Source organism: Megalobrama amblycephala, linkage group LG14 (genome assembly GCF_018812025.1).
Source record: "Megalobrama amblycephala isolate DHTTF-2021 linkage group LG14, ASM1881202v1, whole genome shotgun sequence".
NCBI lineage: Eukaryota > Metazoa > Chordata > Actinopteri > Cypriniformes > Xenocyprididae > Megalobrama > Megalobrama amblycephala.
The window spans coordinates 35,167,666-35,239,356 of record NC_063057.1 but is presented as its reverse complement, the minus strand read 5'-3'; the positions used below and the strand labels follow the sequence as shown (position 1 = coordinate 35,239,356).

The window sequence follows — 71,691 nt, the reverse complement described above, 5'->3', positions numbered from 1 at the left end:
ATCTAAAATCAAATCTTCAATATCTTATCGAAACCTGAAAAACATAAACGCTGACGTCGTCTATACTGCTATTGCTGCTTCCTCCCTGCCTCTCTCTGTTGATCTCTGTTGTCCTGGTGAGATTCTCTCATCATATAATGTCTTGGAAGCTCTGGCCCCAGTAAAGACCTGGGGTCTCATTTATAAAACTGTGCGTAGGATCCCTACTAAAAGTGTACGTACGTGCAAAAGCTAGATTCTGCGTACGCACAAAAAAAATCAGATTTATAAAACCATGCGTACGCCAGAACCCGCACACAAATCCCTTTATAAATCCCAGTCAGCGGAAGATTGTGCGTATCATAAATCATTGGGAAACTCATGTGTCCCACCTCAACTCTGTTTTAATATTCATTCTTTAAATTCAGTGTATTGTGGAGGAACTTCAGCAGGAAGGTGATGCATTGAAGGGTTGCTGACCACAGATATCTGCAGGGGAAAAAACTATATGATCAGCCTTCTTTTTTTGAGTACTATTTTACACAAAGTCTAATTTAACTGGGGTTACAAGCTTCTCTTACCTGGGAATTGTTAAGATCATGGAAGTGATTGTGCCCAAAACAACAGTGCTGTTGAGTTATAACTTGTGGAACAAACGGAACCTTTGGAAAAATGCACAAGAAGCATTAATATGGGCAACGACACTGGCAGACCGTTTCAGTTTTACAGCTTTATAGACATCAGTGTAGTAGAAAAATAAAAACAAATGACAGAAATCGGAAATGTCATGGTGTGAAACCTTATGCTTTCATTTGGGCTTCTTAAAATAATGTCACAACTAAAAAAACCACATGACATTTCTCAGTAGATGGTAATGTTGCTGTTTTTGAAGCAGTTAAACTTGGAGTTTTGCTATTAGTAGAGACGTTGAACACTTAAGAGACGCACAGACTCGGGTAATTCACATACTCTTAATCTCTGTATATCCATGGCTCAAACCTCCATTACTAGCTCTAAAATGATGTTTTAGAATAAGGGCTGTGTAAGTAGTTGCAAGAAAAGGTGCTTTAAGGACAAAACCTGACAAATCTCTTTAAGTTACTAAATATCTTTAGGAAACTAAATTTTTTAGGTAGGGAAAAATTGACTCCATTGAATTAGTAGTTGCATGTTTCAGATTGAAAAGCTGTACTGTGATCATGTACACGTGTGCAGCTTATAATACCATGTTTTTAAAGTGTCTTGGTTCACAGTAAATGCTGCTTCTCACAAACTCTATCTGTAAAATCCAATATATGTGCATATCTGAGGAGTTTAGCTGACAAAAAAAAATTGGGAACCCCTGACTTGACGCATCACTCACCTGTGGAGAACAGCAGCAGGTGACTTTACAGGCAAATGCTGACAGATAGATGGAGATGATAAGCTCAAGGAAGGCGAATATCAGTAATACACTACTGATTCCAAAGAAGAGAGTCTGAGAGAGAATTCAACATTAGAACAAATAATAATGACAAAATAATTGATAGTTAGCACTCACACTGGTACAATCAGAAGTTCAGAATCTACAATGCTTTCTTACATTGTAAATGATCAGTAATAGTAAGAGATCTATAACTATATCTGAAATGTTGGAAGAAAGACTGGACAGATGAGTGCAGATTGTTAAGTGTTCTGACCACACAGTGATCTTATTGTAATGACTAAATGTGAATATAAAAGTTGGTGACATACCTCATACTTTCCATCATCATCATAACAATCATAATAATAGTCGCAGTAAGGCGATGGCCCTATAGCAAAATCCAGTGAAATTATGATAAAGGAAGTGCCTGCAATTAAAGTACTGAAAATGTTCATTCCAAGTGAACCTTTCACCTATAGGTAGAAAAAAAACATACAATAGATTTGATAAAAATAATCTAAACAACAGGAACTAAAACAAATGTGTGCACACAACACCAGACAAACAACAAACAATCATGAACTAATCAGGGTAACTATGGTAACAAACAAGGCGGGCAAGACAACAAGGAAAACAGAAACTGAACACGGAAACAAATGGGAACAGAGAATACACTTCAACATAAAAGTCAGTATAAACACAAGGCACACCACCAGGATCATGACACTGACAAGTTTGGGTTCTCTACAAATTACAGTCACTGATGCTCATACACTTTTATGGCAGAAAAATAAGGAAGAAGAAATCAGTACAAACACAATAGGTTTCAAGTACCTCTAAAAGGCCTAAAAATGATAAGTGTGTACATACCAAACACAAACTGGAGGGTGAAATCAGTTTGTTTTCTGCAGCAATGGAGAGTGAGCCTGCGATAATGTACTGAGAGCAGAGAGAAAGACACAAATCAAGACTTCTGCTGGAATATGTAACTTGTGTTAGAAAAAGACACAACGCTGAATTGTATAATTGCTTCTTACGATGAGAGATCCCCAGTAAGGAATACCACTAAAGACAAAGATGGATGCTGCATGAACTGTAGACACAATTCCCAACAGGAGAGTCAACAGACCAATCATTATCTGGACAGTCTGTGAAGGACAAGAGAGATATTTATAAAGTAACTAAAACAATATAAAATTTGGCAGTGACTATTTGTATTAAGTGAAAATAACTATGGATTCTATTTACATCGTGTACAGTGCATCTGGAAAGTATTCACAGTGCTTCAATTTTTCCACATTTTGTTATGTTACAGCCTTATTCCAAAAGCGATTAAAGTCATTATTTTCCTCAAAATTCTACAAAAAATACCCCATAATGACAATGTGACGAGCAGGGCGGGCGAGAGCCGTGAGGGAACTGCGAGTCTCTCACGGAGGAGCTCCGGAGGCATAAAAGGAGGAGCGACATCAGTGAAGGACGAGAGAGGACCAGGCCTGGACTTTATTTTACGTTTTATTATGTTTGTGTGGCCGGCAGACGTCCGCGAGGGTCTGCCGGCATTACTTTCGTTTTGTTCTTTGTTTATTTTGAATTAAAGTTACGTTGAATGTTCGCCGGTTCCCGCCTCCTCCTGTTACAGACAACATGAAAGAAGTTTGTTGAAATCTTTGCACATTTATTAAAAATAAAAAACGAAAAAAATCACGTTCATAAGTATTCACAGCCTTTGTCATAACACTCAAAATTGAGCTCAGGTGCATCCTGTTTCCACAACTTGATTGGAGTCCACCTGTGGTAAATTCAGTTGATTGGACAGCATTTGGAAAGGCATGCACCTGTCTACATAAGGTCCCATGGTTAACAGTGCATGTCGGAGCACAAACCAAGCCATGAAGTCCAAGGAATTCCAAGGAATGCTCCAGCATTTCTCTGTGAAGAGAGGAGAACCTTCCAGAAGAACAACCATCTCTGCAGCACTCCACCAATCAGGCCTGTATGGTAGAGTGGCCAGACGGAAGCCACTCCTCAGTAAAAGGCACATGACAGCCTGCCTGGAGGACTCTCAGACTATGAGAAACAAAATTCTCTGGTCTGATGATGCTCATCACCTGACCAATCCCATCCCTACAGTGAAGCATGGTGGTGGCAGCTGGGGGATGTTTTTCAGCAACAGGAACTGGGAGACTAGTCAGGATCAAGGGAAAGATGAATGCAGCAATGTACAGAGACATCTTTGATGAAAACCTGCTCCAGAGCACACTGGACCTCAGACTGGGGCGAAGGTTCATCTTCCAACAGGGCAACACAGGCACACAGCTAAGATATCAGAGGAAGTGGCTACGGGACAACTCTGTGGAATGTCCTTGAGTGGCCCAGCCAGAGCCCAGACTTGAACCCGATTGAATATCTCTGGAGAGATCTGAAAATGGCTGTGCATTGACGTTTCCCATCCAACCTGATGGAGCTTGAGAGGTCCTGCAAAGAAGAATGGGAAGAAACTGCCCAAAAATAGGTGTGCCAAGCTTGTAGTATCATATTAAAAAAAGACTTAAGGCTGTAATTAGTATTGAGCAAAGGCTGTGAATACATATGTACATGTGATTTTTGTTGTTGTTGTTGTTTTGCCAAATATCTTTATTAGAGGATCAAAGATGTAACATTTCAGAGGAAGTAAAACAGTTCTCTAGTTTCATTTTATCTTAAACAACTAAAGCACCCCCCCCAAAAAAAAAATTCCATTTCCATTTCGTTTGTTACAGTTCTTCAAAAGACCTAAGGATCTACTCACTAAAAAACAGGCACAGACCAGCATATCCACATTTCGAAAGCAGTTGGTTAGCAAGGCTTTAAACTTACATTTTCACAATTGTTGATCAGGCTACTCAGTTCCTACCCCATGAAGGTAGTTGACCACTGATTTGATTAAACACATAAAAAATAAATAAATAATAATAATTTAAAAAAAGTAGGATATAAAATAAAAAGGTGTCTCATACTTCAGGCAATACTTTAAGATTCTCAAAATATGTCACAAAAGGCTGCCATTTTGAGTAAAATTTCTGAACTGATCCTTTCAATGTGAATTTAACTTTTTCTAATTTAAGTAAAAATAAGACATCCCTTAACCACTCAGCCACCGTTGGTGGAGTAGCAGATGTCCAAACTAATAAGATTCTACGACGGGCAAGAAGTGATGTAAAAGCAATGATGTCCGATTGGACCTGGGTTAGAGTTAAGCTGTCATTTGGAATACCAAATATTGCAATCAGCGGACAGGGCTTAATTTGAATTTTTATGACCTCGGATAAAGTTTGAATAACAGAAGACCAGTATTGATTTAGACGGGGGCACAACCAAAAAGTGTTGTGATGAATCAGCTGGAGAAAGGGAGCATCTATTACAACTCCCGTCCGTTCCTGGATATATATCTGCTAACCTGGCCCTACTGAAATGAGCCCTATGCACTACTTTAAACTGAATGAGCCCCAAGCGTGCACAGGATGAGGATGAGTTAATCCTTTGTAGTGCATCCTCTCAGTGTCTGTCTGACAACTCAACCAGGAACTTGCCTTCCCAACCGTTCTTAATTTTTGAAAGGTCATGATTTTCAAGAGACATTAATTGAGAATATAACCGTGATATCAGACCTTTTTTCGGACAGAGGAGGGTAATTTTCGGAACTGGGCCCAGATTTTAAGAGTGGACAGTACTATGGGATTAGAGGTAAACCTGGACCACTTTGTGGGCAGGGAGGAATACACCAGTGCAGAGAGGGATGACGAGTGGCAGGAGTGCACCTCAAGCATACACCAGTCGTTGTCTGGCACATGAAGCCAGAATAAAATTTTCTGTAGGTTAGCTGCCCAATAGTAGTGAATAAAACTGGGGAGGGCTAGTCCCCCCACATCACGTCCCTTCTGAAGTAAGCCTTTCTTAACTCTTGGAACTTTATTCTTCCAGATGAAGGAGGTAATGGATGTATTAACTGATTGAAAAAATGATTTTGTCAGGAATAACGGTAGACATTGAAACAAATACAGATACTATGGGAGTACGTTCATCTTCATCGATTGTACCCTCCCTGCAATAGTCAGAGGCAGACTGCTCCACCTTTGAAAGTCAGCTTTCATTTGGTTAACTAGAGGTGTAAAATTAGCCCCCAGAAGAGAGGTGAAGGAACGCGTAATGTTTATTCCAAGATATTTGAAACCAGAGTGTGTTAAGTGGAAGGGGACTGCTTCTTGTTTAATTTGCATTGCCGAGTCATTAATGGGGAAGCATTCACTTTTCTGATAATTAAGTTTGTAGCCAGAAAAAGACCCAAAATTGTTCAATAGTGATACAATTACTGGGACGCTGGTTTCTGGATTGCTTATATAGATCAAGAGATCGTCTGCATATAGAGAGACGCAATGTTCCTCAGTCCCACGCCTAACCACCCATAACACCAACGACGACTTCAATGCAAGCGAAAGAGGCTCAATTGCCACTGCAAATAGGAGCGGGGATAATGGACATCCTTGACGTGTCCCACGTGACGGGAAAATTTTTTGAATGGGATTGATTAGTTTGAATACAAGCTTGTGGGGACGTATAGAGCAGACGAATCCATGCCAGAAACGTGTCACCGAATCCAAACCTTTCCAATACGGAAAACAAGTAATTCCACTCCACCCGGTCAAAAGCCTTCTCCGCGTCCAGAGAAATTACAGCTTCTGCAGTCAAAGAGGGATCGGGGGAGTAGATCACGTTAGCAAGCTGGCGAATATTTGAAAAAGAGTGACGACCCTTTATAAAACCAGTCTGGTCCTCCGAAATTAATTTAGGGAGAACGGATTCTAAACGATGTGCCATCACCTTGGCTAAAATTTTTATATCAACATTTAGGAGGGAAATAGGACGATAAGAGCCACAGTTGGTAGGGTCCTTATCCTTTTTGAGGAGTAGTGTAATCTTAGCTTGTGTGAGGGTTGGGGGCAAGTAATCATTTCTCAATGATTCATTAAATACTTCTAGCATAATAGGTGCAAGTTTATCTTTAAATTTCTTTAAAAATTCGGGGGATAACCTGTCAGGTCCTGGAGATTTCCCAGTTCGCATGTCTCCTATGGCTGCAGTGATCTCTAATTGTGTAAGAGGTCGGTCTAACTCTTCCCTGTCTCCAGGCTCAATAGTAGATAATTCTAAATTATCTAAGAAACTGTTCATATTCGTAACATCTGATGGGAATTCAAACGTGTAAAGTGTAGAATAGAATGTAGCAAAAATATTATTGATTTCCTTTGGGTTGGTGACTATATTTTGATCCTGATCTCCCCCTTTGGGGTATAAGCTGTGACGCAGCCTGACGCTTCAGCTGATGAGCTAGCAATCGACTAGCTTTTTCACCATACTTATAGTAAGTACACCGGGTCCGCAATAATAAGTATTTAGCCTGGTTAGTAGATAGAAGATTAAGCGTAGACTATAAAGCTATCCGTTCCTTATATAATTCTGGGGAGGGGCTTCTGAGAATATTTGCGGTCTAGCTTAAAAACTGAATCCAGTCAGGTCTTCTATTTGTTTGCAGCGCTCCTTATTGACATGTGCTACATAAGAGATAATTAAGTCCTCTTAAGTACGCTTTTAAGGTTTCCTAAAGTAGGGAATATGATATACCTTCCTTCTTGTTTACTTCCAGAAAAGTATCTATATTAGTAGACACATGTTCGCAAAATTTCTCATTTGAGAGCAGCAGGGAATTAAGTCTCCAGAAGGGTTGTTCTCTAACGTTCAAAGTGAAAGATAGGTCTAAGATGAGTGGTGTATGATCTGAAATGATGATGGCCAAATATTCAACCGATTTCACTGCAGGGATGAAAGAGCTGTCTATAAAAAAGTAGTCTATTCTAGAGAAAGAATGGTGGACATGAGAAAAGAAAGAGAATTGTTTAGAGGTCAGATTTTGAAACCTCCATGGGTCTAGGCAGCCATTTCATCTCAAAGTCTGAGAAGACTCTTGACATTACAGATGGTTAGGTAGATTTAGGGTCAATGTCCAATTAAGATCCCCTGCAAGGATCAGTCTATGTGTATCTAAATTAGGGAGAGATGACAGAAGTTTACTGGCAAATTCAGTATCGTCCCAGTTAGGGGCATACACATTTACCAAAAGAACAAGTTTTTGAAATAGGAGGCCCGAGACAATGACATATCGACCATTGGGATCTACAATTATTTAGTGAGAATTTAATTTGTTTATTAATCAAAATTGCCACCCCTCGTGATCTATTATTAAATTTGGAATGGAAGATATGATTAACCCATGCTTTACAGATTCTGGTGTGATCTTTTAACCGTAAATGTGTCTCCTGCAAAAACAAAACATCAGTTTTCAATTGTTTAAGATGGGAAAAAATCCTAGTACATTTCGTGGGACCATTTAACCCCTTAACATTCCAGGACAGAAACCTAACTGCAGCTCCCCCTACTGGGCTTGTACCGCCTGCATTATTTATCATAGAAGACATCTAAAATGTATATGATTAGCCTGAGCCACATTATGGAAGTGCATTTGTGGTCATAAGTGATGTCAGCACACACTGTGTGAAGTTGTGTAGGGGAAAAATAAAACAGTAATAATAACAGACTAAAAATACAGTTTAACATAGCTATGTGCATCCTTAAAAGATAGAGTGTTGTCATGTAAATAAAATGCTCCCCAGTTCTCATTAAACTTAAGTTGGAATGGAAGAAAAAAAAAAAAACCTGAACACCCCAAACCTAGATTTCCTTCCCCAAATGAAGAAAACTGCAGGAATTCCCAATTGAAAAACTTCCAAGACATCTAGCGTTGTCTATAACTCCTATTCTAGCCTGAAGATGGCTCCTCTCTCAGTAAGTGATTTGTGTTCTACCTATATGCGAACCTGACGTTCTTCTTGTACAGGAGGGATTTCACTTCATCCTCATGGAAAAATACCTTACGGCCCCTGAAGAACAGCTGCTCTCGTTTCCTCGTTATTATGCAGTGTTTGTTTTGGAAGGCGTGGAAGAGAACGAGGAATATCCTCGGCCGTTTGGAGCTAGCGCCGGAGTCAGCAGTCGGCTTGGGTCCCACTCGGTGCGCGCGAGAGATAATGAGGGGGTGCGGAAAGAAATCTACCCAGGACTTCCTCAAAAAATTCAGTCATGAACTTGACTGTGTCCGGCCCTTCCAGATGTTCCGGGATTTTCCAAATCCTCCACTTTGTTTTTAGCCTCTTGTTCTCAGCTAGAAGTGCGGTGCATGTTGCGGTGCATGCATAGCCTCGATCCTGTCGCTGTGGCCATTTAGCCCTCCATGTCATGGATACGTTCTTCGTGGGAGTCAAGAGACGATTTTACCAGTTCAAGGGATGCTGAAATTGGTGCCAGTGCCTCGCCGAGCGCTTTTTTCAGGAGGGAGTCCGTTTGCTGTGCGAGGTCGGACAGAAGCAGCGTGTGTAGCTTAGCAAGATCAGCAGGTAACTCTGAGCTTGGGCTAGCTTGTGTAACGTTAACGTTAGCCATGTTGTCTTCACTTGTGGTATCTTTGTCCATTTCAGTCGTTTTTTGCCCTCGGTCACGTCTCTTTGGTCTCATTTAGTTGTGCAAAGTTAAGACTTAACACTCTGAGGTCTAAAAACGCGCCGGCGCGTTTTGCAGGTTTTTTTTCACATTGCAGCAAAACAGACTTAAAATACTCTGTCATTTTTTGTCATAGAGACATAAGTAATACATCAATTGAAACTATAGAATATCTCCTTTTATTTGTATACACTCAGAGTAAAAACAAAATGTTGTGCTTTTTGTAAAATAAAGAAAACTAACATGATGCGTGATCTCTCATCTCCCTCTGAACGAAGTCCAATCTGATAGTTCTCAGAAAATGAAGTGTAACTTAGTGAATACTAATCACAAAAAATTCATACTTATGTCTAACAAAACGTTGAAATGTCAGGTTTTAAATCGTGCAAGTCAAATCGAAAACAAACATTCTGTGTTTATGTAATCTGTATGAAAAGAGAGCCATGTCAGAAGTCCGTGATTCAGCTCATTACCCACTAATGCGGCCACACCCACGGAGCCAGCGCTATTCACAGGCAAATTCAGAGACAACACATGCATTCATCATCTCAATCGTGTATTTATTGCCTTGAAAATTGTTTATCTGGATGAAAAAGCCATGGTTAGCGATCTCTGGAAGACATTCAGTAAATTCCTGTTTGTTTTCTTCTATTGATAAGTTTTAAGTGAGTTTTTGTTTCTTTAGCGCCCTCCGGCTGTAGTATGTAGTACCATTCATGGAATATCGTCTTCTTCTTAGGTGAATTTGTGGACTAAAATGCACAGAGCGCCCTCCGGCTGCAGTATGAATTGCAAACACCAGCGCTCATAGAGATAACAATGAATATTAAATAAAAAATAACTCCTCTGTATAGAAAATTGACATAAACATATGAGAATCCTATATTTCTCCAAATGTGCATGCTTTTAAACTAAAAGCCTATATTCAGACTCTTTGCATCACAGAAATACATTATATTTTAAAGTATAATATAAAACCATTATTTTATATTGTAATAAAATTTTTCTGTATGTTTCATATACCATGATGAGCTTGAGACATCACAGAAGATTTTTTTTCACAGCCTACCTGACTGAAATGCCTCATTAATATGCAAGTCTTTTCAGGTCATTACTATTCAATTCTTTTGTCTTCACAGGTGAGAATGAGCCATTATTCATGGAGATTCACGCCTCCTCGCATACCGTGTTTCTTGGCAAAAAGTGTCTTACAAAAACTAAATCAGTATATTGTTATAAATGAAAGAGTAGTCAGCATAATTTTTACATAATTTTGAAGCAAAAACTCTAGTCTACAACCTTCAATACCCAAAAGTCTTGTGAACACAGATTTAATATACTTTTATTGGCCTTATATCAGTGACTTAAGTTTTTTGTTTTTTCAGTAACCACGCATAAACGTTATTCCTTCAAAAACACAAACATGTACACACATGTTCCTCACATATTATGGTAGCCTAGTTTGTGCTGAATACAGTGTAATGACACTTGTGTCATTAATATGTTTATGAACAACTGAAAAAAGCACAAATGTCAGGGCATGTCAAAACTTCTCCAGGCCCCAAATCAGCCTCAGACTCCAGAGGGTTAATGTATACGTAATAAACTCACGGGGTGCCAAACTTTATGCTGAAAAAAATGAGGTAGAAAATAAAAAGTAATTCAGGAGCCACTTCTCACACATCTACTTGCTACACGCTCAATCCGGAAGTCCGTTTTTTTTTTTCCATTTTTTATTTGTAATAAATTTGCAAAGGTTTCAAACAAACTTCTTTCACGTTGTCATTATGGGGTATTGTTTGTAAAATTAAGGAAAATAAAGAATTTAATCCCTTTTGGAATAAGGATGTAACATAACAAAATGTGGAAAAACTGAAGAGCTGTGAATCCTTTGTGGATGCACTGTAAAATGATCAGTTCTTTACAATAAGAGTAAATAGTAATTAGATGCTATATATACTTTATATTGGCAGATACTATATTTGCACCTCAGTATTTTTGTACATTAACAGGATGCAATAATATCAGTGATACGGAATGCCTGGTATATCAAACACACGACGAGGAAGAGTAACGTATAATAAGTCTTTACTTGATAATCCACAGGGAGAAACACAGAATCCAGAGCAGAGCATACACCAAACATCCAAATACAAACGAGACCCAACAAAGAACTGAACACAGACAGGAACTTAAATACACTGATACAAACAAGCTTAACAGGTTAACAAGGGGGTGTGGTTAAATGAGTGTCCATGGTGACTGAATGTGGCGGGAAACTGAACGATGGAACACGTGACAAAATGCAAACCAAAACAAACAGAACACGACGGTGACTGTAACAATCAGAGTGCAAATGATTATATTTATTAAAATTATTAAATGGATGCTGCTTTATTGGGAGAATAAAACCCTCCTTACACCTTCGCCTAACCCTACGAAATAAACACTTTTAATATTATTAAACACTCGTTTGCAGTTTATTTCCACTTTTAGAAGATTATTTTCATTTTTATTGAAAATAAATGCGAGCTGCAAGCCTTACTCGCTAATGCTGTGCTACTGAGGACATTGAATTCTGTCCGTCTTTTTTTTTTTCAAAACAGACATTGGTGGGCGGAGCTAGTGTAAATAGCATTTGCCAACAAGGGACGCTATTTGCACTTAGTGTAAATAGACACTCCGATGAAAAGTTTTGGGAAAATTATGAAATGTACAACATACACTTTTTAGCAGCTGTACTAAAAATGGACTTATGCATGTACTTCAAAAATATCCAGGTACTCTCATTGCATGAAGTCACATTCGGATTTATGAATGAGCAAAATTTGTCTATTACTTTACATTTTTTTGATAGTTTGCAATTCCTAAAACATTCTTCTCCGTGACTGTGACTGTGAGAGTGATACACTATTAATTTTTTTATGATTTTACTCTGTAAATGATAAACCTTATCTTATATTTCTGTATTTCCTGCATTGTCACCAAGGCATTGAATCACATTCTTCAATAAACAAAAAAAATAATAATAATGTGTATGCTTTGCTCATGTGTGTACCACTCATTTTTTGGAGTTTATTCATGTACTTTTCTTACCTCACACTGACATAAACCCAAATAATTGTATAATTTTTATGTGTGTATGATCAATTTCTCACCCCAAGGGCTTTTGGTTGGCCTTTCAGAAATGCCTGAATTCTATGAAAAGGTGAAACTCCGACTGGCTGTTGTACATAAACAGGCACAGGAGCATTTGTCCCAGTTCCAGCTGCTGTTGTTTGTGTTGGTGGTTGAAATTGGATGACAAGCATCGAAGAGTTCATGGGTACGACAGTTTGAGACATTCTTGCTTCTGAATCTGAAACTGACCTGTTCAAAATCATAGAAAATTGAGACATTGAGACAGGATATGATTATAAAATAGATTTATGTAAACAAACTTTTCCATTTATTTATTAAAATATTATATATTCATGATATTTATTATTATAAATGTGGTCTTAACGTTGTTGAAAAACCTATGACTGCACTTATGTCAATAGTAGTTATTACCATTAAATTATTCTCATCAACTAGAATAATTCTATTAGGCCTTGAAAACAGAGTATATGCTATATAACAAACAGCTCATGTTTAAATTGATCCACATCATTAACATTTAAAGCATTTAGCAGATCCTCTTTTCCAAAGACACTTACAAAAGTGCCCTACCAACCATTATAGAGGATAGGCATCTGTATAAAGGTAGTCAGATCTGTATAAGTGTATAATTTGTTGTTTTACCGGAAAATAAATCTTCTCTTCAGTTGGTTTACCACACTCTTAGTTCAGTTCACTCTTCTGAGATGAGCCGATGCAAGTAAGATGTCAGAGTAACTGCTGAAACAGTTTCCCAAAATGAACAAGAAGCAGGCGGAGCTCAGGTGGTTAGGAGGGGGGGCAAAGCTGGCCATTTCATAAGATAATAATACCACAAATGATAATAATTAACTGAAGGACTCATAAATGTGTTTACTGTGCCAACATATGGCACACCTGCCTTCATGCACAACCCGAGTTTGATTCGTGTCTCAACGCCCTTTGCCGATCCTGCTCCCTTCTCTCCACCTAATGCTTTTCTGTCTGATCTTTACTGTCCTGTCCATATAAAGCACAAAAAGCCCATAAACAATTATTTAGTTTATATACATAAATAATGTAGTTCTGATGCAAATATTTCATAGTCACCTGCACTGTTTGTTCATGCCTACATATTTTTCTTTGATTAGTCTTTTAGCAGAGGCTCCAACTACCCAAATAACTCTCTCCAAAACAAAACAAACAATTAAGATGCTGAAAGAGAAGATCCATGCTCTGGCTGGACTGAAGAGAGAAACTTTCTCAGAGAGAGACTGGAAGATGGTAAGCTCCCCCTCCACTCCTGTGGCACAAATTGTGAATTACTGATTATTGTGCAACTGAAAAGAAAGGTTGCTCAAATACTTGAAATATAAATTCAAAATAATTAACCCATACTGTCCTCTTGGTATGTTGTTTATTTAAAAACAGATTAATTTGGTTGATTTCTATCTGAATAATACATGTACTTCATGTGTGAATACAACATCTTCAGATGACTCCAGCTCTGATCCATCTGAGCCTTCACAAAAGAAGAAGTATAAAAAGAAATCAAAAAAGAAGAAATCAAAAGAAAGCACAGGCCGGCGATTTCAAAAGAGGTACTACAAGTTACCATTGTCACCTAATGTATTCACAGAGACCACAGCTAGTTTAGGTTGGCATTGACTTGAAATCAACCTATGGATTTAAAAGTACCTTATTTGCATATATTAGTGTTAGTAGTGGTAGCATGCTTTGTCTATGGAATGATGTGTCCTCATTTGCATTTCTGTTCTTTCATGCATTTATTCCAGTAAGAACTCCTGAGGAGTCTGTGTTTCGGTACCAGAAAGTCCTCCGACTTGTCAAACGTGGCTCAACAAAGGCGGATGCCTATAACAGCTTGGGGGTGGATCGCAACACCATTGTCAACCAAGCACCAATTGCAGAGCTGGCTGCTGTTAGCCAGACCTATTCAAGGTCCTGAGGGCTGGTTTTAAAGGTGCCCAAGAATTTAAAATTGAATTTATCTTGGCATAGTTGAATAACAAGAGTTCAGTACATGGAAATGACATACAGTGAGTCTCAAACACCATTGTTTCCTCCTTCTTATGTAAATCTCATTTGTTTAAAAGACCTCCGAAGAACAGGCGAATCTCAACATAACACCGACTGTTACGTAACAGTCGGGATCATTAATATGTACGGCCCCAATATTTGCATATACCAGCCCATGTTCAAGGCATTACACAAGGGCAGCCAGTATTAACATCTGGATCTGTGCACAGCTGAATCATCATACTAGGTAAGCAAGCAAGTACAATAGCGAAAAATGGCAGATGGAGCAATAATAACTGACATGATCCATGATATCATGATATTTTTAGTGATATTTGTAAACTGTCTTTCTAAATGTTTCGTTAGCATGTTGCTAATGTACTGTTAAATGTGGTTAAAGTTACCATTGCTTATTACTGTATTCACGGAGACAAGAGAGCCGCGTCTCTATTTTCATTTTTAAACACTTGCAGTCTGTATAATTCATAAACACAACTTCATTCTTTACAAATCTCTCCAACAGTGTGTAATGTTAGCTTTAGCCACAGAGCATAGCCTCATACTCATTCAGAATCAAATGTAAACATCCAAATAAATACTATACTCACATGATCCAATGAGTGCATGCAGCATGCATGACGAACATTTTGTAAAGATCCATTTTGAGGGTTATATTAGCTGTGTGAACTTTGTTTTTGCAATGTTTAAGGCAGTCGCGAGCTCAGGGGGCAGGGAGCGTGAGATTTAAAGGGGCCGCAGCCTGAATCAGTGCATATTTAATGATGTCCCAAAAAAAATGTATTTAAAAAAATCTATGGGGTATTTTGAGCTGAAACTTCACAGACACATTCAGGGGACACCTTAGACTTATATTACATGTTGTGAAAAAAAGTTTTTCTTTAAAAAGGGGACAGACTGCAAAAATTTTCAGAAAAATGTATGGCTCAATGCATCTTGGAGCCAAATGCAAGTCAGATCAGTGCCATGAAAAAAGCAAATGACCTGCTAGACATTCTGTAAAAGTAAATGTTGCATTAGACCTGTTCGTCAGGACATTTTAAGCAGTGTTGTTACTGGTTCTGACTGCTTTTGGTACTAAATGATTAGTGGTGCTAAATAAGAAATTAAAATAGTCAATGAAACAATGACCTGTCAGACATTCTGAAAATAAAGAGTAAAGTTATATTACCTGTTTCTCATAGTTCTAAGGACATTTTAAGCAGTGTTGTTACTGGTTATGACTGCTTTTGTTCTTGTGCTACTAACAAGAATTTAGATTAATCTTCCCTTTTTGCTTTAATTTTTTTCTCTTTATTACAGCTTATCTAATGAGCTTTTTTTTTTTTTTTTTAAATGATTAGACTAATGGTTGTCATAGAAAGGGGAGTATATCATTTTATGTTTTGTAAATGTTTTCATGATTTGTTTTAATGTATGTGTTATGGAAACCTGTTTGGAAAGTGCTTAAATTTTTAATAATCTGCGTTTTAATAAATGATTGTTATAAACATAGTGATGGTCATTAATTAATTATTAGTTTATGGTTTGCGAACATATCATTATGTTGTGACTTTACTTGTTGAGGCACACCATTAACTCATCATTTATTACACATTGCACATGAATTTGCACAAATAATGCAGTAATTAATCATGTATTAATGCATATTACTTTACCTGTTTTGCCTGGAAGTTGAAATACAAGTGTCACGGTTCACGTATCTGCTGTCTCATACTGTTGTCTGTGTGAGGGTTTTGGGTGTGTCACCTGATTGTTCTGTGTGGGCGTCGCCGCTGATTACTGATCAGCGGCAGCTGTGGCTCGTTACATCTCGCCTATTTAACGCCTTGTCTTTCGTCTCATGTTTGTCAGATCGTTGTGTGGAGTCCTGGTGTTTGTCCCGTGTCTCTCTCGTGTTGTTTGTTCCTGGCTTGGATTTCTCGTTGCTGTTCCTGGTTCCCGTCTGTTTCATTTGGATTACTCGCTCTGGATTTCATTCAAGGATCATTGCACGGCCTCACGGACTCACCTCACGGATCACCATTCATCACGGACATTCACCGCTCATCGAAGTCCCTGTGTTACCACTCTCCTGCTGACTGTGTTGCTATTTCTACTGTGTGTTCGTCTGTCTACATTTTCTGGCGTGAAGCTCTAATAAAGAGATATTAACTTGCTATTGTATCCAGCCTTCATTTCCGTGACAGAACGATCTGACCAACCATGGATGCAGCGAGTTCAGCGGCTTTCACGGAGTTCATCAACCACAGTATTTCCCGCATGGATAATCAGCAGGAGAGCATCACATCCACCGGACGCGCGGTTCAGACGCTGGTAACACAGGTGTCCGAGCTCTCTCAGCAGCTTCAACAACTCCGCGCTCCCACTGCGCCAGCCCCACCGCCTGTTCCCCCCACGTCACCTGAACGGAGGGATCTGCCGGAGCCCCGCCTTCCTGTACCACAGAGTTACGCTGGTGAGCCTGATTTTTGTTGAGCATTCCTTAACAAGTGTTCTCTTCACTTTGCACTTCAGCCACGCACCTTCGAGGGAGAAGAATCGAAGGTGGCGTTCGTGCTAACCCTCCTGATGGGGAAGGCGGCGCTTTGGGGAACGGCGGTGTGGGAGAATCAAGACCCGTGCTGCTCCTCATTCCGGGCACTCTCCGCTGAGATAAGGAGGGTGTTCGCCGATTATGTCATCCAGTTTCGCACCCTCGCGGCGGAGTGCCGGTGGAACGAGGAGGCGCAGTGGGATGTGTTCCTGCATGGGCTGGCCGATCGTATCCACCGGGAGATTTACGCGCTGGACCTGCCACAAACTTTCAACGGACTGGTTGAACTTGCTCTTCGTGTGGATTCTCGCCTACAGAGGTTAGAGCTGTTAGAGGAGCCTGGAGTTAAGCGCAACGGAGCCAGCAGCCGTCTTAGCAGCGTGGTGGATACGGTCGGTCCTGTACTCGATCCTGAGCCCATGCAGGTGGGGAGAGCTCGGCTTTCCCGGGAGGAGAGAGACAGGCGGAGGTCCCCAGGGTCTTTGCCTGTACTGCGGGGCGTCAGGACATCTAATCAGGACATGCCCAGTAAAAGACCAAGCCCGATAGTAAACTGGAGGCTACTATCGGGCGGGATCTCCGCCGAGAAGTCCTCGCCATCCACCCTCCTCCCGGTAAGACTAAGATGGGCGACGCACAACATCACCTGCGACGCACTTCTGGATTCCGGGGCAGAGGGCAACTTTATGGACACTTCCTTCGCACGGTTACACGGATTACCCACTTCACCTCTGACGCACCCAATATCTGTCAACGCTCTCAATGGACAATCCCTTCCCAGCATCGCCCTCACCACGGACTACATCACTCTCATCACTTCCGGTAATCACACTGAGGAATCACAGTTTCTTCTCATGGACTCACCGCACGCACCTGTTGTACTTGGACACCCCTGGCTCACTAAACACAATCCCCGCATCGACTGGCAGCAGAGGACTATCACTGAATGGAGCACCCAGTGTCACAAGTCTTGTCTTTTGTCTGCTTGTCCCACGGTGTCTGTTTCTGTCTTACAGGACGAGGCGGTGGATTTGTCTAACGTACCCGAGGAGTATCTAGATCTGAAGGAAGTGTTCAGTAAGTCCCGGGCTGCTTCTCTCCCTCCTCATCGTCCCTATGACTGTGCGATAGATTTAGTTCCCGGTAAGTCTCCGCCTAAGGGCAAGTTATACTCTCTGTCTGTTCCTGAGAGGGAGGCCATGGAGAAATATATTTCTGATTCTCTAGCAGCTAAGTTCATTCGCCCTTCCTCATCTCCAGCGGGGGCGGGGTTCTTTTTTGTGGGGAAGAAGGACGGATCTTTGCGACCTTGTATTGATTACCGGGGGCTGAACAACATCATGGTAAAGAATACCTACCCTTTACCGTTGATGTCTTCAGCTTTCGAGAGGTTGCAAGGAGCGTCCGTTTTCACTAAATTGGACTTGAGAAACGCTTATCATTTGGTCCGCATCAGGAAGGGGGATGAATGGAAGACCGCTTTGAACACCCCCAGAGGGCACTTTGAATACTTGGTCATGCCCTTCGGGCTGTCCAAACCCCCCTGCGGCCTTTCAGGCACTCGTCAATGACGTGTTGAGAGACATGGTTGACCAGTTCATATATGTCTACCTGGATGACATATTGATCTTTTCGTCGTCTCTCCAGGAGCATGTTCAACACGTCAGACGAGTGCTTCAGCGGCTGCTAGAGAATGGGCTTTTTGTCAAGGCGGAGAAATGCGAATTTCATGCACAGTCTGTTTCTTTTCTAGGGTACATCGTCTCGTCTGAGGGAATTCGCATGGACCCTGACAAGGTTAAGGCTGTGGTGGATTGGCCAAGTCCAGATTCCCGTAAGGCCCTACAGCGGTTTCTGGGGTTCGCTAATTTTTACCGGCGTTTTATTCGCAATTTCAGCTAACTAGCCGCGCCTCTGACCGCCTTGACCTCCCCCAGAACGACCTTCAGGTGGTCAGATGCAGCCGAGGCTGCATTTGCCAAACTGAAAGGCCGCTTCGTTTCGGCTCCCATTCTCATTGCCCCTGATCCTTCGCGTCAGTTCGTGGTGGAGGTCGATGCGTCAGAGGTGGGGGTAGGCGCAGTTCTTTCCCAGCGGTCTCCCTCAGACAACAAGATGCACCCCTGCGCGTATTTTTCTCATCGTTTGTCTCCCGCTGAACGCAATTACGACATTGGTAACAGAGAGTTGTTGGCAGTCAAATTAGCGTTGGAGGAATGGCGTCACTGGTTAGAGGGTTCGGGGGTACCCTTTATCGTTTGGACTGATCACAAGAATTTAGTACATACGATCAGCTAAAAGACTCAACTCCAGGCAGGCTCGGTGGGCACTTTTTTTTCGGACGTTTTGATTTTACTCTATCGTACCGCCCGGGCTCCAAAAACAACAAGGCTTTTGGCTCACTGTGGTAATTAACAAGTTAATAAAATAAGTTATTAGATAATTAATCCACAATGACATATTTAATTGATAACAATTCATATTTGAACTAATATATTAACCAGACAGACTCTTTATTAGTTGCTAATGTGGCAATCATTAATGAATAGCTTAGATAATCATGAGTTATACATTAATTCAGTATTATCTGTGCATTAGTTAAGCTTATCAGTGCACACGTATTGTAGTGTTACCAATATTATTAACATACAATGCCAAATAAGATAAACTATTTCACATATAGCGCTTGCTGAAGAAACAGAAGCTATCACTTCAGTGTTTTCAGCATGCTTCATAGTTTCCTGGTCTGTGACATCACCTGCTTCTGATGTCTCGTCACACCATTGGACTGATTTTGCATGTGCTTCACAACGCAATCACAGAGTGTTCCCACAGTGTAATTTGACCCAGTGTGAGTTCCCTTGAAAGGGAACTTCAATCAATGGTGGGAAAAGAGTAAAGTGAAGTAAAATCCTATGTGCACTGCCAGTGGACTAACTTAGACAAAAATTCAGATACTTAGAATTAGGGACATATCAGTTTTCTTTATAAATCAATATTTTCAGACAATGTAAGTTTATTAGACAGTATGTAAAACTATGTGGAAAAAATTATATTTAATAGGCTACTCAATCAAAAGAGTAGACACAACTACAAGCCAAGTATACTTAAAATACTTCATTATATTTTTAAGTATATCTGGAATAAAAGATTGAGTGCAAGTATAGGCCAAATATACTAAGACTTTTCTGTCAGTAAGTTTTCTGTCAGTAAGTATATGTAAGTGCAATTTTAAGTATATTTCTGAATTGCACATAAAAAGTAGACTGCCTCGCGGACGACTGCCGCACACACATAAACATAACATAACATAAAATCCAGGCCTGATCCTCTCTTGTCCTTCACTGTTGTCGCTCCTCGGCCTCGTCCTGCTTTAGACAATAATATAGGCTAATATAATCATATCTTAATTCTGCAGGTTTTTTTTGTTATTATTAAAAATTTTATTATTTAAATGTATTAATAATATTACTGCCCATTAGTGTCCACTGGCTTGCTGTCAATGTAGATGGAAGGTTGTGAACTCAAATTGGTCAAATTTATCAAATTGGTATTGTTGAACACAGCTGAAAATGCTCACATTGCAGATGTGGCTGTTGTACTGCCTTCATATTCCAATTGAAAATAATTCCACACTGCAGAGATTTATCCAAGTATTCCTGCCACAATTTGTGCTCTACGTTTTGGACTATAACGAGCTGGACTCAATTTTGCAAAGTTTTATTAAAGTGAGCATGGTCGTACAGGCAGGGTCAGACAGGAGCAAACAGGAACAGTAAGGGACAGGCAGAATCGTGGTCAGGATACAGGCAATAGATCAGGACAGGCAGATCTCACTCACAGAATGGAATACCAGGCAAGGATCAAATGCAGGCAGCAATGGATCAATAACGGGTAATAGGCAGGAACGGTAACAGACAGGCAGACAGGATAATAAACGCTCAGAAATGCAACAATAGTTAACAAGACGTCGCAATGAGGTGGCGTGTGAGTGAGTCTTAAAAAGTCCAGATAATAGGCTACAGGTGTATGTGTCAAATGGTGATTGGAGAGGAGTGTGCATGTGACAGGCAGAGAGGATTTTGGGAAGTGTAGTCCAGGAACTGACAGTGATTGTGACATAAGCCAGCCCCCCTTCCAGAAGGCGCGTCCTCGCGGCGTAAATGGCAAGGAGGGGGGGAAGGGGGTGCATTGGAGACCAATGTTGGCAGACGGGTATGAGGTCTCCAATGCAGGACCAGGAACTCGGGCAGCCACGGTGGGTCAGGTGCCACGGGCAGCCACAGCAGATCAGGAGAGTCAGGATGCCACGGCGGGTCATGTGGCTCGGGCAACCACGGCAGGTCATGTGGCTCGGGCAACCACGGCTGGTCAGGTGGCTCGGGCAACCACGGCAGGTCATGTGGCTTGGGCAACCACGGCAGGTCAGGTGCTTCGGGCAACTACAGCAGGTCAGGTGGCTCGGGCAGCCACATCAGATCAGGTGGCTTGGGCCATGGCAGGTCAGAGGCCGTGAACGGCCATGGCAGTACAGAAGCCTTGGGGCGCCAAGGCGGGTCAGGAATTCAGGCAGCCATAGCAGGTCAGAGTCCATAGGCGGCCATAATGAGCCAGAGTCCTCAGGTATATGTTCATGGGCAAGGAGCTTGGGTGGGGCCGGCAGGGCAAGGAACTGAGGTGCAGAGTCTGGAGCAGACTCAGCAAAGACTGGAGCCGCCATCTTGTCCGTAGACACAAGGCAGAGTGGCCATCTTGTCTGTATACACAGGCGGAGCGGCCATCTTGTCTCCAATGATGATTTGAGAGGAGTGTGCATGTGACAGGATTATGGGAAGTCTAGTCCAGGAACTGACGGTGATCGTGACAAGGACACTTGCACGATGGCTGACATAAATTAAAGGATCAGGCTTAATAGAGCCAATATAGATCTATTAAAAATACCTTGATCAGATAATTTAAGATTGTAAAATATCTATATTTATACCTGTTTAATATGTTTAAAGAAAAAAGGAAGGCTATTTTGAAGAGTGAATGACACACAGTTCCATCACCTTTGTTTTAATGAAGTTTTAATGAGATATACTGTATGTCCTCCAGGAGATTGATATTCTCCTGCTAGGCTGTTGTTGTGAATAAGAATTTGTTCTTAAGTGACTTGTCTGGTTAAATACAGATGAAAGGTTAAAAAAAAGATAGAAAAGACATAAGTCATTTTTATATTCTGTATACTTTATTCTTACAGATTATACTTTATTAAGCATTTAGTTTATCAAACAATCTATTTAGTTACATTGATAATTAGGCAAATTTCTTTACTTCATTAAAGAAAGAAAAACATGAAATAGTATCTAGTCTTGAATTGTTATTGTTTACACATTTGTGACAAAAAAATTGTAATTATTATCTGATAACTTTTTTCTTTGCTGTCATGTTCTCTTTTTAATGAAAGAAGAGATAATGGACAGGAAATCACTGGGAAACTCATGTGTCCCACCTCAACTCTGTTTTAATATTCATTATTTAAATTCAGTGTATTGTGGAGGAACTTCAGCAGGAAGGTGATGCGTTGAAGGGTTGCTGACCACAGATATCTGTAGGGGAAAAAAAAAAAATATGATCAGTCTTCTTTTTTGAGTACTATTTTACACAAAGTCTAATTTAACTGGGCTTACAAGCTTCTCTTACCTCATGCTGTTGAGTTATAACTTGTGGAACAAACGGAACCTTTGGAAAAATACACAAGAAGCATTAATATGGGCAACGACACTGGCAGACCGTTTCAGTTTTACACCTTTATAGACATCAGTGTAGTAGAAAAACAAATGACAGAAATCCTTTTGAAATGTCATGGTGTGAAACCTTATGCTTTCATTTGGTCATTTGGGCTTCTTAAAATAATGTCACAACTAAAAAAACCACATGACATTTCTCAGTAGATGGTAATGTTGCTGTTTTTGAAGCAGTTAAACTTAAAATTTTGCTATTAGTAGAGACGTTGAACACTTAAGAGACGCACAGACTCGGGTAATTCACATACTCTTAATCTCTGTATATCAATGACTCAAACCTCCATTACTAGCTCTAAAATTATGTTTTAGAATAAGGGATGTGTAAGAAAGTAGTTGCAAGAAAGGGTGCTTTAAGGACAAAAACCTGACAAATATCTTGAAACTAAATTTTTTTGTTAGGAAAAAACTGACTCCATTGAATTAGTAGTTACATGTTTCAGAGTGAAAAGCTGTACTGTGATCATGTACACGTGTGCAGCTTACAATACCATGTTTTTAAAGTGTCTGTTCACAGTAAATGCTGCTTCTCACAAACTCTATCTGTGCAAGTGCTGCGAGTTTAACGTTTGATAATTCAATGTGCAAACACCCTTAAAAAAACAAATCCATTATATGTGCATATCTGAGTTCAGCTGACAAAAAAAGTTTGGGAACCTCTGACTTGATGCATCGCTCACCTGTGGAGAACAGCAGCAGGCGACTTTACAGGCAAATGCTGACAGACAGATGGAGATGATAAACTCAAGGAGGGCGAATATCAGTGATACACTACTGATTCCAAAGAAGAGAGTCTGAGAGAGAATTCAACATTAGAACAAATAATAATGACAAAATAATTGATAATTAGCACTCACACTGGTACAATCAGAAGTTCAGAATCTACAATCAACAATGCTTTCTTACATTGTAAATGATCAGTAATAGTAAGAGATCTATAACTATATCTGAAATGTTGGGAAAACACTGGGCAGATGAGTGCAGATTGTTAAGTGTTTTGACCACACAGTGATCTTACTGTAATTAATAAATAAATGTGAATATAAAAGTTGGTGACATACCTTATACTTTCCATCATTATCATAACAATCATGATAATTGTCGCAGTAATTGTTCAATGGCCCTGTAGCAAAATCCACTGAAATTATGATAAAGGAATTGCCTGCAATTAAAGTACTGAAAATGTTCATTCCAAGTGAACCTTTCACCTATAGGTAGAAAAAAAACCACATAAAATAGATTTGATAAAAATAATCTAAACAACAGGAACTAAAACAAATGTGTGCACACAACACCAGACAAACAGCAAACAATCATGAACTAATCAGGGATACTTTGGTAACAAACAAGGCAGGTAAGACAACAAGGGAAACAGGAACTGAACACAGAAACAAATGGGAATAGAGAATAAACTTCAACACAAGTCAATACAAACACAAGGCACACCACCAGGATCATGACTGACAAGTTTGGGTTCTTTACAAATTACAGTCACTGATGCCCATACATTTTTATGGCACAAAAAAAGTAAGAAGAAATCACTACAAACACAATAGGTTTCAAGTAAAAGCCCTAAAAATGCCAAGTGTTGTGTACATACCAAACATAAACTGGAGGGTGAATTCATTTTGTTTTCTGCAGCAATGGAGAGTGAGCCTGCGATAATGTACTGAGAGCAGAGAGAAAGACACAAATCAAGACTTCTGCTGGAATATGTAACTTGTGTTAGTAAGACACAACGCTGAATTGTATAATTGTTTCTTACGATGAGAGATCCCCAGTAAGGAATACAACTATAGACAAAGATGGAATCTGGATGAAGTGAAGACACGATTCCCAACAGGAGAGTCAACAGACCAATCATTATCTGGACAGTCTGTGAAGGACAAGAGAGATATTTATAAAGTAACTAAAACAATATAAAATTTGGCAGTGGCTATTTGTACTAAGCGGAAATAGCATATTTTCTTTGCAATAGATGCTATGTACACTAAGTGAAAATAGCGATAGATTATATTTACACCATGTACAGTGCATCCGGAAAGTATTCACTTTTTCCACATTTTGTTATGTTACAGCCTTATTCCAAAAGCGATTAAAGTCATTATTTTCCTCATAATTCTACAAACAATACCCCATAATGACAACATGAAAGAAGTTTGTTTGAAATCTTTGCAAATTTATTAAAAATAATAAACAAAAAAAAAATCACATGTACGTAAGTATTCACAGCCTTTGCCATGACACTCAAAATTGAGCTCAGGCGCATCCTGTTTCCACTGATCATCCTCGAGATGTTTCTACAACTTTATTGGAGTCCACCTGTGGTAAATTCAGTTGATTGGACATGATTTGGAAAGGCACACACCAGTCTATAAAAGGTCCCACAGGTAACAGTGCATGTCGGAGCACAAACTAAGCCATGAAGTCCAAGGAATTGTCTGTAGACCTCTGAGACAGGATTGTATCGAGGCACTGATCTGGGGAAGGGTACAGAAAAATTTCTGCAGCATTGAAGATCCCAGTGAGCACAGTGGCCTCCATCATCCGTAACTGGAAGAAGTTTGGAACCACCAGGACTCTTCCTAGAGCTCCAGCATTTCTCTGTGGAGAGAGGAGAACCTTCCAGAAGAACAACCATCTCTGCAGCTCTCCACCAATCAGGCCTGTATGGTAGAGTGGCCAGACTGAAGCCACTCCTCAGTAAAAGGCACATGACAGCCCACCTGGAGGACTCTCAGACCATCAGAAACAAAATTCTGTGGTCTGATGACGCTCATCACCTGACCAATCCCATCCCTACAGTGAAGCATGGTGGTGGCAGCATCATGCAGTGGGGATGTTTTCATCTTCCAACAAGACAACACAGGCACACAGTCAAGATAACAAAGGAGTGGCTACGGGACAACTCTGTGAATGTCCTTGAGTGGCCCAGCCAGAGCCCAGACTTGAACCTGATTGAATATCTGGAGAGATCTGAAAATGGCTGTGCACCGACGCCTCCCATCCAACCTGATGGAGCTTGAGAGGTCCTGCAAAGAAGAATGGGAGAAACTGCCCAAAAATAGGTGTGCCAAGCTTGTAGCATCATTCTCAAAAAGACTTGAGGCTGTAATTATTATTGAGCAAAGGCTGTGAATACTTATGTACATGTGAATTATTTATTTATTTTTTGTAATAAATTTGCAAAGGTTTCAAACAAACTTCTTTCACGTTGTCATTATGAGGTATTGTTTGTAAAATTGAGGAAAATAAAGAATTTTATTCCTTTTGGAATAAGGATGTAACAAAATGTGGAAAAACTGATGAGCTGTGAATCCTTTCTGGATGCACTGTAAAATGATCAGATCTTTGCAATAAGAGTAAATTGTAATTAGATGCTATCTATACTTTATATTGGCAGATGCTATATTTGCACCTCAGTATATTTGTACATTAACAGGATGCAATAATATCAGAGTGTAAATTATTATATTTATTAAATGTATGCTGCCTTGTTGGGAGAATAATACCCTCCCTACACCTTCCCTCTAACCCTACCCAATAAACACTTTTAATATTATTAAACACTCGTTTGCAGTTTATTTCCACTTTTAGAAGATTATTTTCATTTTTATTTAAAATAAATGCGAGCTCGGCCAAAGGCGGATTCGAAACCACCTCGATCACGTTAAATGCCAGAGCTGCAAGCCTTATTCGCTACTGCTGTGCTACTGAGGACATTGAATTCTGTCCGTCTTTTTTTTCAAAACAGACATTGGTGGGCGGAGCTAGTGTAAATAGCATTTGCCAACAAGGGACGCTATTTGCACTTAGTGTAAATAGACACTCCGATAAAAAGTTTTGGGGAACATTATGAAATGTACAACATACACTTTTTAGCAGCTGTACTAAAAATGGACTTATGCATGTACTTCAAAAATATCCAGGTACTCTCATTGCATGAAGTCACATTCGGATTTATGAATGAGCTAAATTTGTCCATTACTTTACATTTTTTGATAGTTTGCAATTCCTAAAACATTCTTCTCTGTAACTGTGAGAGTGATACACTATCAATTTTTTATAAATGATAAACCTTATCTTATATTTCTGTATTTCCTGCATTGTCACCAAGGCATTGAATTACATTCTTCAATTAAAATAAATAAATAATAATGTGAATGCTTTGTTCATGTGTGTACCACTCATTTTTTGGAGATTATTCATATACTGTACTTTCCTTACCTCGCACTGACATAAACCCAAATAATTGTATGATTTTTATGATCAATTTCTCACCCCAAGAGCTTTTGGTTGGCCTTTCAGAAATGCCTGAATTCTATGAAAAGGTGAAACTCCGGCTGGCTGTTGTACATAAACAGGCACAGGAGCATTTGTCCCAGTTCCAGCTGCTGTTGTTTGTGTTGGTGGTTGAAATTGGATGACAAGCGTCGAAGAGTTCACGGGTACAGCAGTTTGAGACATTCTTGCTTCTGAATCTGAAATTGACCTGTTCAAAATCATAGAAAATTGAGACATTGAGACAGGATATGATTATAAAATAGATTTATGTAAACAAACTTTCCCATTTATTTATTAAAATATTATATATTCATGATTTTTATTATTATAAATTGTGATCTTCACGTTGTTGAAAAACCTATGAATGAGCTTATGTCAATAGTAGTTATTACCATTAAATTATTCTCATCAATTAGAATAACTCTATTAGGCCTTGAAAACAGAGTATATGCTATATAAAAAACAGCTTATGTTTAAATTGATCCACATCATTAACATTTAAAGCATTTAGCAGATCCTCTTTTCCAAAGACACTTATAAAAGTTCCCTACCAACCATTATAGAGGATAGGACATCTGTATAAAGGTAGTCAGATAGTCTGTGTAAGTGTATAATTTGTTGTTTTACCAGAATAAATCTTCTCTTCAGTTGGTTTACCACACTCTGTAGTTGAGATCACTCTTCTGAGATGAGCCGATGTACAGTAAGATGTAATAAGAGAAACTGCTGAAACTGTTTCCCAGAATGAACAAGCAGGTTGAGCTCAGGTGGTTAAGAGGGGTGGTAAAGCTGGCCATTTCATAAGATAATAATACCACAAAAGACAATAATTAACTGAATGACTCATAAATGCGTTTATGTTGTACTTAATAGCAAGTAATCTGCATGCTGGTTTGGAAACAGGCATGTAAATACTGGATGTAGCAGTAGCTACTTTCTACCTTATTAAGAGAGGGAGTGAGTTTCAATTACACCCTTGCTGGATAACATATAAAAGTGATTGATGTGATTTTACTCTGTATTGCAGAGTAAGCTTTTACCCATTGATAATCTTTTACTATAATGTGATAATTCATGGTAATATAAGTCGATATTAGTCAATGTAAGATAATAAAATACTTTTAGCTGTGTTGTGGGTGCTCACATAAGAAAGCAATTGATACATTTTAATAACTAAAAGAGTTGTATGTGACATGTTTTTGACAATTTGTATAGTAATAGCATTGTCTGTATTATTTATTCAACTAGTATAACAGTATATATCATAATGTAACCAAAGAAGTTTGAAAATGAACAAAAGCATCAGTGATGCGCGGGTCAATGTATAAACAACCCGCACCCGACCGACGTTTTCAACTAACCCGCCCGCAACTCGGACCGCAAAAAAAGGAAAATATTGTACCCGACCCGCTTCCTGACCCGCATTTTTTTAAAAGTAGTAAATGCTCATTGTAGCGTCATTGGGCCATAGACGTAAGAACTAGGGGTGCAGGGGGCTGGGGGGTGTGTGGCCACCCCCTCCCTTACGCCCCCCATCAGCCTCCCTGGCCAATAATATCCATTAATCCAGCCTGTGGAGGAGAGAAATGTTTCAGGACCTGACGTGGTGCGCTCAGAGGTGCAGCGGCGAGAGCAGGCAGTTCTTGAGGCGGCCCATCATTTTCCATTTCAGCTGTCTAGATGCATATTATTGATGAATGCGATGTTTATGTTTCGACCCTGCTTGAAGAATTAATCAGCAGGTCAACTGAGAGAAGGCCCACTTTTGGAAAAGTGTGAAAGCCCTTAGGAGCGCAAACTGTTCTTTTTCTGAATGTTGTATGATATAGCCTAGTGTTGTGTAATAAAGGCTTGATTTATTCATTTATTTCCTTTCATTTTCTTAACAATTAAGATGCTGCATGTGTTTATCCAGTCTAATCGAAGTGTGCGTCTCTCCCCCGACTTTCCCAACAAAAATCCCGCCCCCTCTCAGAAAATACATAAAACTGACATTAATGAGCTATATGCGTTTAAAAGTAGCCTATTAAAATGGTACAATGGCATTGCTCAGTTCAACGTGTTGGGAAATCGGGCATTTTGTCCCGCGTCAGCATTTATTCAAAAGTTAATAATGCTCAACATTCAAAAGGTAAATAAGGATTTTCCCACTTGTATTAGTAGGCTTAGGCTATTTCGCCACGTGAATGCCCAATTGAAGCTCTCACAAGCACAAAATGCAGTGATAGAATATGTTAATAAAGTATTTATTAACGCATTTTAGACGAACAAAAACAGGTAGGCTAAGCCAAAGACTGAGGCTACAATATCCATAAATAAATGTTCACAAATACCCATGAAAGTAAAACTGAAACCTTTAGTAAGTAAAACTGAAAATTACAAAGGTTTAATTGCCATCTTTATTTCAAACGACCCGACCGACCGCAACCCGAATATCATTAAAAATATTTTTGGATGACTCGTAACCGCGGGTGACCGCAGGCACCCGCTCATTTTCTTCTGTTACAAAGGTGGAAAAATCAAATAAGAACATAATGTGTGATGAGATCAGGGATTATGTGGTTATTTAATGTGCTTGGGTAACTGGGTGATAAATGTGGGCACGAAAGGGATATTTTAGTGATTTTTATTGACATTGATGTTTTGGCTCACTGATAAATATAAAATAAAGTGTTTAAAAGAACTTTGAGTGTGGATTACAACTGTAGACTTGATTATTAAATAATAAAATTAAATACATTTACACACCAAAATGAGAAACGAGATGAGACGAAAGAAAGCGTGGTGTAAACGACTCTGTGGAAGTGATTTTTATTGAGAAATAAAAGTTTTTTAACAAATTATTGGCCGGCTCCTGCGTCAGCATCACACACATGTATCGTGCAGCTCACGTGAACAACGTCGGCCAATACCAAGCCAGCGCTTGGATGTAAACACAGAAGTGCTACACTACGTCATCAGTGTAGGAGACTGACATGAGAGAAAAGAAATTGTTGAATAAAGTCATTATTTTGTGTTGTTTTTTGTGCACAAAAAGTCATTTCGTAACATTAAGGCTGAACCACTGCAGTCATGTGGACTATTTTAATGATGTCTTTACTACTTCTCTGGACCTTGACAGTGATAATCAAGTTGCTGTCTATGGAGGAGTCAGAGAGCTCTCGGATTTCATCAAAAATATCTTCATTTGTGTTTCAAAGATGATGTACATGAGAGTGAGTAATAGGCTAAATGACAGAAATTTCACTTTTAAGTGATGTAAACCACTAATGTTGCGTAGCCAAATTTAAGACCTCTTAAAATAATTACATTTGATATACCATTTAAGACTTTTTATGGCCTTAAATTTGATCAAACCAAATTTAAGAATTAAGGATACACGAAACCCTGAATGAGACATCATAGGCTGTCACCGGCCAATACGTTTGCTGCAATTTTACAGTCGTTTTAGATACCAGTCACGCTGAGGCGTCCCCCATATTGTCTCAGGAATGTTCCCACGAGTTATGTCATGGCCTCAGCGTACTGTGACATTCCCATGACTTACTATGTCACGGCCACGACAAAACTAAGTGAACTGAACATGTCCCTTCCCAGTTACCATACATTTTAATTTAATTTACATTTTAAACTTTTAAAGGGCACCTATTATGCCCCTTTTTACAAGATGTAATATTGGTCTTGGGTGTCCCCAGAATGTATTTGTGAAGTTTCAGCACAAAATACCCCACAGTTAATTTATTATAACCATTTGAAAATGTCATTTTTGGGGCCTGTTTTAAAAAGAGCTGTTTTGATGTGTACCACCTTAAATGTAAATGAGCTGCATATCCCCGCCCTGCCTTTGGATGAGGGCGTAACTTGCATACCAATGGCAATAAACAGTCGGTATAAGCCATAGACAGTAAAAGAAATGGACACAGCGACCCCATTGGAACTCAATTGAGACAAGTGAAGCCCATTTTTAGCGATGTTTAGCACTTCCGTTTCTGACGCGCAGACTCAAACTAAGCTTGATGACGTCAGCAACCTGTCTGACAGATGTAAATCTTCTAGTAGCTGTGCGTGCAAACTGCCATCGTTAATCTTGCAGAGACGGCGAGCTTGAGCGGGGAGTTCTTTGGCGTGAGTGAGCAGGAGTAAGTATTCTGATTAATTATGTTGTATAGTATTTTAAAATGTAACGCCAGTACGCCATATTAAGTTAATGCATACTATTGCCTGCGAGCTTCTCCTCCTGTCTGTACGGTAATTTCTCTACTGTGCGACAGAGAGTCGAGTGGTTATGACGCAATCGTTAGCCTATTTTTACAAAAACTGTTTCTACGGGGCCATAATGTAACATAGAAGGTAATGGAGCCCTTTATACATTGTCGTGTATCTTTAGAAATAAATAATGGACAAATGGAGTCTTTAAACGCCTCAGATGTAAAGTTATTCGCTGTCAAAGTGACGCCAAAATGAATGGGAGTCAATGGGATGCTAACGCAAGTGAAGTTCTGCTACAAGATGGCGGCACGCGGCCGACTTCAACTTCCGGTCGACTTCCTTGGGCACTGGTATAAGCAGAATGGCTGAGAGTGAGAGACCCGCTGTTTTGTATGGCATTCAGCCGTACATGTTTGAACCGGAATCAGACCCAGATGACGAAGAGACTCCGGCAGAAGAAACACAATTGAGAATGGAGCAGGACGTCTCTGAATGGTTATTTGATACATTTATGTACTTATAGAGTTTTAGTCGCGTCCCCTTTGCAATTATGGATGTGCAACACACACACACACACACACTGTGATAACGTTCGCGCAATTTTTTGAAACTACAAACACAAATACTGTGACAACGTTTGCTAAGTACAAACGAAATTATATTTATGCGAGGGAACGGTTGCGTCATGTTGACATTACTTGTCGTACAGGTGCTTATGTGGCAAATGTGAGAAGATGGCTACAGAACCAGAAAATATATGCTGCAGGGAGATAGAACAGGTATTAATTTATTTACATTTGTAATTGTTGCAAAAAAATAATACGTGACATAAAACTGTCTGACGCTATTTGTTGTATCAAAGGTTACAAGACGGATGAAACAACTTCAAGTCACTCCATCATGTATGGTAGACCATCCCGGAATGGATCCAGTTTGTTTAAATGTGTTTTCGTTACAAAACGCTTTTAACATTTACAGGGCTGACTATGGTCCCCTGCGACTTCGTGGAGTACAACAGTGAGTGTAAATGATTAGCACATTTTAGAAAAAATGTCAATTTCTTCTAAATATTACAAATGTTTGAATTTTTAGTCTAATATTTCCCGGGTTATATTCAAAGGAAATAATAGTGAAAACAAAACATATTATAGCGTTAAATAATTTCACAATAACTTGCATATACTTTTTTTTTTAATTTACATTATGTATAAAAACACTGAACTGTACAAATAAGTTTAGAAATAAAATAATTTTAATAAAAGGACATTCCTCCAAAAATAAATTGAACCATGATCAATTAAATATCAAATATTTCAACTCCAGACAACAAATGATAGATATTTGAAAGAAAAAAAAACACTGAAAAATCCTTGAACCCTGTTTTGAGAACGTGCCTGTGTGTGTGCGTTAGTCGTTACAGATTTTTAGCTTATCTGAGTTTTGTGAGCTGGTGCTGGGGTTTCCTTGGAAGAAAAGTTTGAGTTGTGATTCCAGCCTGTGTGGTCCTGAGGATTCGAAGAGAGTTTCCTGATGCCCAGGGAAGTTATGTAGGTTTTCGACCACCTATTGATTAAACCGAGATACCCTACTAGAGATGGCCTCCTCCTTCTCTGGTCGGTCATACTCTGCACACAATGCTGGTGGTATTGGTATCCTCAAAACATCATCCACATATGGTGCAGGATCCACAAAGACTTTATCAAATATGAGGTCCAGCAGGTCATCCACATACCCTGTGCAATATAACATTTTATTTTATTTTAAATTAGTAAAATATTGAGTTTTCAAATAGCTTGTAAGAAACGATGCAAAAAAGATATGTACATTTGTAGTAAATTTGTTAAGTAAACTCATTGTATACATACTGAATGTTGTTTGTGTCTTAACTTCTCTGACCCGGTATTCTCCCTTCTTGGCCTTTGGAAAGGTCACTTTGAACACCGGTTGACCAGCTGCTGTTGTGGCTTGAGGACGCCCGGCATTCTCATTGTAATGTAGTGCAGCCAGGTATAGTCTGTAAGCAATAAATACATTTTCAACATACAATGTCTACAGTGTATGTAAACGTAAATTTATTTTTACAACAATAACATTACCTGCACAACATTCCCAGAAATGGAAAAACCACATTTTTTGGTGTAAACCGTAGTATTACACTGTGGAAAACCTCGATAGAAGAAGTCTGGAAGTGCGGACTTAGCTTGGCAACATCCTTCACAATTCTCTTGTTGGAGAGAACTTTCTCCAACTTTAAATATGGCAGTGTTCCTAAATTATTGGAAGTGTTACTATAGTATGATATGTAATTTTAAATAAAAAAAGGCAAGCTATATGATCTGCATACATTTTTTAAAAGTAACTATTGCTTCTTTAGCCTACATACCAGCAACTAGCCACTTTTTTGTGTCTCGACTTCTCCTTGTTCCATGTAGACATGCTGGAAAATTGCTGTCTTCATGTGTGTGCTTATTTTGGATATGGTTTAGCATAGACATCCATTTAGCCACTCTTTCAGGTCCACTGCTTGATGATGCAGCAGTCCAATAGATGTGGTTTTTAATACTATGCAACCATTTACGTATTTTCTCACAACCCTTCAACTTGCACACTTTTTCCAGCTGCTTTGAAATTCCTGGAGATTGCAATTAAATACAAACATGACAACACACAATAAGTAGAGCAATGTGTCATTACATATAATGTAATGGTGGTGTTTATATATATATATATATATATTTTATATATATATATATATATATATATATATATATATATATATATATATATATATATATATATATATATATAAATGATCCGCTAACACATAATCATCCGCTAATACAGTTTCATCGCAATTATTAGTCTGTAAAAATCTAGAAAATGAAACGATGGTAGTAAGGTTATTTACCTTTCTCTACGTGCCAGACATCATAGAATTGGTTGACATTGCGTTCCCTGAGGAATTTTTGTATTTGCGGATGTCGGTCAGTCACAATGCAGTCCAGAGTCACTCCACGAGCATCCAAAAAGTCAAGACCTCTCTTCAAACCTTCCTTTTCCATATGGTAACTTCCTCCAACTTCATTACTCTGACAAGTGATTAAAATATAATTTTTTTTTGCGTTTAAAATGAAATATTCAAGTTTTCCAGGACGTTGCATCAAAGGTTTCTGCTCATTTACCTGGACGAGTTGTACATCAACAACGGTGTTTGTCTCCAGGTCCATCATTGTGTAACTGCCATATTTGGCAGAGTGCCCTTCAAAAACAAAAATACATAATCTCTTATTACACAATGTGCCTTGTCTATAAGATAAAATTCTATATATTTTTTTCTGCACGCTAATATCCCTCGTTCTACAGCTTCGTGTCGATGTGCTGGCCTTTGTATAAACATAGCAATTTTGATGTCTTGTCTTTACAGAAAACATACACAGTTTTTAATACAATATCTTTAAAATATATATATATATACGTGTGGATACACACTATACAAACAAGGTTTAAATTATATACACAGACATTCTACGACGACGACAACAACTTTAGACGCATTTGTTATTGAATTGGCTGACATCGACTGAAATGACTATTTGCTCAAAAAACATTAAATACACTTACTTCTTCTGGAGGTGACGTTGGATCGCGAACAGTAGGCAACGATCCACACTTGAGGATTAACTTTGAAGCAAGACCTGCTTTGAATTGACCCTCGTTCTCAAAACAGTCAGTCAAAAAATGATTCGCGCAAACATAAACGTATTTTGGGATTTTGAGTGGCGCCTTTCCTTCATAAATAAAATCCATCCACTGCGTTTTCAGTGGCTCCGATGTCGGAAGTAAGTGAAAACTACTATTTTCATTATTACATCCCAGAACAGAACACTTACATTTCTTAGTAGACATTACCGGCTGTCGTTGAAACAATGGAGGATGGATGACAGATCACAGAGGGCGGGGTCTATGCCAAAACCAGATTGTCAATCAAACCACGTGGGTGGGGCTTAGCGCAATTCTACGTCACAGTGAGAACAATCTTAGAACAGGGCGTTCTGAGACAGTGCTTTTGAATTATTGAGATTGTAAAAAAACCACTGGGTGGATTTTTCTCATTCTAGGGTGGTTTTGCTCACACACTGCCAACACACATTTATGGTCAAACACCATGTAAAAGTGAATTTTGCATAATAGGTGCCCTTTAACAGTGCAAAAGTAAATATTGTTTTACAAAAAAATCTAATCTTTTGCACTTTGCTCTCTTTTTAGGTTACTCATCAAGTGAACTGAACAGAGATAAGATAAGGCAAATTCTACGCCAATAATTGTTGTCATAATTGTTGATACTCCCTCCTAGAATGAAAGGGGAAGTAGGTGGAGCTCTGGTGATTAGGAGGGGTGGTAAACCAGGAAATCAAGCCTGACACTTCAATATATCCCTTTTATAAGATAATATTTTAAAAAATTGTACATTGGTTGTGGAAGTGTGTTTGGAGTCACCATTATGGTGATCAGTGTTTTACGTAGTTGGACACTTGCCATTGACTTTGGTTGAATTAATTCTCTTTCAGCAATTGAGCATGCTATCACTATCTTCAACTTTATTTCATGCTCTTGGATGCACTCACATACCTTTTTTTATGTACACTTTTTGAAATCAATGTCTGACAGCTGGATTTTGACACATGTGAGTTCATTTTAAATTTTCATTATCAAGTTGATTTTAACTGTCTGATTGAAAGAGCTCTTCTCATAACCCGTCACTGAACAAACTGCTTATGATTATTGTTTTTATTAGGCATTTTTATTGGTTTTTATATTGTTGAATGTTCTTGTTTGCATTGTGCACAAGCACTTTTTAACTGATTTGTGTACAGATTTTGAAACCGCTTTGAAACGTTTTACCAATGACATTGATTAATAATGTAATCATAATTAAAAGAATTAAAAATTTAAATTCTACATTCAGCAGGAGCAAAAGAAATTTATAAGAAAGTTATAATCATATAATTCAATATATTGTATGTTTTAACCTTAAATTGTTTTAACCTTATATTGTCTTGAAAGCAGTGCTTTTACATCTCAGAAATATTTCCAGACTTCGACCTTCTCTATCCCTGCCTGATGCAGAAAGATTTATCTATGCCTTTATTACGTCAAGGCTTAATTACTGCAATTCCCTTTATTCTGGTCTTCCTGATAATTCTATTAAGTAACTGCAATATATTCAAAACTCACCCTATATGCGTATTGACCTATACAACGTTTCGTCAGCATATTTCTCTGGTTCTTCACAAACTACATACAGACACGTATTGATTTTAAAACATTGCTTTTAACATATAAAACTGTCTGCCTGAGATATACACTTTCAAGGAAGAATTTATAACAAAAAATTAAATAAAAGCACACCTCTTTTTTGGGTTAATTACAGCACAGACAACATATACCATAATTTTTTTTATCACTGTCAGCAGTGGTTTATGTACATTTAAAAGGCTTTTCTGTACAATGACACAAAAATTTAGAGCACTGTATGTGGGTATGGGAAGCTTTTCAATTTGGGTAGGCCAAATCCAATGTGTGAACTGAAAATACATAGATGATGTGCACTTAAAAAATCCTGTTTGATAAATCAACATATAAAATAAAAATGGCTTAAACAATGTCATCTCACATGATACTAAGCATAACACTCATAGAGTAAATTCTTGTTGAAAACACCCAGCATATCTACAAAGTAGCAACTTTACGAATAAGTAATCACTGTAGGAAAAAACTTCTGGGACCGCTCTTCTTCACTGATTTATCTTCTCTTCTGCCCTAATGAATCTTTACTCACCAATAAGAGTGCACTTTCCTGTATGGAAGGTGGGACTAAAACTTTTACAGCCAATCAGAAAAAATGGTTTTGCTCCACCATATTTGCATACATTATAAATATAGGTTCACACTCTTAAAAATAACACATTTGTATGTGTCCAGTTAAAATGTTCACAGATTTTTAATCATTAACAGGTTTTATTAACCCAAGTTTACTCAGGGGTTACATAAAGAAGAATAAAGTTTTATCATAGCATTCATACTGAACTTGCCTGTCCTTGTATTTGGGATCCACTAAAGTATCAATGCAGTCGAGTGACTATTACTATTATGAAATAGTATCTAGTCTTCAATAGTTATTGTTTACTAGGGGTGTAACGGTACATGTATTCATATATGCATTCACACTCTCAACTGTTTGTGAAACGGAGTGGAAATGTAAGTATAGGATGCTTGGGCTTAAGCTTTAAATGCTTAAATATGTCATATTTTTAATTTGTGTCTTTGTTCTTTTTATATAGCCTAAAAAAATAACTTATATCTATCATATTATTGTCATATAACCCATCCCTTGCCCACCCGTACATACCATGTAGGACTAGTCTTGATTTGGGTGGTCTATCTGCATTTGAAAGTTTGAAAAGGTTTTAAATCTAGATTAGTAAAATGACTTAAAATCAAGTAATTTTAGCCAGCCAAAGTCAACTTTATTTATATACAAAAGTAATTTCCCAAATTGTGGCCATTGAAAATGCAGAGTGGATAGTAACTTTGGGAAAAAAAAAAAAAAACCCTCGTTACACCTTTAGTGTTTATACATTTGTGACTAAAAAAATCTTATTAACTGATCAAGTGATTTGTCCTTTGCTTTCATGTTCTTTTTAATACAAGGACATTAGAGATAATGGACAGGAAATCATTGGGAAACTCATGTGTGTCCCACTTTAACTTAACATTCATTCTTTAATTCACTGTATTGTGGAGGATTTTCAGCAGGAAGGTGATGCATTGAATTGTCGCTGACCTCCGATATCTGCAAGAAAAAAGATATATGATAAGCTTCCTTACTTACTGATTGAAAAAAGCAAAAGACAGAAATCCTCCTGAAATGTCCTGGTGTGAAACCTTATGCTTTAATTTGGATTTCTTAGAATAATTTCTGTATTTTAGTTATTTTTCAGTAAATAACTGAAAAACTTGACACATCACTCACCTGTGGAGAACAGCAGCAGCAGGAGGTGGCTTTACATGCAAATGCTGACAGATAGATGGAGATGATAAACTCAAGGATGGCGAATATCAGTGATACACTACTGATTCCAAAGAAGAGAGTCTGAGAGAGAGCAAAAATAATAATGACAAAATAATTGATAATTAGCACTCACACTGGTACAATCAGCAGTTCAGAATCTACCATCCTTGAGGTTCATATTGTAATACAACATATTTATACTGAATTGAGTTTACAATTAATGTATAATGTCAATGATTGCATTGTAAATTATCAGTAATAGTAAGAGATCTATAAACTACTTCTGAAATGTTGGAAAAAGACTGGACAGATGAGTGCAGATTATGGCTTGGCTTTTGTCAAGTGTTCTGACCACACAGTGATCTTACTGTAATTAATAAATAAATGTGAATATAAAAGTTGGTGACATACCTTATACTTTGCCTCAATTTCATAACAAGAATAATCATCTCTGCAGTAAGTGTTCATTGGCCCTTGGAGAAAATCTATTGAAATTATGATAAAGGAAATGCCTGCAGTTAAAGTACTAATAATGTTCATTCCCAGAGAACATTTCACCTGTAGGTACAGTAGAAAAACAACAACAACAAAATAGATTGAATAAATAAATAAATAATAATTTTACCCTGTTAACATAGATGGAAAGGTATATGGATTGTAATGAAAATACACTGCTTGACATAAATAAATAAATAAATAAATAAATAAAATATACCTACAAACATCAATTATCAGGGTCCAAGCACCAATGGCTTATGTGGATGATTAATGGATACAACTGAAATGTATCATTTAAAAAATAATGTGGTTTTCATGTAAAAGTCCAGTCAATTTTCACTAGCTATGTTTCCATTTATTTTTATGTGCATTTTGGGATATTGCATAAAAAAAAAATGCTGAATGGAAATGCCAAGATACACATAAAAAACGTATGCACCTCAATTGATTCGGATACTTTTTTTATCCAATAAGAAATAAGCTACAATGGAAACACATTTACAAAATAAATTCCTCAATGCGCATCAAAAAAAGTCATGTGACTTTGCGATGGCACAGTAAAATTGGACTAACCATTGGAATGATCTCATTGCACAGCATATGAAATTCTGTTTTGATCATTCTGACATGTCTAAGCAAAGTCTGTCGTCAAAGTGGTTTGGTATAATTACCTTCCAGAACTGTCTTGCATGACTGCGTTTCGCTGATTTATAATATATGAATATTATTATATACAGTGGCTTCTCCTACTGCAGCAACTTCCACTATTCTTATTGATATTTAGAGCCAGTTTATGAGGAAGTGAAAAATTTAACACAAATTTTTGAAATCCTTTTTTACTGTTGTAAGATAAAAAATCATATAAAATATATGGGGTATATGTGGACTTGTGTTAAACATTTAGGTAGGCCATTCAAATTTGATGTCATTAGTCACTGAAATTTGATTTTTTTTTTTTTTTTTTAATGTAGCTGAGTCATATTATAAGATTCATATTAATTTTTCATATTTTCATATTCACATTCAACTTCACCGATCCTTCAGTTACCGTGCTAAAGGGATAGTTCACCAAAAAAAGAAAATTACCCCATGATTTATTCACCCTCAAGCCATCCTTAGGTTTATATGACTGACTATCTTCGTCCAGACGAACACATTCACTGTATATTTAAAAATATCCTTAGTCCTCCAAGGTAGTCCTCTATCTCTAGCAAGGAGAGTCAAAAGTTTGGTATCATTTGAATGAAAACTTTTTACATGTTCAAATTTTGTGGTGATCACATAAAGAAATAAAAAAGTTACAGCATTTGGAACCAAGGTTTTGTTTAGTGCCCCTGATGGGTATTTTTAAAATCATACTTTCACGTGTAGTAAGTAACATTGTAACATTGCCTTGAACGTACTTCCGCTTTCCGCATTCTTCAAAGCGCTTATGCTGTATGTCCAACACCTTTCCTATTTTACTTACGGAACGATTGCGGTGCCAGTTTAGTTTTTTTCCGTAAGTCGAATAGGGAAGGCGTAGGACATACAGCGTAAGCGTTTTGAAGAATTTTGAAGGATGTTCAAGGCAATATTTTGTGTTTATAAAGCATATAGTTGTATTTTTTTTTAAAAATGGCCAATCATTTCGTTAGATAAGACCCTTATTCCTCGTCTGGTATTGTTTAAAGCCCTTTGAAGCTGCACTGAAACTGTCATTTTGACCTTCAACCATCTGGAGGCCACTGAAGTCCACTATAAGGAGAAAAATCCTGGAATGTTTTCATCAAAAACCTTAATTTCTTTTTGACTGAAGAAAGAAAGACATGAACATCTTGGATGACATGGGGGTGAGTAAATTATCAGCAAAAGTTTATTTAAAAGTGGACTAATCCTTTAAAAGCTTTAAAATGATACATATTTTGTGTCATTGTTGTCAGAGGTTGCTTAGTAATTTGATAATAACTTTGGGTTTAAGGGATTAATTAAGGCCTAAACTTGGCTTACTTTAAGCCCTGTCTGTGAAACCGGGTTCCCTTTCGATACTTTCACTCATACTCTTACACTCAAAAGCTCCTTTTTTACTCCTCGCTGAAGCCTTTTTCAATAGCGCAGTTGTGGCACCTGCAGAGACCCTCTGCAGGACGACAACGGCCAACGTGAGTGCGTCAGATGTCTGGGCAAGCCCCACGCAGAAGCCGCGCCCACCGAGACTTCATGCCCGCACTGCAAGTGCATGAGTCTCGCCTCTCTGCGCTCGCTTTCTTTTCTTTGAAGAAAGCGGTCCCGCCCCTCACGCCCTCCCGTCTTCTTCCTCCCACGAGCTGGCTAGGAAGAGACAGCGGGGTAGAGGGGCTCAGCGCCCGGATCTGGGAGAGCTCACGCCGGCCCAGCACCCACCTGCCTCTCCCTCTGCTATGAGAGAGCCCCCATCCTCTTTTCGCGCCCAGAGCAGCGTCCCTCGGCGGAAGTGAGTGACCTCATCTCTTTTGGCGGATCTGAAGACGAGCCGCTCGTTGACTCCATGTCACCTGTGGCATCTGAGACAGAGAATGGGTCGGTGACAAGGACCCCGCCCGCCCCCCGCCGTCATTGGAGCCCATCAAATCCAGGCCTGGGATGGACGACGAGTTATTCCGTGTGCTCTCAAAGGCCGTCGAGGAGCTCGACTTGGATTGGGCCCCACCTGTAGAGCCGACTCGCAGCAGGCTGGACGAGTGGTATCTGCCGGGACGCCGCCAGACCCCCCGCCAGCGATCTGCCCCCTTCTTCCCCGAGGTCCACATGGAGCTGACGAAGTCATGGCGCGCTCCTTACTCAGCCCGTCTGCAAACTTCTTCACCCGCGGCTCTCACCTCGGTTGACGGCTCATTTGAGAAGGGTTACGAGCAGATGCCGCTGCTGGACGAAGCCATGGCTGCTCACCTCTGTCCTCCCACGGCTGTGGGCTGGAAAAGAAAGAGGGCCCTTCCTTCCAAGCTCTGTCGTATCACCTCCGCCATCACCGGCCGAGCATACTCTTCAGCTGGGCAAGCTGCATTGGCGCTTCACACCATGGCCATTCTCCAGGTGTTCCAGGCCAAACTCCTCCGTTCCCTGGATGAGTGTGGGATTGACGCACCAGCTTACCACGATCTACGCAGCGCCACCGACCTGGCCCTGTGCGCTACGAAAACCACGGTTCAAGCCATCGGGAGATCCATGGCCAACCTCGTTGTGTTAGAGCGCCATCTCTGGCTCAACCTAACGGAGATCAAGGAAGCGGACAAGATGGCCTTCCTGGACGCCCCAGTCTCGCCTTCCGGTCTCTTAGGGCCAGCTGTGGAGGGGTTTACTGAGCACTTCACCGCAGCTTAGAAATCGTCCCAAGCCATGTGACATTTCCTGCCCAAGCACTCCAGCTCTTCTTCTACTGCAAGTCGGCCCAAGCCTGCGTCGACCCAGCACCAGAGCAAACCTGCCCCTTCCGCATTGCAAGCAGTGCCACCTAAGGAGCAGCAACAGCAGGCCCGGCCAGCTAAACGCTCCACGCTCCCGAGACGCTCAACCTAACGGAGATCAAGGAAGCGGACAAGATGGCCTTCCTGGACGCCCCAGTCTCGCCTTCCGGTCTCTTCGGGCCAGCTGTGGAGGGGTTTACTGAGCACTTCACCGCCGCGCAGAAATCGTCTCAAGCCATGCGACATTTCCTGCCCAAGCGCTCCAGCTCTTCTTCTACTGCAAGTCGGCCCAAGCCTGTGCCGACCCAGCACCAGAGCAAACCTGCCCCTTACGCATCACAAGCAGTGCCACCTAAGGAGCAGCGACAGCGGGCACGACCAGCTAAGCGCTCCACGCTCCCGAGACGCCAGGGTCCCCGGCCCAGAATAGTGCTGGACCCGACGCCTCTGGCGTCTTCCTGACCTGAAGGGAAGAAAGAGGATGGGGCAAGGTCTTGCCGCGGCCAAAAGCACCCTAAAAGCTCTCGCGCACAGTTCCCCAGCCACCTTGTTCAGTTTCGGGTGTTGGGGACCAAAGTGTTGTTATGCGTCCTGGGTCCACAGTGGCTGCACCCACGCAAAACGCCGTTCTCATGGCGAACACAATAAAGTTTTTAAATTGTCTAAAAGAGAGCAAATTTCCTCTTCCATTAACGTCAGTGTAAAGACCCTGTACAACGGTACAAAGACCCCCGTGCTTTAGCGGCGTGGTTCCCAGTTCAGTCAAACCGGACGACGCTCATGTCCTCCGTGCAGAAGTGATGTCTCTGTTAAAGAAGGGAGCCATAGAAATCGTTCCCCCTGCAGAGAGTGAGTCAGGGTTCTACAGCCGTTACTTCAGAAAGATGGCGGTCTCAGACCCATCTTTCTGATCCTCGCACAGATACGTCACGGGGACTGGTTCTTCTCGCTGGATCTGAAAGACGCTTACTTTCATATCCAGATACCCCCCATCACAGGCGATTCTTGAGATTCACTTTCGAAGGTGTGGCTTATCAATACACGGTCCTTCACTTCGGGCTGTCCCTAGCTCCCCGCACTTTTACAAAGTGCATGGACTCGGCGCTTCTCCCTCTGAGACAGATGGGAATCCGAGTTCTGAACTATCTCGATGACTGGTTCATACTGGCCCAGTCTCGTACCGAGCTAGAACGCTACAGATCCATGGTCCTCAGCCACCTTCAGTGCCTTCAGTCAATTTTGTCAAGAACGCATCACGTTCCTGGGCGCAGTTTTCGACTCAGTCCATATGAGGGCTGTAGTCTCACCAGAGCACGCTCTGACTATTCAGAAGCTCACAGCATCTGCCAGGAACAAAGCCCATTACCCTCTGAGGTTTTTCCAGAGGATGTTAGGGCTGATGGCTTCCGCCTCCCGGTGCTGCAGCTCGGCCTTCTTCGGATGCGGCCCCTGCAATACTGGCTGAAACTCAGGGTTCCACTTCACACTTGGTGGCACGGCCGCTTTCTAATCGAGGTCAATCAGGCCTGTATCACGGCCCTGAAACCTTGGATAAACCCCAGTTGGTTCAAATGTGGTGTTCCCCTACAGGCGGTGTCCAGAAGGAAAGTGCTCTCGACGGACGCCACCAACATGGGTTGGGGAGCTGTATTCAAGGGCAGACCGGCCTTCGGCTCGTGGTCTCACAAGCAGTGCCATCTGCACATCAACTGCCTCGAGATGCTGGCAGTAGAACGAGCCCTCTTCTCGTTCCAAACGTTCCTGGAAGGACACCATGTCTTGGTCCAGTCGGACAGCATGACGGTGGTGTCTTACATAAATCGTCAAGGAGGCCTGTCGTCCAGTCGCTTATGCGCCCTGACGAAGCGCCTCCTCAAGAAGGCAGTGCCCAGGCTGCGGTAGCTAAGGGCGACGCACATACCTGGAAAATCGAACCTGGGAGCAAACATGCTATCTCGGAGCAATGTCCCCTCAGATGAGTGGATGCTCCATCCCCAGACAGTTCAAAAGATCTGGGAGATCTTCGGGAGGGCAGAGGTCGACCTCTTCGCCTCAGAAGACAACTCTCACTGCCCAACTTACTTCTCAAAGGAGATGGATGCGCTGGCCCACGACTGGCTCAGGCTCCTCCTTTACGGCTTTCCCCTGATCGCGATGATCCCTTATGTCATCATGCGAATCAGGGAAGACGGGCACAGAGTCCTCCTGGTGGCCCCACTCTGGAGAACCCAAATCTGGTCTTCGGGAGCTGTTCAGGCTTTCCACGAAAGCCCCATGGCCAATTCCCCTGAGACGGGACCTCCTCTCTCAGGCGAACAGGACAATCTAGCACCCCCAGCCAGAACTGTGGGCTCTGCACCTCTGGTTCCTCGATGGGAGCTGGTAAGCCTCCCTGGGAACATACTACACACCATCTCTCAGACGCCTCTCTTGTTGGATAGTTGACGCAATCGCTCTATGTTACTCCTCTATGGGCCTGGATTGCCCCATAAGAGTAAGAGCACACTCCACTAGAGGTATGGCCTCTTCACGGCGTGGTCTAGTGGTGTTTCAGTCAAAGACATCTGTGAGGCGGCCGGCTGGTCCTCGCCCATCCACTTTTGTCAGATTCTACAACTTGGATATCCCGACCTTGCATGCTCGGGTCCTCTCAGTGTGACACGACGGCCTTCTACGGAATTCTTCCCTCTCCATTGTAACATAAGGGTTCGACGGCCCTTGGCCCTTCACATATCCGCTGGGCCCCTAGACGCCTGTTCCTGTCGTTCCCTGCCGTGGCACGGCGTGATTGTATTAATTCCCCATACGCAGTATGAGTGAAAGTATCGAAAGGGAACGTACTCGGTTACGTACGTAACCTCGGTTCCCTGAGATACGGGAACGAGTACTGCGTTTTATGCTGTGCCACGACACTGCGGCTCAGTGTCGTCGCTTCAGTCGAAATAAACTTAGTTCTATGGCGAAACGCCTGCTTATATAGCTATAAGCCACGCCCGTTTTGGCGGGCTCGTTGGTGCGCTGTTTTGCCATAGGCTCACGCGACTACACCGCACCGTCATTGGATCAAAGAGTTTCATTCCTTTGAACCAATAGACGTGTAGTTACACTGCGCTACTGAAAAAGGCTTCAGCGAGGAGGGAAAAAGGAGCTTTTCCTCATATGCAGTACTCGTTCCCGTATCTCAGGGAACCGATGTTACGTATGTAACCGAGTACGTTTATAAGTTCCATTAAGTTTGGTTGTTGCGTTTAGGAAATAAAGATCAATTTGAGAAAAATTAACATTGCCACACTGTTTAATTCACTTATATTGTCAAACTTTTTGCCAGCAAAATCACTGTTATGGTTTGTTTTAGGTTTTGTTTCAAGGTCATGTTTCATATCTTTTATTTTGAAGTTTAGTCATAGTCATGGTTTCTGGTTTGTAGGGATGGGTATAGACAACCGGTTTCATTTTAGAATGAAAATATAGCCATTCCAAATTTACCAGAACCGGTGATTGAATAAAAAACATGCATTTCGATTTGGCTTATTGGTTCCTGTGTGCGCATTTTAATGTGGTTTTAAACCATTCGATCTCAAAAAACTCACATACTGTTTTCTGTGCAGCAGACAAACACACATACATGTGTGCACAGAACAGCTTCTCATAGTGAATAGTGTGCGATAATGAACTGAGTTCTCTTCCTCGATTTTTGCACAGCACACGAACAGACAAATACACAAAAATGTCAAAATATTCTGTACAGGAAATGAGTACAAACACACATGGGTTACAGTGCCTCGGGTGTTTAAACCCTAAAAAACACGTGTTGTGTACATACCAAACACAAACCGGAGGGTGAATTCAGTTTGTTTTCTGCAGCAATGCAGAGTGAGCCTGTGGAAATGTACTGAGAGTAGAGAGAAAGACACAAATCAAGACTTCTGCTGGAATATGTAACTTGTGTTATATGAGTAATATCACATTCGTATCACACTTGTAGCCATGATATACAGCTATATATCAGCATGGCTGTGATTCGGCCATAGGTAATCACATTGTGCTGATATACAGGCATATCGCATGGCTAAGAGTGCGATATTGCATTTATACAACAGTTCAACAGCACAAGTGTGTAAATAAATAAGAACAACAACGGAGTGTCTTTAAAGGTGCCCTAGAACCCTTTTTCACAAGATGTAATATAAGTCTAAGGTATCCTCAGAATGTGTCTGTGAAGTGTAGCAAATTAGCTCAAAATAAATATGAATAACTAATCATAACTAGTTATAATTAATTATTAATATTTGGATCAGTTAATAAAATTAACTTAATGTAATAAAATTAATATTACAATCAATTAACCAATTGTCCAATGAACACACAGTGTTAATTGTTTATTAATTCTAAGAAATGTTCATTTCCAGGTTATGGGAAATAACAATCTTATTGTACAGTACTACTAAAAGCCTGTAGTCGGGATCGACATGAATAGGGACTCCAGCATATGAGCGCAAAACACAGACAACATGTGACATGAACAAGACTTTATTAACTAGACTAAACACTTAAACTACTCTAACATTCACACACATACATGCATACAGTTTACCAAGAGAGAGAGAGAGAGAGCTAAAGCAGAGTACAGGAAAGCAAGAAGTTACAGCATTGTTTGACATTCAGCAGATCAACAGCTTTGAGCAAACCATCAGTTTTGTTTTAACAGGCCCTTCTTTAAAAGGGGTAAGGATACTCAATGTATCAAATAATGAGACTAAGTTTGATACTCGCATGTCTCTCCAAGTTGAATTAAAACTGTCCTGATGCAATTCGTGGAGGCTCCCATTGAATCTTTGCTGATATTGTCTTGATGAAAGAGAACCAGTTGGATTCAGAGGATCTTTGGTGAATGGAAGGTCTCGGTCTAGGCCGAGGCCTGGCACAAGCTTGGGGTTCCTTAGAAGCTTCTAGCTTCTTAAAGCGTCATCTTGGCGTCAGCATTTGTCAGTAAAAGAGAAGAAGAGGAGGAAGAGAGAGTTGATCTTGTGATCAATGAATATAAGTGGTGAAGATGTCACACCCTCTTAAGGTGTCTGAGCCAATAAGGAGTTGCCCCCTCGGAGGGAAGTTTTACGAGTCTTTGTTCTGTAGCAAGATATTAGCATAAGACACTAGATTGGATGAATGAGAAAAGAACCTTCTAGATTCTTATAATACTAATGTGTCACAGAGTAAGTAACATGTAACATAAATTTCCAAATAGGAAACGAAAGTTGGAGTCCGTAGATACCAAACATGCTACCAGTGTGATTTCAGTTATCTATACATTTGCAACTATGGAACATTAATACCAAAATAGTTCAAAAGAGAGAATTAATACATAGAATAAAGCCTATAAAAGGAAAGTCATGAGATGGGAAAATTGGATACATGTTTATACATTTCCCAAGTGGTTATATAGAGAATACATAGGATTAAGAGAATTTATTTGTCCCTCTCAGAAAGAATGAGTCACTAGTCTCCACAGCATTCTTGCTGATCATAAAAGTACCATATATCTGTAACAGGACATCTAGGTTGGCCTGTGTGGGCCACATTTGGGATGCTGGTTGCAGTTTTAGGGGGATGGGTTCACAGAACTTTGATAAAGTGAGTTCATAGGTAATTCATTAAATATATTGAATAATTTTGTGTGCCTGATTGGTCCAGACACTACAGAAGTTTCAGCTCAAAATACCCCATAGATTTTTTATTATTCAGTTTTTTAACTGCCTATTTTGGGGCATAATTAAATATGCGCAGATTCAGCGCGCGGCCTCTTTAAATGCTCGCGCTCCCCCGTCACCGACCTTGCAACTCTATAATACATTGCATAAACAAAGTTCACACAGCTAATATAACCCTCAAAATGGATCTTTACAAAGTGTTCATCATGCAGCATATCAGATCATGTAAGTATAGTATTTATTTGGATGCTTACATTTGATTCTGAATGAGTTTGATAGTATGCTGCAGCTAATGGGCTAAAGCTAACATTACACACTGTAGGAGAGATTTATAAAGAATGAAGTTATGTTTATGAATTATACAGACTGCAAGTGTTGGTAACGCTTTAGATTACAGCCCGGAAAGTACTGCGTAATTACAACGAATTCACAGCATAACTTTCAATAATTATATAATTACAGTAAGTATGTGTAAGTATAGGGGAACAATATGTAAAGTATTGGGAATAAAGGGGGGTAACAAACAGGAAAAGATCAAATTATTTATACTGTAAGTATTTTAGAACTAAGGGGTACATATGACATATAACTAAAGGGTAAGTATGACATTACGGGCCGTAAATTAAAGTGGAGCTTGTTACCCTCTTATTTCATGTAGTAAACAGGGTAAGTAATTAATAAAATGCAAACAATCTGATATCAATGACTCCGAAACCTTTATTTGAAAAAACAACTTTATTAAAAACAGGTCTACAACACTTATTGTTCATTTTTTTAAATCAACTTTTCATTTCATACTCTAAAGAGTTACTTTCCTGACAGAAAGTAACAAGTTTTGTCCGTATTTTGGTCGTTGTTGTTTCTTGCTTGGCTTCCTCCTGCTCTTGTTTCTCAGCTGATGAATCTTAAGAAGGAATCTCATTGCTGTTCTGTATTATAAGAAAATACAGTACACCCCGAAATTTTCTCATGGTTTAGGCTATTCATCTTTTCGCTTCTGACCAACTGTCACCAGCGCCTGCATGAGTCGACTTTCTGTTCGACGAAGCACATTGAAATGAGCAACGTGAAGCTTTCATGACGTTCTCGCGGGAGATTCGTGTGAAACTCGCGTGAAAACTGCCGTCTCTGTTATTCTGTCTTGTTTGTTTCTCATTCTCATTATCTGTTATTCTGTGTATTTTGTTGTGAGCATTACTAAAAAAAATAATAATAAAAAAAACTGACGGCATCCAACATCTGCGTGAGTTTCTCGGCACGCTTACGTCACGCTTCAAGTTACGTCAAGCATGAACTCTCAACCCTCGCATGCACGCGCAGGAGACAGTTGGTTGAAAGTTTTAAAAATATTCAAATATTTGGTATTTTTCTTACAAATACGTATCATTTCACTTCAGAAGACATCGATTCTTCTTCTTAGTTATTACTGTTTGTACTGTTTGTGCTGTTTGATGCTTCGACTTTTAGGAACACGTGAGCTTGCATTATAAAGCGTTCCCAGATGATTTATTTTTCCCTAAAAATCTTTTTGCGTTCATCTTAAGTAGGAAAGTCGTATACATCTCAGATGGCATGAGGGTAAAAGATGAGTAAACGATGAGCACATTTCCGGGTGTACTGTATTTTCTTATAATACAAAATAGCAAATGGGATTCCCTCTTAAGATTCATCAGTGGAAAGAAAGAAAAAGAGGAACAAGAGGAGGAGGAAGCCAAGCAAGAGAAACAAATAAGAAGTGTTGCAACTTTAAATCTGTTTTGAAATAAGTTGTTTTTCAAATAAAGTTTTCCAAGTGATATGACTGTTTGCGTTATTTATTTATTTATTTATTTTTTTATTAATTACTTACCCTGTAACTACATGAAATAGGAGGGTAACAAGCTCCACTTTAATTTACGGCCCGTAATGTCATACTTACCCTTTAGTTATATGTCATACGTACCCCTTAGTTATAAAATATTTACAGTATAAATAATTTGTTATTTTCCTGGTTGTTACCCCTTTATTCCCAATACTTTACATATTGTTCCCCTATACTTACACATACTTACTGTATAGTTACACTATAATTATTGAAAGTTACACTGTAAATTTGTTGTAATTACGCAGTACTTTCCGGGCTGTAATCTAAAGCGTTACCCAAGTGTTTAATAATGAAAATAACGACGGCTCTTGTCTCTGTGAATACAGTAAGAAACAATAGTAACTTTAACCACATTTAACAGTATATTAGCAACATGCTAACGTTTAGAAAACATTTAGAAAGACAATCTACAATCTGTTGATTCGGCTGTGCTGCTCCAGACATTAAAACTGCCTTGTCTAATGTGCCTTGAACATGGGCTGGTATATGCAAATATTGGGGGCGTACATATTAATGATCCCGACTGTTGCGTCACAGTCGATGTTATGTTGAGATCTGCCTGTTGTTCAGAGGTCTTTTGCAAAAAAAAAATTTTACATAAGGAGGAGGAAACAATGGTGTTTGAGACTCACTGTATGTCATTTCGATGTACAGAACTGTAATTATTTAACTATGCTGAGGCAAATTGAATTTTGAATTCTAGGGCACCTTTAAAAAACTCTTTTGTGCAGCACTACTTCCTTCCGCCATGGATTCAAATCTCAAGTTGACAGTTGGACCAAGCCTCCATTACTAATTCTAAAAAGTCACTTCAGAACTAGTAGGAATGTTGAGTCCCTCCATTGAAACTCATTGTATTTTGTATAGTATTGAGAGAGGGATCGAGCATTACCTATGTCTGATATAACATTAATTCTTCAAGTCAATGTCCATAATATTATATCCATAATAAAAATCTGTTTTATGTCTGCTGAGGAAAGCGATCTTTGTATTTGTCCTTTTTTACAGTTAAAGGTACAATATGTAATAATTTTGTCCACTAGAGGTCGCTAGAAGGCTATTCAAAACAAAGGAGTACCTTTATGACGGCAAGTTTTAGAGCGGAATCTTGGGACATATGGTCTTCATCTCAACGTACAGTGCAAAAGAATAGGGATTGGAGTCACGAAGAAATCATATTCATGGATGCGATTATTAACGTTACTGTAGTATGAAGCAGAGCAGGTAGGGTGACCAGATGAGATTTGCTGAAATTCGGGACGGGGGGGGGGTCTGCGGTCTGGGGTGACGGGCTTCTATGACTGCGTAGCCTATAATAAAAGATAAAGAATTTAAAACCTGAACCAAACATATTTTTATTCAAAGATCAACAGTCTGTCATTAGTCTTTAGTCTGCCACAAAAAACAACATTAAAATCATGAACTCAAATGTCATTGTGAAAAGAAAAAAAAAAAAATGACTGTTGTAAGTAACAGTGCGTAAATCAGACCTTTCTGTATAGCTTAAGGCTAATAAGCTGAAACAAAAATAATGAAATAATTGTGTAGTGAAGTATTTTTTGGTACACAGTGCTGCGAACAATCAATCACTCCATGTACGCGTTTATCACTGTCCTCCTCGCGGCTGCAGCAACTTGCGCTCTCTTCATCAAGGCTTAAAACAAAAAGGGCATGCATATCTAAATTCGCGCCTAGCCGCCTACGGTATTTTTTAGAACTTAAAAAAAAGATGCGGCAGCCAATGAGCAGCCAGAGGGGGCTGGTTGCAGGACGACTCAACCTCCGCAGACAGTTTTTATTGTTTATCAGACAATAACTAGCCTATTCAAGATTTTGCTTTAGTATAATTTTTGGGACAATTAGGGCCAGATTTGGGATTCAGGACAACAGTTTAGATTTCGGGACTGGTCACCTTAAGAGCAGAAGCGAGTGTTGTGGAGCTGAATGAGGAGCTGGCGCAATTGAGCAACACATGCCTCACAAGCAGCGGGACTTTTATTATGCCACAGTCGCCGGTGCCGCTTCCGCTTTTCCGGTCATGAGTATGAGGTAACACAGCTCTGTTTATCATATTAGATACATTTGAGTGTGTTGAAAATGATGTTATAACGTTACTCTGTGCGTTCGCTCGGCGGCTGCTGTGAGACACAGTTACACACTGCAGTAAGATAGATCGATTTTACAATATCATATTAAATGCTGAATGACTTGTATTGATAAATTTTAAAACGTATTGTATGATGGAGAAAATCCTGTATTACTGTTACTAAAAATAAAGTTGCATCTGATTATGCTATGTTAGCTACTTCACAAAATAGTGTTTTTCTCTGAGGCATGGTAAAGCATGGTACTCGCAAAAAAATCAAGAAAATTCGATTTAAATAATAAGACTAAACGTGTTGAGCGAAAACAGTATATCAATATATCAAAACAGTTGTTCCCTTGTCTATTAAAACATGTAATATATTAAAGCTTCTTTGGTGTTTCCATGGTCAAGTGGTTTTTGGATATTTTACTGCAAAAATATTACATATTGTACCTTTAACAGCACTAAAACAACATCCTTCGCAAGTCTCTTGCGACTGTAACTAATATAACTGATTAATCTAACTTTCACTCAATCCATATCACACACTAATGGATCCTTTCTCAATAGCAAAAACAACATATTTATATAAAATAATATTTATTCAACAACAATATTTAAATTAAAAGATTAGGTCACTTTCAAATAAAAATTAACCCAAGCTTTACTCACCCTCAAACCATCCTAGGTGTATATGACTTTCTTCTTTCTGATGAACATAATCAGAAAAATATTAATAAATGTCGTGACGCATCTGAGATTTATAATGCCAGTGAACAGGGGTCACAAGTATGAGCTGAAGAAAGTGCTTCCATCCTCATCCATCCATCATAAACGTATGCTCTGGGGGCTTAATAAAGGCCTTCTGAAGCAAAGCGATGGGTTTATGTAAAAAAAAAATCCATATTTAAAACAAGTTATTAAGTAAAATATCTAGCTTCTGCCAGACCACCTTCCGTATTCAATGAAAGAAGAAAGCGTAAAACTACATCCTACACCTTCTCTATTCAACTTGTGAAAAAAGCTTCACTGATGCGACTCCAGTTTACACTTTCTTTGTAACTTTAATAGGGAAGGCGGTCTGGTGGAAGCAAGATATTTTGCTTCATAACTTGTTAAATATATATATATATATATATATATATTTTTTTTTTTTTTTTTTTTTTTTTTTTTTACACAAATGCATCACTTCATTTTCATCATATGTGACCTGATCCAGCAAAATGAGTCACAGTGACCCAAATTTCAAAATTGAGATTTTGGTATCAATGGAAAGATGAGACAATAAGCTTTAAAATGATATCCTAGTCAAAGTCATACCTTGAATGGTTTTAAAGATATACCCATTTTAATTATGGTCGTCTGCCCTCTTTTTCAAATTGAAAACCTGAGAAAATCGCTTTTAAAGTTTTTTGCCCGTTTTTTTGTTGATATCTTTCAAAATCCATTGCATTTAAAGGGATAAACTATTTATTTTACAGCTTAATTTGACCAAAGACATTTTATATATATATATATGCTATTAAACCAGGCTGAAGCTCAAATTATTTTAAAGTATTTATTTGAATTAACCCTTTAAGACCTGAAGGCTTTTTTAGAGTTCCTTTTTTTTTTTTTTTTTTTCCTGAGCGACACACAAAAAAGTAAAGACTCATAACTCCAAAACTCTAGCAAGGAGAGTCAAAAGGTAGGTATCATTTGATACAAAACATTTTAAATTTTAAGAAAATATAAATTACATTACATTTGGACATTTTCTTGCCGAGAAACAGCTGATAAAAGAAAAAATATATATAATTTTTTAAAAATAATTTTTCTTTTTTTATGACATGGAATAACTCAGGAACACAATAAGATCGCTAAAAAAACTTTTTTGGTGATGCTCTCCTATATGTGAGCTGCATCTGGTTCAAATTTCGTGGTGATATTATAAAGAATAGTTTGAAAAATTGTTGTTCATTTTTTCCGCCGCCAGGTGGCGCCAACGGGCGGTAAACTCCGGTTTAGAGGTGCTTCTAAGACCTCGTTAGGAGTTTTTCAAAATGGTTAGATGCATTAAAAAGATTCTAAGCTTTAAAATGATATCTATTTTGTGTTATTCCACGTTGGAAAACAAACATGGATGGGTCCGGGATCATTGGATACACACTGCATCCCGGAGAGATGAGAGACATGTTTTTAGCCAAGTATGTTAAATCATTTCGTGAGTAATATCTTGTGATCAACGCAATATATTATATTGATTTTGGATTCATTTTAATCTTGAGAATCTGCTTTAAATATTGATGTGCGATTTTTATGATCTGTGCATTTTTCATGAAGTTATGAGCACGTGAAATACATACTTGTATTTAGTTAGCTGCTGTGCTATTTTTGTTGTAAACGCATATTACTCAGACTCATTAGAGGGTGAAAATAACGCAACAGAAGCATGTTGGAGGCTTGATATGAAAGTTTAAAGTCTTTGGTTTTGTATGCAAAAAGAATTTTTGTGCTACCTATATGGATTCAATTTTTATTGGCTTTTAAAGAGAGACACGCAAATGGGAGTTTTATTTTATAAGGCGCGCTAGTCTGACAGGAGGATGGCTGGACCGATCGCGTGCCTGTCAGTCGAAACTGGGCTTCCCATTGTTAAAAATCAGCGTTTAGGTCAGTGTGTTCACATTTCTAAGCTTTTTGATTGGTTCTATACAACGTGTAACACCATATTTGTAGAGCAGAGATAATGACGTTTCAGGGGATACTGGGAAATGCTCATAAGTGACGAGAGGAGTTGAGAAGTTCATTTCCAGCTAATTTAGTGAAACCATGTCAAATTTAATAGCCATTTAAATACCTTTACTCGATTATCTGGACTACGAAACTTTGGGAGATTATTTTTGAAAGTCTGTTCTTTGAAATTAGCTTTAAAAAAAAAATCGATTTTTTTCATTGTTTTTCCACATTATCGGCCCATATCTTAAAATAGAACGTTGCGACTTCCGACTCATTTCGCCAGATCGGGTCACATATGTTCATCAGAAAGAAGAAAGTCATATACACCTAGGATGGCTTGAGGGTGAGTAAAGCTTGGGTTAATTTTTATTTGAAAGTGAACTAATCCTTTAACAACAAAAGCCATTATAAATGTCAATACAAAATAAACACAACTGTACAATTCAGTCAAACTTACAAAAGCAGTGCTCTTCAGGATGCAAATTAAATATAGCCTTAATATTAAATTATTAAATTTAAAATAGCCCAATTCGATTTGCTCAGGTACAAGTAATAGATTAATAAGGCCAAAGATTGCTCGGGCCGTTTTATGTAACCAAACTTAATTATATCTCATGTTTAACCACTATAAGAGCCAGCGGCAAATCCCCGAAGCACTGGCCGAGATGAAGCTGTTCTCAGCGGGTACACAAGCACTGCCGCTGCCTGGAGCTCGCATCTCTGAAAACGTCTAAACTAATTGTAAAATAGGTGCTATGATTAAATATGAGTCTCATTTTTCAAGTCAAAACAACTCTCTTCTCGCCTAAAAAAACTTTTAAAACTACAGTTCCTTGTACAAATATAGGATTTGTAAAAAAAAAAAAAAAAAAAAAAAAAAAGAGGTTGGAGTGCTGTTATCACTAGTATATCCAGGGATGGACTGGGACTAAAAAACGGCCCTGGACTTTGACTAGGCCCGGCCCAAAGCAATTGCCGCTTGGAAACTTGACAACAACAATAACACCTGGCATGAGTGTCACAAGACTTTCATTGTGGCTCATGATACTATACCATCCAAATTATAGCAATAGCACTGATGTTGACTAGATGTTGTGTTAAAAGCACATTATTCTAGATTAACTTGAATACTCATATAGAAATGGAGGTCTCAACACACTGCAGTCCCTCTGGCTAAACCCGCGGCCGCGTTATGCATATTGTTTGTTTGTTTCTATGCTTCTTCTATCGAACATCTTTGCTGTTGGTTTCTTCCTACTCTTCCACTTCTTCTTCTCCTTACTTGGCGGCCATGGCCATAGACATCATATAGGTAGACGCCCTATCGAACGCTACTGCCTATTGGCACGGACGAGCCGTGGAGCCGCCATCTTGGATCGGTCACCAGCTCCACTCAGTGTAACTTGTTTGACAGGTGCAATGAGCTGTCAGCGCATTTAATTAATCATATCTCACTGAATACCTAACTGATTTTGACGCGGGTTTTTTTGCTGCAAAGGTCATTCATGTAGCTATGGTACAGGACACATTGTTCAGTGTATTTTAATATTCATAGTAGGCTTAACAGTTATATAATATTCTGATATAAGATATAAAGTGACCAGACGTCCAAAATCAAAATATGTGATGTAGGATATAAGGTAATTTATAAATCACACACTATAAATATGATAAAGAAGCAGAAACAGATAGTTGCAGTAAAATAAGATATCTCAGTAATACTAGCAGAAGTGGGAGGGGTAACTCGATTTGCACTTTGCCATCATGTGTGTATACATTGCTTCCTGATATCACGTGCACAAACACAAATAACAGTTATTATGTCTGGTCGAACAATGTATGTATTAAATTCAGATTGGATTGTGTTGGTAATAGGCACTTAATGTTACCTAACACTAAAAGTAAGTTTCGTGCATTGAGCGCATTCTAACAAGTGCTATCGAACTTCTTTCTGATCTGAATAGTAAGTTATGTGGAAAACACTTGCGAGGTCCGATGGTTAAGATAAAAGGGCTTGAATAATTAATAATCAATATAACCTGACGAAAAGATATTTATTAAATGTTATCCACATTATATTTCATCTGCAACAGCATTGTGAACTTTTATAACGATGAGAGATCCCCAATAAGGAATACCAATAACGGCAAAGCTGGATCCATGAACTGTAGACACGATTCCCAGCAGGAGAGTGAACAGACCAATCATTATCTGGACAGTCTGTGATGGACGAGAGAGTCTTTTATAAAGTAAGAAAAACAATATTACACTTTGAGGAACAATATAAATTCAAAACAGCTTTAGTTATGGGCATATGCTTGTATAACAAAGATATCTAGGTACTCTCATGAATACTTATTCGCAGATGAGCAAAATCTATCCATTACTTCTCTGTGACTGAAACACTATTCATTTTTATGATTTTACTCTGTAAATGATTAACTTTATCTTATATTGCTATCTTTCCGGCAGTGTCACAAGGCAATAAACCACACTGTTCAATAATAAAAAATGTGTTTGCTTTGTTCATGTGTGGTGCACATGACCTTATTTATTCATGTACTTTCCTTACCTCACACTGACATACACAAATAAAAATCTATTATTTGGGTTTCTCAACAATTTCTCACCCCAAGGGCTTTTGGATGGCCTTTTAGAAGTATCTGTCCATGAAGAGGTGAAACTCCCGCCACCTCCTGTACATAATCAGGCACAGGAGCATTTGTCCCAGTTCCAGCTGCTGTTGTTTGAGTTGGTGGTTGAAACTGGATGACAAGCGTCGAAGAGTTCACGGCTACGACAGTTTGAGACATTCTTCTTTCTGGATCTGAAATTGACCTGTACAAAAACATAGTAAATCAAGACTAGATATGATATTAAATTTTACATACATTTTCTATAAACAAACTTTCCAGTTTATTTATTTAAATAATATAATATTCATTATATTGTAAGGCAAAAAGAACTTCAGATGCTTTTCCTGAGATACGGACAACACAAAAGTTCCGGCTAACTCTTGGCACTAGTTCAAGTGTACTTAGACTGTAAAGGCTAAAAAGGGGAATTTCCATTTAGGACAACAGAATGTTTCTCGACCAAACTAAATAAGGTGAGCTGTACCTCTAATTAATGTAGCAACTCTAGCTAAATGTAGATGGGAAACCCTGGCAAGACCAAACCGAAGCTACTATCAGAGAAAGAATGGTCAAAAATCAATTGGCATTCTAATCTAAATTCATGTAATTGGAATTAAACTACTTTGCCACACTGAAAAGACGAACGTGCACGCCATCGGAAACCATCGTTAGCTACAGTATTTATTATTAGGCTATTACAAACATGGTCTTCATGTTGTTTAAACACTTTTGCATGCAATTATGTCGATAGTAGTTATTTTCATTGGTTAAATTATTATCATCAACTAGAATTAGTCTTTGAAATCAGAGAATGTAGTATATAACAAACAGCTCATGTTTAAAGTGATCGATATCATTTAGGCAGGGGTCCCCAAACACATTCTTGGAGTCTCCCCAAAACTGCATGTTTTCCATGTCTCCTTAATTAAACACCTAATTCAGATCATCAGCTCATTAGTCGAAACTCCGAGACCTGAAATAGGTGTGTCAGACAAAGAAGACATGCAAAATGTGCAGTGCTGGGGAGACTCCAGGATGTGTTCGGGATCCCCAGATTTAAGTCATTTAGCAGATGCTCTTTTCAAAGCACTTATAAAAATGCCCAACCAGCGATTATAGATCACTACCAAATAAAGGAAATCCAATAATTAATAAATTAAATAAATAAATGTCAGTGTAAGTGCTTTACCAGAAAAAAATCTTCTCTTCAGTTGGTTTACTGCACTTTGCTCTGTAGTTGAGTTCACTATTCTGAGATGAGCCGACGCAAGTAAGATAATGAGGGTGAGTAATGCTGATAATGTGAAAGGAGAAGTAGGTGGTTCTCAGGTGGCTAGGAAAGGTGGTAAAGCAGGCCATATTAGTCATAATAGTGTGACAGGCTGAGTAAGTTCCCTCTCACATATTTAGAGTGACAGCCTATCAGCACCTGATTCATGTCTATTTAAAGGGGTCATGAAGTGCATTTTTTATTATTTTATAATGTTTCCTAAGGTGCACTTATAATGTTAGTATGATATTTGGATCATAAATTGTCATAATTTAGAAATAAAAGACATTTTTCCTAACCTGATTTTAGCCCTCTTATTTGGTTTTAAATGGTGTGTCTGGCTGTAAGACTTCAGTGTGAACGCCTTCTGCTGTGATTGGCTAACATCAGCTGGAGAAGAAAAGACATGTTAACTGTAAAAGAATTAAGAATTAAGGAGAAGAATTAAGTGTGAAACCATCAGGAACCCGTTAGTCTCCAGCGCCACCATTTTCCAGAACTGCAACCTACCTGGAGTCTACAAAAGTGCAAGGTGTCAATCCTAAAAAATGACCCCCACTTAAAGGATTAGTCCACTTTCAAATGAAAATTTCCTGATAATTTACTCACCCCCTTGTCATCCAAGATGTCCATGTCTTTCTTTAGAAAATGACCGATTGTTTCACTAGATAAGACCTTTATTCCTCATCTGGTATCGTTTAAGGCCCTGTCCACACGGAGATGCGTTTCTGTGAAACCGCACAAATTTTTTATCGGATAGGCATTTCGTCCACACGGATCCGGTGTTTTCGAAAGGTGAAACCGCTATTTTTTGAAACCGGGTCCCAGAGTGGAAAAATTTGAAAACGCCGCCTTGGCGTTATTATTATTATTATTAACCTTTATTTAACCAGGTGAGTCAACCTTGCCGTTGTCGTGTGGACGGGGCAATCCGTATAAAATAAATGGCACATTATGTCAAAAAGTTTGTCGACCCCTGCAATAGGAAAAGAACTACTGAAGAGAAAAATCATAACGGTCAGGAAAGAAAGAAAGAAAGAAAGAAAGAAAGAAAGAAAGAAAGAAAGAAAGAAAAAGACAGAAAGAAAGAAAATGGGCAGAGTTTTCGGCCTGAGCTGCTCTCAACAAGAGGGAGGGAGCATTTTTCCACAATCTTTCCCTGAGAGCAACATAGTGTCGGCCCAGATCTGGCCCAAATCTGGTCCGCGTGTAATCCACATGTGTGGTCCAGATCTGGGCCACACTGTGTTGCTGTCTGGGATGCTTTCACTGAGAAACATGCACTGGTCTCTTACTGTCCCAAGAGGGAAAAAAAAAACGTTCCAGGAATGAGCACACAACATAGGGAAGCTGAAATCAGAAACAGAAAAGACAAGAAGTCAGAGATGATTATCAACCACAACAGGGCGAAAGGAGTCATCGACATACTCAACAAGGTATTTTATTATTTTTTTATTTTAGCATTTTCAAATATTTTATTTAAATAACGTATATCAAGTGAATTGTCAGGTTACTTTTACAATGGGAGGTAGTAATTTTGTTGTCTAGAGGAGCTAATTTACAATTTCCTTGTAGCAGACTTCCATTGATTTATGAAACAGTGGTTTACTCTCTGTTTTTTGTCAGTATTTCTCCCAGAGCAAGCCATTAAGAGGTATACTACAAATGAGTAATTATGCACACGGGAGCCACTGCAAAGCACCATTGAGGAAAAAAAGAAAGCTGGCACGCTTATAGACTTCAGTGAGGTTATGCCCCTTTTTATTGCCTCAAACATAGTTTACAACCACATGAATTGCTACAAGCAACTTCATATTCTGAATTACAGCCTGATTGGGTGATTAGATGTAGGCATTGACTTATCCAAGTCAAATTTCTACTCTGCTCGAAGGGATCTGCACTGTCCTGGACTGGTGTGAGGTCCCTATTGGGCACTGAAGCTTTAGGGCCTTTCCTAACACTCTAATACTAGTTGCTGGGAGCAGTGTTGTATGCCAATGTGATGTTTTAATGGGCAAATGTAATTGTTACATGTGCACCAATGATTTCACAGTCTTCAGTCGCTGAAGATGTTGAGGGAACAAAGAATAGGATGTTGTGTTGAAACATGGTTTCTTCTCAAATTGCCTCACTGAGTGATTACTCATGCTGTACCACTGTCCAATGTCAAGACAATATTCCCCTCCGACTGTCAGTTCTGCTGATCATGTTAGATCAGCTATTGTTATACATATTTTTTTCACGGAATGCCAGCTAAATTAAACCAGTATTTCCACTTGCCATTAATAATATAATGGAAAGATTGTATAGGAATCATATTAGTTGGATATTGCAGTGGACTCATGAACTCAACTCAACAAATAAAAACCACATTTAGCAGAATTGTATTGTATATTTTCAAAGGTTTTTATTGACTTTATTGTTGGGATTTATTTATTTATTTATTTATTTAGAAAATGATTTTTTACGTGAAATGTTTCTAATCTCATTACAAAGGGAATGACAGTACTGAGGAAAAGAGAATGCAATACAATAATAAAATATAACACTGAATAAGGTCTGATTCAGTTCAACATTAATCACTGCATTCAATTTTCTACAAATTTGCTTTTTAAAACAATTTAAAAATATATATTTTTGTTATCTTCCTCATGGTCCACAGGCATTAAATATCATTGAATATCTGCATGACTACATGACTGAACATGACACTTCTGAACCCAAGAAAGAAACACTGGTTTTTGGACCAATCGAGATTCCAGTTCCCAGGAATTTTGCCTCCAGTCCACCCAGACCAATAGATTTGATGAAAAATTTTTTATTCATGATTTTATCAAAGTTAATAATATAAATCTAATTATTAAAATGCACTTACCATGTTCATCACGTTCACACTTTCTCTTACTCATTTTGTCTGTATAATGGACAAGTTTGATAATCTCACTAGGTTTCGTTTAGGTTTAGTGGCGGTTTCTCAGACTTTATATAAAGAGCTGCATCTATGAAACGGTTTCACTTTTTACTGTCTCTGGTTTGGGGAGGAGTCTGCAGCCATGAACCTTTCGTTCTCTTCATGACCATAGTTGGATTGGAATCTCGTCTCAACATATGTATTGAATAGTTTAAAATTGGACTTTTCTTTTTTGTAAATATTTAATATTTTACTTCAGGTTTATTTTTTTGGACTAGAATATTGTAATTATTATTATGTGTTTTTAGGAAGTTGCATTCATATTGTCAGGGAGTCAACGGTCACCACCGTCATCTGATTACTAATGTTATTCACCTGTCAGCAATCAGCAGCCAGCTCCATATGACTGCACTCCACACATTCACTCACTGTCTCGTCTCAACCTTACCATGTTGTGTTCCCTGACCGACTTACCTCCATTACACTTACCTGTTATTCCTGCTAACCGTCCTAGTTCTCCTCAGCTCCTGTTCTCCATCGTCTCCACACTCCACTACCCCACTGGATCTCCTGGGAAAACACAAAGAATGCATCACACACAGATAAGCCACACCAAAACATTCCCTCTCCCAGCCTCCTTACCTGGACTGCTATCACTGCTGTGTTATCTTCATCATTGTTCAATAAACCTGCTGTTGATTGTATCACTTACCTCTGTGTCCCTCGTCTATCTGCTGACACATATGTGATAAAATTTTGAAAGAACAACAAGAATGTCTATGAAACATCAATAAAACAAGCTTCTTTTAATAACAGAACTTTAAAAATTCTGTTATACTGTAAACTAAAGCATTTTCAACTCAGAATGAAAGAACACAACAGTAGAATGATTTGTATCATTTTATTAACTGTGAATAAAAGAACCATTCATCTATTATATATTATTATTATTTTAAATCCTGACTAATTATCAATTAGTCCTGACGAGCACATATTCTGTCAAGCACGTCGAGCCAATGATGCATTTACTGTGAAAAATAATGTAAAATAAGACATTTATTTATTCTTTATTTCAAAGGTCTGTTTAGTTGTTCATACTATCCTGCATATCCCAAGGGCCGAGTTGCTACCTGGAAATAGAGATTACATATAGACAACTGATTTGCAGTTAATGCTTGTCACCTGTTTTTGATGTCAGTCAGTGTTTCAGGATATAATGTAAACTACTTCACATGTCTGTGCTTTCTGTTTGATCAGTCGCTGTTCATTTCCAGTGGTGCTGAAATTGTGCAGTATTGCATTCAGTCATAGAAACTTTAAACTTTGTTATGCTATTGTCTTTCATACTGTCAATTTCAGATTATTTTAGTGTGACTGCAACTACTATGCACTTGCATAAAATAAGTACAATGTACTTATTGTGCACGTATTATATTCCACAACATTTTTGCTGCTATTGGGGTATGGTAAGGTTAGGGACAGTTTTGGTGGTATGGGTAGGTTTAAGGGTGTATTAAGGTGTAAGAGAAGGTCAACAGTGTAATTATAGATATAATTAACAGAAATTAATTACAGCTGTAATTACATGCAGCTATTTTTAAAATAGTACAATGTAAAAACGTGTGTACACAATAAGTGCATTGTATCAGGTGATTCATTATATTATACAGAAATAACATGTATTAAATAGACTCTTGATATTAAATCTTATTAGAGTTTTTGTTCATTTCAATAAATAGATTTTACTTTCAATAAAACATTTGCAATTGTGTTTGTAAAAAGTGTTTTTATGCTTATGAAAATGGAGAAAGTGATTAGATACAGAATATACCTTTGGTATGGTAATTTGACAGTACAGTTAAAATCCAGGCTTGGACGTCTTATTCATACAGCTATGAAGATCATGGGAAAAACAGTACGAAAAGTCTACACTGAGAGAGGGATGTAAGATTCTGCATGATACAAGAGCCTAGACAAGGCTTTCTTCTGTGTGTCCATAAATTCGGCAACCTACACGTATTTATAGGCTATTAGAAATATTATTATTATACTAGTTTATCTCAGAAATAACAATTTACTTTGCACCTGCACTCACAACTACCTAATAGCCAACACCTTTGGCACACTGCCTGTTTTATTATTGCTGACTACCTATTGAAATCTGTGTGGCAACACTGCGCGACTCACGGGACAGCACAGAGATACTGAAGCCCAGACCAGTATCAATTTAAGTCACCATACACAGATGTCATAACTTTTGTTTTAGGCAATATGCTGAGATTATGTAATTAATATTAAGTATTGGCCGGCTAACTGATGGCAGACAGAACAGTTATTTTCTCTGCCAACTAAACTTCCAAAGCAAATAAAGTCAAAGAACAGTTGTGCAATTCACAGTAAGACAACAGAGTTGTTTCATTCCTGAATGAATAAGAGTCTTTGAACAACCCATTAATATAGACGATGATTCAGTGACCAATTAATATAGACAGACACTTGATTTTACTCCTGAATGAATCAGCGCTTTGAACAAATCGACAAATGAATAAATGACTCCTTCCTTAACACAATGACTTACTGCCACCTAGTGGCAATATTACTTTCATAATCCAAGTATCATTTCATTGTGTCATTTTATATTTCTGTATTAAAATGTTGTTTAAAATATGAAACTCGTTATATTATACAGTTGTAATTGCTGTGTAAATGTATTACTGTAAGTAGCTACATCTGAAAGCAACTTCGTGTTGGTTGATACTGATTTAAAGGGATAGTCCACCCAAAAATGAAACAACCATTCTGTGGGATAACAGCATTATGACACACAGAAGAAAGCCTTGTCTAGGCTCTGCCTCGGTTTCTGTCATGCCATTCGTTAGTCTGGCTGTTTGATGAGAAAGAGATTAAATGTAGTTGCAATAAATGCGTTAAGAATCCATCTCAGCAAAGGACTATTATTCTGCTGCGCTGAACTGCGGAAGAACTGGGCTGCATTCAGCCCCGACAAAACGTTGAAAAATGTTTTTTAAACAGAAACGTTGGTGCGCTGGACACCCTGTTCTGATGACGCATGAGTTGCAACTATGGCAGCTGAGAAGGCCACACTGTAAACCCTAACGCTCAAAATACTTAATTCGTTTGAGTAGGACAAACTTAAATTAAACAAATTAGTTCAGTTAAATTAACTGTTATGAGTATTTAAAACTTTCTTTTACTTTTGAGTTCACAGCACTGACATATTTCAAGTAAACTAAACTGTTTTGCCCATGCTATGCCCATGGCACTCGAAAGGAAAAGTAAATGCTAAAATCAAGTGTTATATAATGTTTTTTGTGCAAGATTAATTGTAAGGGAGTTGAGTTGCAGCAGATTTCTAATTCCCAGCATGCTTTGCATCAGACTGTATAAATGTTGAAATTAAGTGTTATTTTGTGTGTTTTTGCATAAGATTAACATTGGGAGACATAAGTTAGTGTTTAACCCTTTAAGACCTGAAGGCTTTTTTAGAGTTTTTTTTTTTTCTGAACGACACACACAAAAGTAAAGACTCATAACTCCACAACTCTAGCAAAGAGAGTCAAAAGGTAGGTATCATTTGATAGAAACATTTTAAATTTTAAGAAAATATAAATTACATTACATTTGGACATTTTCTTGCTGAGAAACAGCTGATAAAAGACAAAAAATACATATAATTTTTTTTTAAATAATTTTTCTTTTTTTTTTATTTGACATGGAATAACTCAGAAACGCAATAAGATCGCTAAAAAATTCTTTTTTGGTGATGCTCTCCTATATGTGAGCTGCATCTGGTTCAAATTTCGTGATGATAGCATAAAGAATAGTTTGAAAAAATGTTGTTCATTTTTTCCGCAGCCAGGTGGCGCCAACGGGCGGTAAACTCCGGTTTAGCGGTGCTTCTCAGCACTCGTTAGGAGTTTTTCAAAATGGTTAGATGCATTAAAAAGATGAGATTCTAAGCTTTAAAATGATATCTATTTTGTGTTATTCAACGTTGGATAACGAACATGGATGGGTCCGGGAACATTGGATACACACTGCATCCCGGAGAGATGAGAGACATGTTTTTAGCCAAGTATGTTAAATCATTCCGTGAGTAATATCTTGTGATCACCGCAATATATTGATTTTGACATGATTTTGGATTCATTTTAATCTTGAGAATCTGCTTTAAATAATGATGTGCCATTTTTTATGATCTGTGCATTTTTCATGAAGTTATGAGCACGTGAAATATACATACTTGTATTCAGTTAGCGGCTGTGCTGTTTTTGTTGTAAACACATATTTCTCAGACTCATTAGAGGGTGAAAACAACGCAACAGAAGCATGTTGGAGGCTTGATATGAAAGTTTAAAGTCTCTGGATTTGTATGCAAAAATAATTTTTGTGCTACCTATATGGATTCAGTTTTTATTGGCTTTTAAAGAGAGACACGCAAATGGGAGCGCCGACGCTCCATCCGGTCTTAAGGGGTTAATGTTGTGTTATGTTGGGATTGACAGGGGGCTCTGTTATGTTAGTTTTGTAGGGTTACCCTTCTGGTGAAGAGTAGACCATGTGGTTAGGTTGAGGATGGGCTGCAAAACTTTTAAGACCACATATACTGTATGTTGTTTGATTACATACATGCAAGTATATATTGACTGTCTCTTTGATAGTTATAATAGCATGTGTTTTTTGCTAACAAACATCACATTCAGATCTTGGTTAAATGTTAATGTAAATTAACTATATGTACTTGAGTGGGGCGAGGCTGAGAACTGTGGGAGCGAAGGAATGCCAGTGATGTGATTGTTAATGAGAGACACCTGTGCACCACACTGGCCTTGCTCCACTTCCATGGCTCTCGGCCCCACCCCACTTGTCACTAGGCCTGGGCGATATATCTCATGCAATTGTCACGCGCATTTCGTCAGTAAAGCCGGTTCCCTGATTGCCGCTAAATCGCCATCACCTGCTTTCAAATGGAGCGGCATTTAATAGACAGAGCCGTAGTTCACTGATAAGCTACGCGATATCGCGTTCATTATCGAAGGCGATTCATCTGCGATAATGAACGCGATATTGCGTAGCTTATCAGTGATCTACGGCTCTGTCTATTAAATGCCGCTCCATTTAAAAGCAGGTGATGGCGATTTAGCGGCAATCAGGGAACCGGCTTTACTGACGAAATGCACGTGACAATTGCTTCCGATATATCGCCCAGCCCTACTTGTCACAAAAAAATTAAGTTCTACTAACTTAAAAAAATTAGTTAGTTAACTTAAATGTTTCGAGGTAATAAGTTTCCTCAAATGTTTTGAGTATTCTGAACTTATTGAGTTTTACAGTGTATTCTTTGTGTTCTTTTTGAAGAATTTTTGGAGCCTGATGAAATCGGTACAAATACGTGTTTAATAGGCTACTGCAAAATATGCTCAGTATTAGCCTACAGTCACTGCCCTTGCCATCCAGAATCAAAGAGAACATCTCAATTGAGTGAAGGGATTTGTGGAAACTGTGGTTCCTAATTATTGTGGTCCAACATTTGCCTTGCATTTCAGGATGAAAAGACAAACATTTCAGATGAAGGATAATCCACTTCTTACCTCTGAGACTGTGTTATGATCTATGACCTTATTATTTTTATTGTGAGTATTAGACTTATCATTATTGCTGATCACTGTTGTTGTGCTATACTACTGTAATATTTACCATTAATCAGAGAGAATAGAAAAGTTTATGAAAGTGTCACTCCAAAATACAAAATATTGATAAAATATTGATAAAATATATAAATATATAATTATGTTAATGTATAAATATATAAATTATTAAAAAATGTATATATAAAAATATATAATTATGTATAGTACTTTTATGTTACATTCATACCCATTGTGTGAGCTGTCTCTACCGTGTGGTTTATATACATGTTGATGCTGATTGGGCTGAAATTTCTGACACACCCACCAAACAAGAGAAAACGTACCTCAAACCCATTGCACACCGTTTCCAGGAAACATGTCATTCAGCTCGGAAGCCGTAGCAAAACGTTGCGCACCGGTTTGAGCTTGAACGTGCCCCACATGATGGCACCGTTTAATGTTTGGTTGACCAATCAGCAGAAAGGGGTGTTTCATTCCTGCCCACATGTTAAGATCAAATATTCAAGTTGTTTATTCATTTTATACCCCTGAACGAAAAACGAAAAATCAAGCCGAATTCTTGTTTTACGTTTTGTTGGAAAAGAATGAAAAACGAAAAAGGTGCTGTTTTTTCATTTTCTGATTTCAATATTAAATCAAAAAACGAATGACCACAAGATACACGGACAAAGCAAACATTGTTTGAAATTGAAATCTGAAATATTCATGAAAATATGATGGAAAAAAAGAAGCCACAATGTCTCTTTATTCTCTTCTTTATTTCTGTAGGATGAAGAGATACAGATCAATGATCAGTAACAATACACACTTAAATGTATTATTTATCATAAAAAAATTCAACAAATAATATAAAATAAAAAATATTTAGATCAGAACTCATGATTATAGTGTATTATACTGACTTTATACAGTAATCTATTGAAAATTTCTTACGCACATTAGTCCTCATTAATACAGGTTCATATGTTATTGATTCTTCATAATTTTCATCTTAAATCATGCACTGAAGGTTCAGAATTATTAGAATCACATTCTTCAAATCTCCTGTTATTTTAAGGGAAACAGTAGGAAACCACTGAAAGTGTTGAAGTTATTCTGGCTATCAAATATCCTCCTGCCAGACCAAAGTCTCACATAGACAACATCTCCAACCTCCAGGATCAACACAACTCCATTTGAGGAGCTTAACACACCCTGAGCCTGATTATCATGAGCTATAACCACACGCTTTCCATTCTTAAAAATGGTTGCAGTAGCTGCAGTTCCGCCATCACCACGCACAGAGAATCTGAACATATACGCTCCTTTCAGTGGTGCTGTGAAACTACCTAAATCAAATAACAAGAGATACAGAATCAGCTGTTTCCTGTATAATTGCTTAATTACCAAACACACTGTGTAATAGTTTTGAGAGATAGCAGATCATTTAATTCTCTTATACACATTACACAACTGCAGAGAGGTCTGAATGGAGCAGAAGGGTTTTCATTGCTATAAAGTTTTATGACTCCATTTCATTGATAATTACCTGTAAGTGGGTTGTAGGCGTTCCCTATGTTTGTGAAGACGTTCTTGTAGGTTAGTGTCGTTTCAGTGGTAAAAGGACCAGTATATCCACTTCCAGATTTCATCAGTGCAGCTGAAAAAGCTATTTCTCTGTCTGTTATTGAAAAACATAAGCAATATTGTGATATATTGCTGTATTACACTGAGAATGAATAGACTGAATTTAACATCATTCAAGCACACTTTCACCTCTATTTTCCTTTCTCAACTCCACTTGACCCAAAGTAAGATTTGAAATTTCTGTGAAGGAATAAAGATTCTGTTAAATGACATTTACACTGATTATTGTAATAGATAAACTAAAAAATGTACACAGTATACACTCAACTTTACGCTAACATTTACACTATACAATCTATTGCATTGGGTTTTTACTATGAGGATGATTGATAAAAGAGTGAATGTTTTGGTGAGGTACCATCATTTTTCTTGTTCAGCTCTTCCAGGATAAACGTCTGTTGTTCTCTTAGTTGCGTCTCTAAAGCTCTAATGTTTTCTTTCTGCTCTGTAACGGTGGCGGTCAGTTCTCTCAGTGCTGTATGGATGTCAGGGATGCCCAGATCACAGTATTGTTGTCTGTCAGTTGAAGCTTCAGCTCTCAAAGTGTCTGTTTGAGGTGGATTCTGTCTTCCGTCCTCAGAGCTGATCTGTTGACTGATCTCATTCTCATTGAGTCCTCCATCTACCTGCTGCTGGACGACAAACACAAAGGTTTCCAACAGCAGCGGTATACATACTAAAGCCTTCATTCTTCACTGATGTTTGTTTCCAGCTCTTGCTCTGTCATCCTCACAGCCTCTCATGTTCCTTTTATAGTGTCCTGATTCACTGTCTTTTGTACATGATTTACATCGCTTCGGATAAATAAGTAATTCAAGTTAATTGTTAATCATAGTCAAAGGGATGTTCCAGCTTCGGTAGATGTTTATCTCTATTCACAACATTTGTGACACTCAAAGTTTTTTTATGTTTTGTTCTTTTAGTTATATGCTAGTAAAAGCATTTGGATTTAAGAATCTTTAGATATTTTGATTGAGCTTCTGTTTATTTTTGCAGATCAATATTTACATGTGAATAAAAAGCCACTCAATTCATATGGATTAGATTTACAATCTCTTTATGAACTTTTTGAAGTGTAAACGTGGTAGTTGCATAACTGTCAATGGAAGGACAGAAATCTCTCAGATTTCATTAAAAATATTTTTTGTTAAGTTTTACAGGATCTGGAACAACATGAAGGTGAGTAAATGATGACAGAATTTTGATTTTTGAGTGAACTATCCCTTTAATGGTAATGATCTTTCACTGCTATATACTGTAATATTTTTATCTAGCTCCAGACAGGTTTCTGTTAGTTGTCCTTTGGTAAGCGTGACATCACCTTATGACAATGTTGTGAGGACTTCATGGTAAAATGCCTTTTTTTTAAAAAAACATCTTGGCTAACATAGAAACACTGTGAGTTTATGCCATTTGGTTTTTATTTTGGAAATGTACAATAATTTTCAAGAACACAAGTACATAAATGGATCATTTTAAGATTGTTTTTGTTTGCTAAGTACCATTTCAAATCTGCACGTATGTGGAAATGTAGCTCACCGTTACTGAATGTGTCAGATTGATGACATAAAACGTCTCAGGTTACGTATGTAAACATGGTTCCCTGAGAACAGGGAACAAGACACTGCGCTTACCGCATATGGGGAACATCACTCGTGAACTGTTGTCTGAAAGAAATGTATCAAATCTCTCCAATCCTATTGGCCGGCGACAGCCTATGACGTTATCAAGACGCGCCCTGGAAGTATAAAGGAGCCGCCAGTGAAGTGTCTCGTTCCCTTTCGAAAGGGAACTCCACACTGCATTTACTGCATATGGGGAACGATATACCCACGCCGCCATGCTTGAGGAGAGTGCATGCCAAGAAGATGGCTAGACAAACGCCAACTAGTAGTTTCAATGAAACGCCAGAGCAACTCCCCCTCGGGTCAAACAAAGGCCGTCAGTGACAGCATTCCCTTCGGCCAACAGCCCAAGCTATAAGCCTCAAAGAGGCCTTCCACAGAAGGCCTACCAAGGCCGTTCCAAGGCTTCTGCTACCAAACTTTCCGAGGAAAGAGGGTCCCTCTAAGGGAATGTAGCTAGGGGACCGGAAGGAGCCCCAGCCAGTCACTAGAAGGGGGACAAAGTCACCCCAAATGCCACCAGGGAGGCCGACCCGGTCTGATAGCAACCTAGTTTTGGCCAACAACCTGTCTGAACACAGAGCTTCAAAACTGCATTCTTCAGAGAAGATATCCAGTAAGAGTAACTGCCTAGGGGCAGTAAACAACTCAGACCAGAGTGTATAGACAGGCATCCAGGAGAGCAGGACTCAGCAAAGTGCTCTTAACCCTACAAATGAGGGGAGTAAACTTTGCTCAATCCTAGGATGTACTCAGCGCCTGATTATTTGCACTGAGGAGGCTGTGCACTCAAACGCAATCAGCCTCATAACTGACCAGCTTAGGAAGCTAAGCATTATGCAGGATGACCCTAACAAGGGGGGAGTACAGAGCTCAACCTAACAGATAGACCGTACTATAGGCACAAAATCATGGAGGCCCAAGAAGGGGCCTACAACATGACAACAGTTCTACACAGTGTAGAAAAAAAAAATAACACAGCAGCCTTGCTAAAGGCCTACATGTGAAGCTACATGTTAAATCTGCTTAAGTTTCAACACCCAGATGTGGGGGTGGGAAAACTTCAAGGGCGGCCTGTTAAGGCCAACCCCTCGAACAGCTAGCTTGCTGAAAGCAAGAATCCACAAACATATAACTCTTTCAGAATGAAACCGAGTTAAACCAGCAGATAAGAATGTAGAGTGCCCACATAGCAGTCCACCTAACACAATCCAACAAGCAGTGTACTCAGTAAAAGCACCTTTTACTCTTAAAGCAAGAGGAGTACAACATACGCCATCATGTTCTGTAGGAGGCCCAAAGGCGGGCCTACAATTTCAGACAGACACGTAGCGTCAGCTCGTGGCAGTGTTTCAAGCTCAAGGGAGCAAACATAAGAAAACCGAACCAAAGTGAGGTTAACTAGATAAACTCAACCTGAGCCAACGGCCACTCAGCAATGTACTCAGTAAAACACATTTTACTCTTTAAGCAAGAGGAGTACAAAGACATACACCAACATGCTCTCAAAGGAGGCCCAGAGGGCCTACAACTCACAGACATGTGGCGCTAGCTAGTGGCAACTATAAGTTCTAGGAGCCATAATAGAGCTAGACTTACTTAGTGAGGTAATTATTCAG

At 38.8% G+C, this 71,691-nt stretch overlaps 5 protein-coding genes across 5 annotated transcripts; all 5 read right to left on the bottom strand.

Annotated features, from left to right (window-relative positions):
* Positions 1-343: 343 nt before the first annotated feature.
* LOC125245019 (membrane-spanning 4-domains subfamily A member 4A-like) lies at positions 344-13,158 on the bottom strand. Its single transcript, XM_048155449.1, has 8 exons — positions 12,758-13,158; positions 12,133-12,343; positions 2,422-2,532; positions 2,255-2,323; positions 1,714-1,857; positions 1,343-1,456; positions 561-641; positions 344-468 (listed from the first exon to the last, which is right to left on the bottom strand). Exons 2-8 carry the CDS (start codon positions 12,316-12,318, stop codon positions 391-393), a joined length of 783 nt encoding a protein of 260 aa, XP_048011406.1. The 5' UTR covers positions 12,319-12,343; positions 12,758-13,158; the 3' UTR covers positions 344-390.
* An 8,771-nt stretch (positions 13,159-21,929) lies between these two features.
* LOC125245020 (membrane-spanning 4-domains subfamily A member 4A-like) lies at positions 21,930-28,586 on the bottom strand. The gene is made up of 8 exons (XM_048155450.1): positions 27,383-28,586; positions 26,753-26,963; positions 24,237-24,347; positions 24,072-24,140; positions 23,533-23,679; positions 23,152-23,265; positions 22,371-22,409; positions 21,930-22,276 (listed from the first exon to the last, which is right to left on the bottom strand). The coding sequence occupies exons 2-8, from the start codon at positions 26,936-26,938 to the stop codon at positions 22,202-22,204; spliced, it is 741 nt and encodes a 246-aa protein (XP_048011407.1). The 5' UTR covers positions 26,939-26,963; positions 27,383-28,586; the 3' UTR covers positions 21,930-22,201.
* Positions 28,587-32,072: 3,486 nt separating this feature from the next.
* LOC125245011 lies at positions 32,073-34,269 on the bottom strand. Its single transcript, XM_048155432.1, has 6 exons — positions 34,147-34,269; positions 33,873-34,053; positions 33,348-33,596; positions 33,061-33,232; positions 32,830-32,978; positions 32,073-32,697 (listed from the first exon to the last, which is right to left on the bottom strand). Exons 1-6 carry the CDS (start codon positions 34,192-34,194, stop codon positions 32,528-32,530), a joined length of 969 nt encoding a protein of 322 aa, XP_048011389.1. The 5' UTR covers positions 34,195-34,269; the 3' UTR covers positions 32,073-32,527.
* Positions 34,270-37,807: 3,538 nt separating this feature from the next.
* Positions 37,808-58,291, bottom strand: LOC125245031 (membrane-spanning 4-domains subfamily A member 8-like). The gene is made up of 6 exons (XM_048155460.1): positions 58,158-58,291; positions 56,963-57,170; positions 56,445-56,552; positions 45,780-45,848; positions 38,448-38,594; positions 37,808-38,117 (listed from the first exon to the last, which is right to left on the bottom strand). The coding sequence occupies exons 2-6, from the start codon at positions 57,143-57,145 to the stop codon at positions 37,962-37,964; spliced, it is 663 nt and encodes a 220-aa protein (XP_048011417.1). The 5' UTR covers positions 57,146-57,170; positions 58,158-58,291; the 3' UTR covers positions 37,808-37,961.
* A 9,300-nt stretch (positions 58,292-67,591) lies between these two features.
* LOC125245018 lies at positions 67,592-69,215 on the bottom strand. Its single transcript, XM_048155448.1, has 4 exons — positions 68,806-69,215; positions 68,577-68,627; positions 68,350-68,481; positions 67,592-68,149 (listed from the first exon to the last, which is right to left on the bottom strand). Exons 1-4 carry the CDS (start codon positions 69,134-69,136, stop codon positions 67,869-67,871), a joined length of 795 nt encoding a protein of 264 aa, XP_048011405.1. The 5' UTR covers positions 69,137-69,215; the 3' UTR covers positions 67,592-67,868.
* Positions 69,216-71,691: the final 2,476 nt, after the last annotated feature.

Coding starts and splice junctions, on each gene's coding strand:
- LOC125245011 (XM_048155432.1), bottom strand. CDS start 34,194: ATGATGGACCTGGAGACAAACACCGTTGTTGATGTACAACTCGTCCAG. Junction 33,597..33,872: donor TGTCTGGCACGTAGAGAAAG/GTAAATAACCTT, acceptor TGCAATCTCCAG/GAATTTCAAAGCAGCTGGAA. Junction 33,233..33,347: donor AAAAAAGTGGCTAGTTGCTG/GTATGTAGGCTA, acceptor CCAATAATTTAG/GAACACTGCCATATTTAAAG.
- LOC125245031 (XM_048155460.1), bottom strand. CDS start 57,145: ATGTCTCAAACTGTCGTAGCCGTGAACTCTTCGACGCTTGTCATCCAG. Junction 45,849..56,444: donor CTTATTGGGGATCTCTCATC/GTTATAAAAGTT, acceptor CTCTACTCTCAG/TACATTTCCACAGGCTCACT. Junction 38,595..45,779: donor CACCCTCCGGTTTGTGTTTG/GTATGTACACAA, acceptor CTGTACCTACAG/GTGAAATGTTCTCTGGGAAT.
- LOC125245018 (XM_048155448.1), bottom strand. CDS start 69,136: ATGAAGGCTTTAGTATGTATACCGCTGCTGTTGGAAACCTTTGTGTTT. Junction 68,482..68,576: donor GTTGAGAAAGGAAAATAGAG/GTGAAAGTGTGC, acceptor TTTCAATAACAG/ACAGAGAAATAGCTTTTTCA. Junction 68,150..68,349: donor CGCCTACAACCCACTTACAG/GTAATTATCAAT, acceptor TATTTGATTTAG/GTAGTTTCACAGCACCACTG.
- LOC125245020 (XM_048155450.1), bottom strand. CDS start 26,938: ATGTCTCAAACTGCTGTACCCGTGAACTCTTCGACGCTTGTCATCCAA. Junction 24,348..26,752: donor GCCAACCAAAAGCTCTTGGG/GTGAGAAATTGA, acceptor TGTCCTTCACAG/ACTGTCCAGATAATGATTGG. Junction 22,410..23,151: donor CCTGCTGCTGTTCTCCACAG/GTGAGCGATGCA, acceptor ATTTTTCCAAAG/GTTCCGTTTGTTCCACAAGT.
- LOC125245019 (XM_048155449.1), bottom strand. CDS start 12,318: ATGTCTCAAACTGTCGTACCCATGAACTCTTCGATGCTTGTCATCCAA. Junction 2,533..12,132: donor GCCAACCAAAAGCCCTTGGG/GTGAGAAATTGA, acceptor TGTCCTTCACAG/ACTGTCCAGATAATGATTGG. Junction 642..1,342: donor CCTGCTGCTGTTCTCCACAG/GTGAGTGATGCG, acceptor ATTTTTCCAAAG/GTTCCGTTTGTTCCACAAGT.